General features: G+C 42.7%; 1 protein-coding gene across 1 annotated transcript; it reads left to right on the plus strand.

The window, feature by feature from the left end:
* Positions 1–14,507: 14,507 nt before the first annotated feature.
* LOC124593777 (neuropeptide CCHamide-1 receptor-like) lies at positions 14,508–56,902 on the plus strand. The gene is made up of 3 exons (XM_047132126.1): positions 14,508–15,086; positions 34,247–34,521; positions 56,521–56,902. The coding sequence occupies exons 1-3, from the start codon at positions 14,508–14,510 to the stop codon at positions 56,900–56,902; spliced, it is 1,236 nt and encodes a 411-aa protein (XP_046988082.1).
* Positions 56,903–72,089: the final 15,187 nt, after the last annotated feature.

The following is a 72,089-nucleotide window of genomic DNA, read 5'->3' on the forward strand; positions in this document are numbered from 1 at the left end:
GAGATACGACTTCGACAGGTGACACGTACGTAGGCATCCTGGCTGATCACCTGCATCCATTCATGTCCATTGTGCATTCCGATGAACTTGGGAAATTCCAGCAGGACTATTCGACACCCCACAAGTCCAGAATTGACACAGAGTGGCTCCAGGAACACGCTTTTGAGTTTAAACACTTCCGCTTGTCTCCAAACTCCTGACATGAACATTATTGAGCATATGTGAGATGCCTTGCAACGTGCTGTTCAGAAGAGATCTCCAACCCCTCGCTCTCTTACGGATTTATGTACAGCCCTGCAGGATTCATGATTTCAGTTCCCTCCAGTACTACTTCAGACATTAGTCGAGTCCATGCCACGTCGCGTTGCCGTACTTCTGCGTGCTCGCGGGAGTCCTACACGATATTAGGCAGGTGTACTAGTTTCTTTTACTCTCCAGTGTAATTGACGATGTGTTTTTGAAGCTTAAGTCTCAAATATAATTACAGTAAGACGTCAGCAAATTGTGAGTGATTATAGTTTCATAAAGGCCACGGAATGTGTAGGACTAATATAAGAAGTGCATCCATAAAACATGCGATCTTCTAAAACATTAACACGAAGATAAGTCAGATATAAAATAAACCAGAGTTAAAATGGACGCACATTCGGATGACATAATAAATAAAATGTCGAGAGACTAGGGCCTCCCGTCGGGTAGAGCGTTCGCCGGGTGCAAGTCTTTCGCTTTGCGCGTCGAGGGGATGAAATGATGTTTAGGACAACACAACACCCAGGCCCTGAGCGGAGAAAATCTGACCCAGCCGGGAATCGAACCAGAGATCTTAGGATAGACATTCCGTCGCGCAGACCAATTTTTTTTATTTTCATTATAGTTCGTTGCGTTTGGTCTGGGCGGACGTCACAAGCCATCCTTTCAAGGTGATCGTTGTTTCCTTGAGCCAGTTTTTTTTAATTACAGAGAGCACGCAGCCCTCTGACCGAACACGCTGAGCTACCGAGCCGGCACTACTCAGCTACCGATGGTAGACGGATGACATAATGGACATAATGGAGAAAGGATGCGATTAACAGGTGGGGGATGAATGTAACATGAAATTAAATGTGACGTGTATAGTTTCAAATGGTTACAGGGAAGTGACAATACTGTCAGCTATTTTGTAACAAATGCAGTTAGGGAGGTAGGCAAGTGAGTGGCTCTGAGGGATGACAGGTTTCTTCTTCTGAAGGTTGAGGCGAAGAGAGCGCTAAAAACAGTTTGAGATGTTTACTGGCGAATAGTTCGGATAGGGGAATTACTTGCGAGAGGACGGTTTCGAAACATGTTTTGTGATGCTGTAGCGAGCACACTTTCCTGCAGTAATAATAGAAGGTATACTTGGAAGCAACCCATATGCATTATAAAATATCGCCGGCCGGAGTGGCCGAGCGGTTCTAGGCGCTACAGTCTGGAACAGCACGACCGCTACTGTCGCAGGTTCGAATCATGCCTCGGGCATGGATGTGTGTGATGTCCTTGGGTTAGTTAGGTTTAAGTAGTTCTAAGTTCTAGGGGACTGATGACCTCAGATGTTAAGTCCCATAGTGCTCAGAACCATTTGAACCATTTGAGCCATTACAAAATATCAGTTTAAAACTATCAAGTAATAATCAGCTAACTAACTCCTCGCGAATAATTGTCTGTGATAATGTGATGTCCACCACTATACGACTCCCTGTGCACACTGCACTGGTGTTCTCATATGCTTCAACATCTCTGATGTGTGTCAGAGTATTGCCAGCAGCCACAGACAATTTCAGTCAGTCGTAATGTACCTTCTCACTGTTTATAGGAAGTAAAACGTTTAAAATATTAGGTAGCATTACTAACGGTTTGCTCATTATCACCGTGCGACACAGCTGCTAAACGCCCGCTGTACTAGTGCCCTTGTCTGTTCTGTAGGACGTATTCTCTACTAGCCTCATTTCTGTCTTAGTTTGGTGTCAGCGATGTAAAACACACACACATATACACTTATATGAAAATAACAAGTACAGATATAAAATCAGAATAGCTTGTGTAGATACAATTACTTGAAAGATAAACCAATTATCTAAAAAAGTTGTTGTGTGTGAGACGTCTTCCATAATGTGGAGCTAAGAGTGAGTAAACCAAAGTGAACTACTACTGTACACTGATTAATGTGTACGTTATGTGATGTTCGGAATGAGATTAGCAGTGAGTGCTGGGTTGGATACTAATGAACGCAGTCACTGATGTATAAATTGCTCTTACTTCTGTTAATATTTTCTAGCGTTCCATAATTCCTTGACAGAAGCTACGGACAAACTTGTTTCCTCACTTCTTTAAGAACATTATTCACACAGCGATGTAGGAGTAAAGGAAGGCTATCATTGTAAAATGTTTGGTTATATTTACGAGCCGTTGTGCTTACCTTGCTGTAGAAAAGAGCGAGCGGTGGAAAGGACACCGCTATTTCAGTGGTGACAAGTGTTGCAGCCAAGTAGCATTCTGAGCGGCGAAGATGATATCAGAAGCCATAGCTGGGCGCTATTTGAATTTACGACAGATCACCTCCACAATTTTGAAAGTGCTAATAACACTTTTCGTTTATTCGTCCTTATTGGTTCCTCAATGGTTTTGATGAATTGAATGGGAAATGGCTTGGCTCAAGTCGGTGATAGAACTGACCTGTCATTGGTGACGTTCTTGAATCTTTACTAAATTTATGAAATTTATTCACAGTTGTGGAATCTTCCTTCCTGCAATTAGCTGCGTCGAGTATGAGAATATTACCTGTTGCTGATACAAGATAATTTGCTTTGCTGGAACAGAATAAGATGCTGTGTGCTATCTTGTCAATGAAAAATAAATTTTAGAAAATAGCAAATAATTCTATTGCTACTCCGCTGCAGCTTCCTGCTGTACAGATCTTTCACTGTTGAACATCAGAACTATTTTTGATAGGATAGGAGAATGTAATTTGCCAGGTATTTGAAATGGTATTTCAAGGCTAAACAATGAACCACTATCTAACAATATACTTATCTAGCTTATGGTAACTTGGTTAACATTTCACTTTCAAATAAAACCTTTGACCTCCACAATAGTCTTCACAGTCCATGTACTCCCAATATGAGTGACCGCTGTACACTCTTCATAAGTCAGAAACTCTGACATAGTTAATGGTTTCAGAACAAAGCTGATTCTGTTGACTACACTTTCCTCTAGAATTTATCGTACATTCCTGTTTTGTGATCAAACTGCTCATAGTTCCCTTTTTCCCGGCGTATTGTTGGTCGTGAATCCCTGTTGTTTCCTACACTTATTTCTTGTTAAATCTTCTGTCTTGAAAATCTTGTTTCCTGCTTTCTTCTTTCTTCCAATCTTCCTCTCTTGCGAGTCCTCTTCATTGATGAATTTTAGAAATCAGATCTAGAAGATTTCGATTTTCACTGAAACAGTGTCAATGCGAGAGTTTTCCGGAAACTTCTATGTTCCACCCATCTACACACTAACGCAGCATCCTCTGTCTCAGAACAGTATTTCTCTTTTCCTCTTAAATCTTTTGACTTCCACCACAAGGGAAACTGCTGCTCCTTCTGCGAAATTACCAACTTTTTCCATCATTAACACCTTCTATTTGTAAAATATAAGTGGCTTTCCACTAACGATCGGACATTACCCTTCTGTACATCTGTACATCAATACAGTACCACATACTATTGTCAACTGCCTTTACTTTCTTTGTACTTTTCTTTCTGCAGAATATCACAGAGACAACATTTCGTACCGGACCGAAGTGTATAAAATTTACACGCAAATTTCGTACAGTTAGAGTTACATGCAATATAAAACTTGTTTTAAACCATACATTATATTTGATTTACATTACAACATCAAATAGAAATAGTGGATTAAGAGTGTATTACTAATTACAATCTTTATTATATCATATTAAAATTCCGTTACGTAGCCTTCTGATAAAAGAAAAATATCTATATGTTACAACCTTAATTATATCGTACTTAGGTAACAATGTAGAATGGAATACTGAACTGCAAAGCACACTCAGCTTGTAATGTGGTAAATGATAGTGTACTACATTCAAGAGGACGAAGAGATCAGAAATTAAATTAGATGTAGTTTTCTTCCCAATGAATCTATAGTGAGGATGTAGAACTAGTTAAAAAACAAGGATAAATATTTATAAAGAAAGAGAGCTTCCACAGGTAGCAAGTGAAATGGTCCTCATCTATGTAGAATAAGCGACAAAACTATAACCCTCGAGCGGACGTGCCGTTTTTTTAATACGCGATGGGCCCGATGAATGCTTTGTATACACGGAAAAAAGAGCTGTCTTTGTTACTAAGGTAAATATGTATGAACAAAAGAACATGGTTTTCTTAGTTTCATCAAACAACGGTAAAGTAAACCTATATATTATGAGTTAAATCACCTGTTAGTTAAACATTAATAACACAAACTCCGTTGCCGCTTACCGGTGTTACCCCATAGTAATGCCCACTCAAATCATGCAACAGATGTCAGCCAACCGCTTGTTCGATAGCCATTTATCTCATAGACAGCTGCATCATTCGGATCGTAATTTTTTTTTCTCGCATAGCTCGTTGTTTATTGAATATTACCGCTGCTCACTTCAAAGTACTATAACTGCTGTAACGTAATATTTGCGGCAGTTCCCATAAGATGTTGCTTGAGGATATTTAGTCTAATTTTAAATCACCAAGAACACACGCCACTTTGCCTGCTTAAGACTTCTTTATTGACTCTTTACTTAGCAGTTATCCCAGAATCATCACGTCTTTGCTACCAAAGAATAAACAAAAAATAAATAAAATTTTAAAGATATTACGTCATGTTATCAGTAATGAACTCTAACTTATTAACGGTCTTGGCAACGTAATAAAACATAAAAATTCCATTTAGATTCATCACTGTCGCCTTTACAGTACCATGGCACAACATAGCACTGTGTTAGCAGAAACAGTAATGGAGGATAAGGTAAGGGTTCGCATTTCTAAAACAACAATGAAGCGATACAAAACAATGTCGGTGGCGCACTTTACAAAACAGGTTCTCCCGCTCGAGGATTAACACGCTTTCGTTTAAAAGGTAATAATGTATGTGTCACAAAGCGTGTAAGTGTTCAATACATTAACGTGTATATTCTTAGACTATTGTAGATACGCATCGTCAAATAGAAAAGTCATTTATATTAGTCACATTACAGCACTGAATTTGTGCAGAAGTAAGCTGGTACGTAATATTCGAATTATTTGATACTATTAAGAACACACAAACATTAGCCTGTTCTGCTGAGAAATTCGTCAAAGAGTTGGCCACCAATGAGTACTTCGGGTCCCTCTTAAACTGAAGTTTAGTAGCAGTTAAAGTTTTATGGAGTCGGGTAACGGACACGTTCTTGGACCAAATAAAATTACTATAAATCTTTGTGAAGATTACTCTCATCTCTAGCACTGATTCATGGAACTAAGCTGTTGGTTAGAAAAAAAGATATATGTATTAAATGCAAATTTCATTAAGAAATGAATATATTGGGAATCAGTAGCTAGTAACTTCAATTTCTTAAACAAGGCTCTGCGGAACGTTCTTGAGTTCACACGACCGATAATTCGAATTAGACGCGTTTGGAATTGGAAAACTTTGACTTTATGAGTTACCCCAAAAGTTGTACGTGTTAAAGCGGATAGAGTAGGACGGAATGACGTGATATGGACGTGCTCTTGTGCATTAGTGGTCTAAGTGAAGGAACGTAACTTGCAGAAAATGGTGGGTACTGTGTTCTATTGCGAGTCTTTCCCTTTCCTGTTCCAGTCGAAAATAGAGGTGAATGTCTGTACAAGCCCCAGTCTCCTTTATTAAGTCTTTACACGAGATCAACGTTGGCTGTAGAATCGTTCTGCAGACGGTTCTCTGAGCTAAGTGTTCGTCCACACGTGGAGCACTGACTCCTGTAGCATGCCAATGCCAGCCCATACACGATCTCTTCCGACATCTGCAACAATCCGACACCTTGTGTTCACTTTCATCGATCATCCTTCATACAGACCCGAACTGGCCCCATACGATTTTTACCTGTTTCCAAAACTTCAAGAACACCATCAAGGACTTCACGTCGATAGTGATGAAACGGTGCAAGCAGAGGTGATGTTTGGATCCGTCAATAATAAAGTCAAACATTCTGCAGCACGGCTGGCCAAACAGCGCTCCCCTAGCGCTGTTATGAGTTGGAATAAATATTCATTGGGAGATCATTACAGCACGTCTGTATGATGCATTTATCTTGTGATGAGCAACAGCGAATGCTGGCTGAGTGTGGGCGTTACGTGAAAAAGGTTGTGACAAAATCTTTTATGGCTCACACCACCAAAAAAAAAAAAAAAAAATTCACTTCATTAAGCTCTCGGTTACTCACCGTACTCAATTCATTAAGCGTTTTAATGCAAGGGGAGAATTATTTTGTAGCAAATATTGCGGGCAAGGTTGAGATTGTCTTCGACTGCACAGGGAAGTCGTTAAAGTTATTTCAGTATTTGGTCCGACGTAAGTGTGAGAACAGTATTTCTTCCACTGCGAAACTGAGAAAGTTCAGCTAACGTTTGGGGTTAACAGATTTTAATCTGCGTAACACCATATGTTTGTATCATGAACTCAGGTCAAAATACGATGGTTGGAACTTAAATAGTGGCAACTATTTATTCACAAACGAAACAAAAGAGTTACATGATTTCACCTGTTACTGTGCTTCTAAGTAGTCACCAGCGTTGTGTAGAACCCGTTGCCAGCGATGTGGAAGGCGTAGTATACCGTTAGCAGAGCCTGTTATGTCGATGATGCAAATGGAGCGGTCTAAAATTATGGTGATTCTCGTGTACGACTGTGATGGCGTTATCCTAAAGCATTAGGTCCCTCCATGGCAGAATGTCAGTGCACGGTATTACTGTTCCATTTTGGAACATCACCTGCGACCAGCTTTGCGAAAGAAGCGTCGACACTTTCTAAGCAACCCACCCATCATTTTGCACGACAATGCGAGGGCGTATACAGCGCAAGCTGTGGCTGCTCTGTTCGGTCGATGGGACTGGGAAGTATTGTACCACCCACCATAATCCCCGGACTTACTTCCTTGTGACTTTGATTTGATTCCGATGATGAAGGAACCACTTCGTGAAATTCGCTGCAAAACTGTTCCAGAGATTCGACAGGCAGCAGACCGCTCCATTCGCACCATCAACAGAACATGCTCTGTTAACGGTATACTACGCCTTCCACATCGCTGGCAGCGGGTTCTACACAACGCTGGTGACTACTTTGAAGGACAGTAACTGTTGCAAACATGTAACTCTTTTGTATCGGTTGTGAATAAATAGTTCCCACTATTTAAGTTCCAACCCTCGTACATCGCATATTCTGAAATCTTAATGTGAATAAACTTATGAACATCACAACTTAATGTCAGATGCCTGTTTGTAGAGTTTTTTTAGTTCAGCTCACTGTATTAGCACTATCTAATGTACTTATTGAATTAAGTACTAAAGTTGTTGCTTTTGGGGCAAAATAAAAATTTGAAAGTAAACACTAGTGATAAAATCATCATCCTAAGAGTATGGTGGAATATTCGGCTTTTAGGAGTAGTGGCACTGTGTTGGAAACACGTATTTCTAGTAAGGGAAACTCCCCATCGCAGTGTGGCGGTTATTGTGTATCATCAACATGGACAAATGAAATGAATATTGATTATATGAAACTCTATGGTATTGTGCGGTTTGAATTTACTCTGTTTTTTTTTTTTTTTTTTTTTTTTTTTTTTTTTTTTTTTTTTTTAGCAGTTTCATTGATTTGATTTTGTAAATGACACTGACAATATTATACACATTTATAATGCATTATTCATACTACAATTTCTCCCGGACAATTATTTTGTTCAAATTGCACTAGAATTCCACCTGACGTAGTGTAATAATGTTGACTGTAAGTTGTGTTCATATCACTAAAATTACAGATCGTACATCAGAGCTTTTATAATTTTTGTCTTCGATAGATTTAATTATTCTTAGAAAATTGATGATGAAAAGGAACCACAGGCTACCACCCGCACACAACACTGACGTATGCTACCAGAAATATTTTTCTCCGTGATTCATGTGTAGTTTAATTTTGGCCTCATACATCAGCAATGAACTTACGTTCAACAATAAATACCATCAGCACTGTTCTTAGAAAATGCAGTCTGATTCGATTAATTTTTTCTTTTATAAATAGAGTTCAGTACCACCGGTGCACATTTATTTCTTACGCATCGGAATATTGTTTGCAGTTTCAAGTAATTTAAACTTGCCACTGTGATAAAAGTTAAGATGGCGGCCAACAGAAGATAGAGGGTTTCTTTTTTAATTAAGATTTTCCTTTTCTCAATAAATAATTAATCATTCAAATTGATGCTACCAATAAAAAATTTATTAAATTGTTTTGCAAAGTAGTTTAACACAAACCCATGCTATTTTCAACTAGAAGTACAGACGAAGTTGCTATACAATCGCAACTAACAATGGCTGCGCTTCTTGCAGCTATGATAAAACAATTAATACAAAATTATAATTAAAAGAGGAAGTGAATTTTCAATAATTAATCATAAATAGTTGTAATGCATTTGGCTCTATTTGTTTTTACCAGCAAATGTACATTAAAGTACAATAATTTTACATTAAATGTTTTTCATTCAACACACCTCAAATCGATTCGCGTCTTGCGTCAGCGACGTACATCAGAAGAAGACGACAAAAGGGTACAAATCAAAAGAAAAGGATGACATAGATTAACAAAGAATGTGAAACAAATATTGTCTCTGTTTTACATAATTATCATCTTTTTAAGAAATAATTACATAATTGAATGAATGTTATTGAGTTACGTAATTTTCCACACGTTCATATTCCACTCGTAATAAAAATATATATATATCCTGGATGTTATAGCAGTCCTCTCAGATTTAGTGGTAGAATAGCCCTGTGGGTAGTCCGTCAAAAATTGAATACAGATCAAGCATAAAACGAGCAACATTAGGCGAACTTGAATAGTCATGGCGTCGTGGTGATGTGGTCAAGGTGATGGACTGCGCCAAGGGAGATACATGTTTAAATCTCCATCATACCTCTTTTTTTTTCACAAAATTATGAGCTGTCCGTCCGGTCATTGACGTGTCTGTTCGCTGTACTCAAATTTGTGTCTGTGTCGTCCGATTGCAACAGCGAGGGGTAATGAAGGGACCCTTAGACGTATGTACCTCCTATTTGTTCTACACAAATACGACGTGTTATGACTCTTGAGTTTCGTTTTGGAAGTACTGACTGCTGAATTCCTTTGTTTTACGATAGTCCACATTCATTTATTGTTGTTTTCATGTCTCCTACTCTCCCTACTCATCTTATTTACTTGCGACAGTAATACATTCTTACCTCATGTTTAATATTCTGTAACCAATGTACGGTATGACAATTGCCAACATTATAGACACTTCAATGACCTGACGGACAGTTCATAATTTAGCGAAGACAAAAAAAAAAAAAGAAAACTGGGGCACTGTGCAGATTCAGACACGCATCTTCCACTTCGCAATCCAACGCCGTGACCGCACAACTACGACACTATGACAGTTAAAACTTGGTCAGTGTTGCACATCTTAAACTTGCCCGTTCACTGTTTCTATTTTGCTTCTTTCTTCACGTTTCAGTAAAGCTCCTTCCTGTTTTCATGCATGATTTGCATTCAGTTTCAGCGTACCCACTGGGCCGGGCCATTCTACCATTAAATCTGAGGGGGAGGAGGGGGCAGGAGTTTCCCTTTGCAAGATTCTTACCTGTACAGTCTTCGGTTGCTCGGAAAAGCGCAGTGGTGGGGGAGGCCAGAACGCTGAGCAGACTCACCTGCGCTCGTGGAGCTCGTGCGCTCTCTGGAAGCGGAAATTTTGGCCAGGCCTGTTCTACACTTACGGTATCAACAAACCGGCCTCTGGTTCTACGCAGATTACGCGAAAGAACTTGCCCCCCTTCTAACAGCCGTGTACCGCAAGTCTCTAGAGGAACGGAAGGTTCCAAATGATTGGAAAAGAGCACAGGTAGTCCCAGTCTTCAAGAAGGGTCGTCGAGCAGATGTGCAAAACTATAGACCTACATCTCTGACGTTGATCTGTTGTAGAATTTTAGAACATGTTTTTTGCTCGAGTATCATGTTGTGTTTGGAAACCCAGAATCTACTATGTAGGAATCAACATGGATTCCGGAAACAGCGATCGTGTGAGACCCAACTGGCTTTATTTGTTCATGAGACCCAGAAAATATTAGATACAGGCTCCCAGGTAGATGCTATTTTTCTTGACTTCCGGAAGGCGTTCGATACAGTTCCGCACTGTCGCCTGATAAGCAAAGTAAGAGCCTACGGAATATCAGACCAGCTGTGTGGCTGGATTGAAGAGTTTTTAGCAAACAGAACACAGCATGTTGTTCTCAATGCAGAGACGTCTACAGACGTTAAAGTAACCTCTGGCGTGCCACAGGGGAGTGTTATGGGAACATTGCTTTTTACAATATATATAAATGACCTAGTAGATAGTGTCGGAAGTTCCATTCGGCTTTTCGCGGATGATGCTGTAGTATACAGAGAAGTTGCAGCATTAGAAAATTGTAGTGAAATGCAGGAAGATCTGCAGCGGATACGCACTTGCTGCAGGGAGTAGCAACTCACCCTTAACATAGACAAATCCAATGTATTGCGAATACATAGAAAGAAGGATCCTTTACTGTATGATTATATGATAGCGGAACAAACACTGGTAGCAGTTACTTCTGTAAAATATCTGGGAGTATGCGTGCGGAACGATTTGAAGTGGAACGACCATATAAAATTAATTGTTGGTAAGGCGGGTACCAGGTTGAGATTCATTGGGAGAGTCCTTAGAAAATGTAGTCCATCAACAAAGCAGGTGGCTTAGAAAACACTCGTTCGACCTATACATGAGTATTGCTGATCAGTGTGGGATCCGTACCAGATCGGGTTGACGGAGGAGATAGAGAAGATCCAAAGAAGAGCGGTGCGTTTCGTCACAGTTTTGTTTGGTAACCGTGATAGCGTTACGGAGATGTTTAACAATCTCAAGTGGCAGACTCTGCAAGAGAGGCGCTCGGCATCGCGGTGTAGCTTGCTCGCCAGGTTTCGAGAGGGTGCGTTTCTGGATGAGGTATCGAATATATTGCTTCCCCCTACTTATACCTCCCGAGGAGATCACGAATGTAAAATTAGAGAGATTAGAGCGCACACGGAGGCTTTCAGACAGTCGTTCTTCCCGCGAACCATACGCGACTGGAACAGGAAAGGGAGGTAATGACAGTGGCACTTAAAGTGCCCTCCGCCACACACCGTTGGGTGGCTTGCCGAGTATAAATGTAGACGTAGATGCAGATGTGGTTGAAAGAAATGTAACGTCGTCAGCGTGACTGTTTCGAAAAATAAATTTGTAGACCCGAAGAATAAAGATGTAGAATGTTAATAAATTTTATTTTACCAGACGTTGAAAATACCGCTGCAGTTGTAAGGTTCTTTTACTTAGAACACGACCGGTTTCGGGCTTTCATGCGCCCGAGTATTAGTTCGTACTGTGACTAGTACAGGACGCTGTGTAATACCAGCTCGTAATACACCGCGTCCCGTACTAGTCCACCGCGGCGCTCGGAGTCACAGCACGAAGTAAGAACACCTGGGCCGGCTGCGGTGGCCGAGCGGTTCTAGGCGCTTCAGTCCGGAGCCGCGCGACTGCTACGGTCGCAGGTTCGAATCCTGTCTCGGGCAAGGATGTGTGTGATGTCCTTAGGTTAGTTAGGTTTAAGTAGTTCTAAGTTCTAGGGGACTGATGACCTCAGATGTTAAGTCCCATAGTGCTCAGAGCCATTTGAACCATTTTAACAAGAACACCTGAAGACGGGCATATAAAAGCCCGCAACCGGTCATGTTCTAAATAAAAGAACCTTCCAACTGTAGTGGTATTTTCAGCCTCTGGTATAATGCTCAGTTGAGGATGTTCGTCCGACAGGATTGTTTGAAGTTTATTTTATTCAAAAAGGCTTAAGAGCTGCGAAGATATTAATGTTAAAAATATATCGGCTCAACCACTTGTTTATAGTGTAAAACACTAAGATTGACGCGTTTCGGAAGTCAAGCTTCCATCATCAGAGTAATAAAAAGTAAAAGAATCTGTTAAAACTCGCTAATATGGAACATGCACCAGGCACAATAAAATTGATAATAAAATTAAAACAGCTTGGCTACTTCCCTTGTTGCAGCTGTAACTTCCAAGGTGCGTCTCCACATAGTTAAAAGTGGTGACGACCATGTGGAGATGCACCTTGGAAGTCACGTCTGCAACAAGGGAAGTAGCCAAGATGTTTCAATTTTATTATCAATTTTATTGTGCCTGGTGCATGTTCCATATTAGCGAGTTTTAACAGATTCTTTTACTTTTTATTACTCTGATGATGGAAGCTTGACTTCCGAAACGCGTCAATCTTAGTGTTTTACACTATAAACAAGTGGTTGAGCCGATATATTTTTAACATTGACATTCACAACCACGACCTCTCATCCAGTATGGATAAAACCGCAGATATTACTTTTCAGCTCGCCTTCGTAATCGGTTCTACGAGGGTCACTCCAAAAGCAATGCACACTATTTTTGTAAAAAATACATTTTTCATTCTGCATGTGTGAAAGTTTTACAGCGTGTAGATACATCCTTCCCGCTTGTTTTCAAACTTAATTCAACCTGTTCCCGGAGTGGCGCCGTCACAGCATATCTTCAAGATGGCTGCTACACTTGACGTTCGTCAGAAGCAACGTGCTGTCATAGAATTCCTGTGCTGTGAAAACGAGACAGTGTGAAACACCCACAAGAAGTTGAAAAAGGTGTATGGAGATGCTGCTGTCGATCGCAGTACAGTTAGTCGGTGGGCAAGCAAGTTACGTGATGAAAGCGGGCACGGCAATATTGAGGATTGTCCTCGCAGCGGCAGGCCTCGAACTGCACACACTCCAGACAATGTGCAGAGAGTTAACGAATTGGTGACTGCTGACAGACGGATCACAGTGAACGAATTGTCACGCTACGTTGGGATAGGGGAAGGAAGTATTTGCAGAATACTGAAAGTGTTGGCGTTAAAAAAGGTTTGTGCCAGTTGCGTTCCCAGGATGTTGACAGTGGCTCACAAAGAAACAAGAAAAACTTATGGCTCAAAATGGTTCAAATGGCTGTGAGCACTATGCGACTTAACTTCTGAGGTCATCAGTCGCCTAGAACGTAGAACTAATTAAACCTAACTAACCTAAGGACATCACACACATCCATGCCCGAGGCAGGATTCGAACCTGCGACTGTAGCGGTCACGCGTTACCTTTTGGAACAGTACGAGAATGGTGGAGATGAACTTCTTGGACGAATTGTGATAGGTGATGAAACATGGCTCCATCATTTTTCACAAGAGACGAAGAGGCAATCAATGGAGTGGCATCATGCAAATTCACCCAAGAAAAAAAATTCAAAAACACACCTTCTGCTGGAAAAGTTGTGGTTACGGTGTTTCTCGATTCCAAAGCACTCTTGCTTGTGGACATCGTGCCAATTGGAACCACCATAAATTCTGATGCATATGTGACGGCACTGAATAAACTTCAAGCTCGACTGAGTCGTGTTCGACCACATCGGCAAAAGCAGGATGTTTTGCTGTTGCACGACAATGCACTGCCACATGTCAGTCAAAAAAACCACGGAAGCGATCACGAAACTCAGATGCACAACACTGAAACACCTGCCTTACAGTCCATGTGACTATCATCTCTTTCCGAAACTGAAACAAATGTTCAAATGTGTGTGAAATCTTATGGGACTTTACTGCTGAGGTCATCAGTCCCTCAGGTTACACACTACTTAACCTAAAATGTCCTAATGACAAACACACACACCCATGCCCGAGAGAGGAGTCGAACCTCAGCCGGGACCAGCTGCACAGTCAATGACTGCAGCGCCCTAGACTGCTCGACTAATCCCGTGCGGCCTTTGGGAAACTGAAAGACTCTCTTCGTGGAACGAGGTTTGAAGATGATGACTGCCTTGTGCAGGCTGCCAAACAGTGCCTCCAACAGGTTGGTCCTGAATTTTACCGTGCGGGTGTACAGGCGCTGGTTTCAAGATGGCGTAAGGCAGTTGAGAGGGATGGAAATTATGTGGAGAAATGAAAATATTGTTCCTAAAGGATGTATCTAAACACTGGGAAACTTTCAGACATGTAGAATAAAAGGTGGATTTTTTTTTTAATATAGTGTGCATTTCTTTTGGAGTGACCCTCGTACTACTCAGAAGATCTTCGAGCCCCGTATCGTGTTGATGTCTACTGTAAACGGGCCGTTTCGTGCTGTGCAGGATGGACGGCGTGGTGGAGGAGGAGGGCAACTTCTCGCTGCTGGGCGACGACCTGGAGCAGGTGGAGTACACGCCGTACTCGGAGCGGCCCGAGACGTACGTGGTGCCGGTGCTGTTCGCGCTGATCTTCCTGGCGGGCGTGCTGGGCAACGGCACGCTGGTCGTCATCTTCGCCCGGCACCGCACCATGCGCAACGCGCCCAACACCTACATCATCTCGCTGGCGCTCGGCGACCTGCTCGTCATTGTCACGTGCGTGCCCTTCACGTCGATCGTGTACACGCTCGAGTCGTGGCCGTGGGGCACGCTGGTGTGCAAGCTGAGCGAGTGCGCCAAGGACGTGTCGATCGGCGTGTCGGTGTTCACGCTAACGGCGCTGAGCGCCGAGCGGTACTGCGCCATCGTCAACCCGATGCGGCGGCACGCGGCCGGCCGGCTGGGCGCGCGGCTCGGCTCCCGGCTGCTCGCAGTGCTGTCGGCCGCCGCCATCTGGGCGCTGGCACTGCTGCTGGCGCTGCCCGCCGCCCTCTACTCGCACGTGCCCGAGGTCAACCTCTCCTCCGTCAACAGGACCATACAGGTGAGCCGGCCGGCCGCGGACCATCCTCTGTTAACAGTAGCGGCGGGCTGCACGTCTCCCGAAATAAGATACTAACACCGGGAGAGTTGGACCACCGGGTGACACGGACTAGAGGCCTATACAGGGTGGTCCACTGATCCTGACCGGGCCAAATATCTCACGAACTAAGCGTCAACCGAAAAAACTACAATGAACGAAAGTTGTCTAGCTTGAAGGGGGAAACCAGATGGCGCTATGGTTGGCCCACTAGATGGCGCTGCCATAGGTTCAGAGGGTTCAAATGGCTCTGAGCACTATGGGACTTAACTTCTGAAGTCATCAGTCCCCTAGAAATTAGAACTACTTAAACCTAACTAACCTACGGACATCACACACAGCCATGCCCGAGGCAGGGTTCGAACCTGCGACCGTAGCGCTCCCGCCGTTCCGGACTGTAGCGCCTAGAACCGATCGGCCTCTCCGGCCGGCTACCATACGTCAAACGGATATCAACTGCGTTTTTTAAATAGGACCCCCAATTTTTTATTGCATATTCATGTAGTACGTAAAGAAATATGAATGTTTTAATTGGACCACTTTTTTCGCTGTGTGATAGATGTTGCTTTAATAATCACAAACATATGGCTCACAATTTTAGACGACCAGTTGCTAACAGGTAGGTTTCTTAAATTAAAGTACAGAACATATGCACGTTTGAACATTTTATTTCGGTTGTTCCAATGTGACACATGTACCTTTGTGAACTTATCATTTCTGAGAACGCATGCTGTTACAGCGTCATTACCTGTAAATACCACATTAATGCAATAAATGCTCAAAATAGTGTCCGTCAACCTCAATGCATTTGGCAATACGTGTAACGACATTTCTCTCAACAGCGAGTAGTTCGGCTTCCGTAACGTTCATGCATTGACAATGCGCTGACGCATGTTGTCAGGCGTTGTCGGTGGATCACCATAACAAATATCCTTCAACTTTCCCCACAGAAAGAAATCCGGGGACGTCCGATCCGGTGAAGGTGCAGACCATGGTATGGTGCTTCGACGACCAATCCACCTGTCATGAAATACGCTATTCAATACCGCTTCAACCGCACGCAAGCTATGTGCCGGACATTCATCATGTTGGAAGTACATCGCCATTCTGTCATACAGTGACACATCTTGTAGTGACATTGGTATAACATTATGTAAGAAATCAGTATACATTGCACCATTTAGACTGCCAACGATAAAATGGGGGCCAATTATCGTTCCTCCCATAATGCCGCAGCGAAGGTCACTGATGTTCCACTTGTCGCAGCCATCGTGGATTTTCCGTTGCCCAATAGTGCATATTAAGCCGGATTACGTTATCTCTGTTGGTGAATGACGCTTCGTTGCTAAACAGAACGTGTGCAAAAACTATGTCATCGTCCCGTAATTTCTCTTGTGCCCAGTGGCAGAACTGTACACGACGTTCAAAGCCGTCGTCATGCAATTCCTGGTGCTTAGAAATATGGCATGGGTGCAATCGATCTTGATATAGCATTCTCACCACCGACGTTTTTGAGATTCCCGATTCTCGAGCAATTTGTCAGCTACTGATGTGCGGATTAGCCGCGACAGCAGCTAAAAGACCTACTTGGGCATCATCATTTGTTGCAGGTCGTGGATGACGTTTCACACGTGGCTGAACACTTCCTGTATCCTGAAATTACGTAACTACCCGGCGAACGGTCCGGACACTTGGATGATGTCATCCAGGATACCGAGCGGCATACATAGCACACGCCCGTTGGGCATTTTGATCACAATAGCCATATATCAACACGATATCGACGTTTTCCGCAATTGGTAAACGGTCCATTTTAACTCGGGTAGTGTATCACGAGTCAAATACCGTCCTCACTGGCGGAATGTTACGTGATACCACGTACTTATACGTTTGTGAGTATTACAGCGCCATCTATCACAAAGCGAAAAAAAGTGGTCCAACTAAAACATTCGTATTTCTGTACGTACTACACGAATATGTAATAAAATGGGGGTTCCTATTTTAAAAAAAAAAACGCAGTTTATAGCCGTTTGACCTATGGCAGCGCCATCTAGCGAGCCAACCATAGCGCCATCTGGTTTCCCCCTGCAAACTAGATGAGTTTCGTTCTTTGTAGTTTGCTCGTTTGATGCTTATTTCGTGAGATATCTGGCCGGGTCACTATCAATGGACCACCCTGTATCATAAATGCGCCGCTGGAGAGCAGCCACCGCTAATTGTGAGGAAGCTCTTTAGTGAAAAAACATGGTGCGAAAGTGTTGCTGTTATTTTCGTGTTAGTTCTGGAGAAAAATGAAGTTCCTCTTCCGGTAGGCCTAAAAATTTTATCGTACAGCTACATAATTTTAGTTTTTAGGCATGTTTTGCACTACATTCATGTAGTTTTCTTTTTACTGAGAGCTTGACAAACGTGTAGCCATGAAACTAACCTAAAATGGCCATCGATTTCGCTATGTGCAGATAGAAGTCGTGGTGGTCCATCTCTCCCAGACAATAGGGATAGATACAACAGTGTTATTTTCGGAGAAATTGACCACTTGTTTTACTGTGGGAGAAGTGGAGTGTAATTAAATTTTGTTTCGAAGCATGTGAATAATCCCAGAGCAGATGATCGTAGACTCAGACTATGCTAATTTGTAGGAAGATATGTCCGTGCCAAGAAACGGAAGAGCAGAAACTCACACAGACCAGCAAACCAAAGCTCATCAAAAGGTCCTGTGACGCCGAGCACATCATAAGAGCAGAGTTATCTGTACAAGACAAACTCCTTCACTGACACCACTTCGGACTACACTCTTGCTAAAACTGAAACTTCCACGAGAAAATGTCTACTCCTAAGCCAACACAGACAAGAGTTTTGCAAGACATAGCACCTGTTTCTTCTATTGACAGAACAATGAATCTCAAGAGAAAGGCAACAACTCTATCCAAATGACTAAACTTTGCAGAAAATATTCAAACTGTAAAGAAAAAGAGAGATATGAAAATAAAGGGGGGAAAACGCACAAAAAGATCACCAAAAGAAAATGTTGGTGAAGAAACAGTGTGAAGAAGCTAAAAAGGAAAAATAATCTAACCAGCTCACCATGTTCATCAGATACAGCAATTGTAGAGAATTATGAAAATAACTTTGAATAGGATCAAGATGAATGTGTTGAGTGTTCTCAAACCAATTAGGAAACTAATAAAATTGACGATTGGAATCAGTGTGTTTGTCGTTCACGATTGCCAAATGAATTTTGTTCAACATTTGGTAATAAGTGCAATTCCTGTGATGAGAGAAAGATAGGATACTGCTTCAAGAAAACAACAACTCATCAGAAAAGCCAACGTTCAATCAAGATTTACAATAAACTGATAAAATTGCTTTGGAATAATATATTTAATCCTATAGTTCTGTATTCATTACAATATATTTCAAATAAAAATATGTAATTTTAATTGTCCCTTTTCTCATACATAGCCGTTCTTTGTGGTCAATCTCTCCCAGTACTGTGCTCCATCTCACTCATACCCCTATCGACCACTCATGTACATTTTCATGACATCTCTTGTCTTTTGAGTGACAATGCCTCAGTAATGTATTGTACTTAAGCTTGTATGATACTACACAATAACATGCTGCCAGATGAGGACAAAAGTTGAAAAACACAAATTTTATGTTGAAGAAGAAAAGTGGTACAATTCTCACAGACTTGCCCTACTTAGTACGACACAGCAGTGCCTTCATTATTAACAAGAACGATGCAATGTTCCTTCGGACATCCGTGCATGTCTGAAGGAACATTCCATCTACTTCTCAACAACAGAGGCGCTGCTACTTCGTATTTATTCGCCAAAAGCAGGCCCTCGACTCTCAATAAATTTGTCCTTCCTGAACGGGAATGTACGTATTGTAGAAGCCCAGGTTGTCACACAAGGGCGATGACATGGTCATGATTCGTGCATGGATAGCCGAAGAGGTCAAGGTGCCTGCTCTTGTGAAGGCGAAATTCGGATTCGAGTCCTGATCCAACACAAATCTTCATTGTCATCTTTCCGACATACAGCTGACGATGGTTCACCAAGATACTTGGTTTCAGTTTTGGTTTCAAAATCTGGTAGACTGGACAGATGAAATGACTTAGTAGATAGTGTCGGAAGTTCCATGCGGCTTTTCGCGGATGATGCTGTAGTATACAGAGAAGTTGCAGCATTAGAAAATTGTAGCGAAATACAGGAAGATCTGCAGCGGATAGGCACTTGGTGCAGGGAGTGGCAACTGACCCTTAACATAGACAAATGTAATGTATTGCGAATACATAGAAAGAAGGATCCTTTATTGTATGATTATATGATAGCGGAACAAACACTGGTAGCAGTTACTTCTGTAAAATATCTGGGAGTATGCGTACGGAACGATTTGAAGTGGAATGATCATATAAAACTAATTGTTGGTAAGGCGGGTACCAGGTTGAGATTCATTGGGAGAGTGCTTAGAAAATGTAGTCCATCAACAAAGGAGGTGGCTTACAAAACACTCGTTCGACCTATACTTGAGTATTGCTCATCAGTGTGGGATCCGTACCAGGTCGGGTTGACGGAGGAGATAGAGAAGATCCAAAGAAGAGCGGCGCGTTTCGTCACTGGGTTATTTGGTAACCGTGATAGCGTTACGGAGATGTTTAATAAACTCAAGTGGCAGACTCTGCAAGAGAGGCGCTCTGCATCGCGGTGTAGCTTGCTCGCCAGGTTTCGAGAGGGTGCGTTTCTGGATGAGGTATCGAATATATTGCTTCCCCCTACTTATACTTCCCGAGGAGATCACGAATGTAAAATTAGAGAGATTAGAGCGCGCACGGAGGCTTTCAGACAGTCGTTCTTCCCGCGAACCATACGCGACTGGAACAGGAAAGGGAGGTAATGACAGTGGCACGTAAAGTGCCCTCCGCCACACACCGTTGGGTGGCTTGCGGAGTATCAATGTAGATGTAGATGTAGATGAAACTGCAGTTTCATTTGTTGAATGTATTATACATGTACGAGGGGCAGTCAAATGAAAACCGAACGTATACTATAATAGGACCATGCAATGGATCCACTTAGAGTAATCACCACACGCGTTAAGACATTTATTTCGCTGGCTGATGAGATAGTCAGTTTCCGTTTTGTAGAACGCGGTCGCCACTAACAGATTCGCAGCAGCACCCACTACTGCACTTTTTCATCTGATTGAAAGCAACGTCAATGCATGTCTTTCTTCAGGTCGCCAAATATGTGAAAATCACACAGTGAAAGATCCGCGCTGTACGGAGGATATTGTAGTGTTTCCCAACCAAATCACTGACGTGTAGCCTTTGTACGATTGGCAGTTTTTTTTTAATTTACTCGTCAAATTTCGTAGGATGTAACGCCGGAAATGCATATCCTCCTATTTCCATCTATTGTACTATTATTTTTTTCCTTGTTTTGTTACCTCAAGATATGACATTTTTGTCTCTTTATATATTGTAATTGCTTTACTGTTTGGATATATATATATATATTTATGCACTTATGTCGATGTATAATTGGTTTGTTTCGTAAATATTATTTGTATTTTTACGCTGGGTCTTGCCTAGGGAAAACTGCTATCGAACGATTACGTCGATAGGTCGTGTGAGGAATCAAAGTGTGTAGGATCTTTGGTAGTGTTAACTCTGCCGCGTGGAGCGCGGGCTGAGCAGTGAGAGTCTGGCGGGAGTAGCGAGTGGAGCAGGTGTGTGGTGTGACGCTCCCGCGAGTTGCCGCGCTTTCGGGGTTTGGCAGCATGTAATTGCGCTCGACTTGCGATGATAGTTTCTGACATGGTGTCGCGGACGGGAAGCATTAGCTGGCGCACATCAAGAGCCCGTTTCGCCTGGTGACCGTGTCGAGAAGAAGGCGCGCCAACATCCAGCTTCTGCAACAGCGACGGCCGACAATGAGTGACTGTCGCCACCTCCTCGATCGACGGCTTCAAACCTTCAATCAACCAACAAGGAAGACTAAAAGCACGTAAAGTTTCAGAACTGTATGGCAGACCTCAGCTTTTCAAATTGTTCCATTTGCCTCGCAAAATTACAGCAACTTAGCATGAACCTTTGTTGCTCATTGTCCCAATTGCATTGCCAAGCAGGGTCCCTTCCTTTTCCGAAATGAACCCGAGTGTCGTTGAAATTCAAACGCCAGCATAATTCCATTTCACTGCTTTAATTTCAAAGTTCAATTCAAGCATTAGCTGGCTACAATAGTTAGATTACACAAGCACAAATTAAGAGTGCGAGTTTTGTTACCGTATTTTAGCTTACCTGTGACTGCAGCTCAGCTTGGTACGTACTAAATTTTACTATTGTTAATTGTTCAGAATCATTTAATTCAAGTTCAAAGTAAAATCTCTTGTTTCTAAATTGCGTAGAGTCAAGTTGCTTTTGAAATGATTGTTGAGGTAGTCCAAGACTAACCGTATTTTACTGAATTTCGATGTGTCAGAAAGAAAGCTCACTATTAACTTCAGTCACTAAATTAACTTTCGATTTTCCGGTTTTATTAATTCTTTAGCTAAATTAAGTCAGAGTGTAGCGAAATTTATTACTTCTGACAAACTTTCAGTTTTCACACTACACGTGTCAACCTTCAGTTGCCACGCTTCTAGTGCTAATTATATGTGTATTAACCTTTCTTTTTCAGTTACTATAGTAATTGTCCTTAGGACTGGCGACCGTGATTTCCCCAAATCTCAAATACCTAATTACCGCTAGTTAATTGTTAATGTAACGGCTGCACATTTACTTTCTTTATTAACTTTACCCCTTTTCAAAATTAATTTCCACCAGTTTCATTAGCACATTTCCTTTCATTTAGATGTAACCCTTTCCTCCCTCTTTACTGACAGGTTAACTTCGGTGACGATTGCTTTTCCAAAACTCCCATTAGGTACACGCGGTTTAATTTTTCACTGTCATTAAGGTCGGTAAGTGAGGGGGAGGTTACACGTGGCGACCGTGACAGGACGTTGTTCAGTTTTGAGGTTGTTCTGGACACGAATTTTGCATTGTGCAAATCTCGTAACAAAGTACTGGTTACGTACAGGCCGTTACGTCAGCGAGAATAAGTAGTGGGAGTAATCCTAATTACATTTGAGATTTGTCATTTATATTGAAAATTATTAAAATGAGTGAAGGCAACAATTACCAAAATTTGGTAGACTTGGATACGGAACAATCGGTCGAACAGTGGGAAACGCGCACGGCGGTTCCCATTGTTCAGGGGCAGGCGGCTAGCATGAAAGACGCGACCGCCGAAACGCAACAAAGAGCAGAAATGGAATTCCAAACTTTAGAAAATGTTTCGGAATCGGAAGCGAAAATAAAATCTGTACCCCTTGATGATGAATACGGGGGAACATGTATAGAGGAACCAGCTACGGAAGTAAAACCGGTAGTCTCCGGGAATTTAACTGATTTATTGAATGTTTTGATTAATGAAATCAAGAGTCAATCGGCAGAAATTATAGCTCTGTCTGCCAAGCAAGAAGCTCAGTCTGAAAAGATTGAACGAAAGCTAGACAATCAGAACAAAGCTATTAATGTTGTTAACAACAATGTTGGAGTTGTTAATACAAAAGTTGATAAAATCAAAGAAGATATTGTTGTAATTAATACCGAAATCGGTAATCTTAAACAGGAAATGATAGGCGTTCAGGCGGAAATTGCGAGCATAAATACTCGTTTTGATTCCGAAATTAGCAGAATCGAGAAAAGTGTAGGAGAAGCAGTTGCTCCGATCATCGAGAATAAGGTGACGGAACAAATTCAATTAGTGAAAAAAGAGGATCAACAGAAGGTGGAAACTTTAAAGGCTTTAGTGTCCGAAGTAGACACTAAAGTGAGGGAGCAGGCTAATACCTGCGAAGAGAAAAAGAGGGAAGTGGAAACGCTTGCGACAACCACTTGCCAAGTAATTACGAGAGTGTCGGAATTAGAAAAGAAACTTGACGAAAAACAGAGCTATGTGCCAATCTGTGCACATAGTTCGGAATTGTTGACGAAAGAGGAGCGGTTCGACCCCTTGAAAAAAGGCGGTATACACGCGACGGATTTCATTAAGAATTGTGAAAGAGTTTTACCCAGATCATGGACTAATGAGAGAAAAATTAATGCGGTTATTGATGTGTTGGCTGGTGATGCCAAGCATTGGGGCTTAAACCTCAACATTACGAACCTGACTTTTGACGAATTTAAAAATTTGTTTCTGGCTGAATACTGGTCAGAGCAAAAACAGCAAAGTGTCTGGCGCGAATTTGTCGTATCGAGGCCTTTCGATGCGAATTCGCGCGGTTCGATGAGGGAGTTTTGTGAGGGCTGGATCCGCAAGTTGGAATATTTGCGTGATCGCCGCACGGAATCCGAAATAGTCTGGGAACTCTACAAAAAGCTTCCAGATGATACAAAACGCTACGTAGGAAGCAATTACAGGACAATCAATGATTTCCTGGAAAGAGTTGAGGACGAGGACAATTGGCGCAATAATCGCGACAGTGGTAGAGGCCGTGGTAACAACAACGGGTACCACCCCAACCATAACAACGATAACCATGGGAATAATGCATACCGCAGCAATAACAATAATGGTTCGGACCGTAATAACAATCGGTACAATGCAAATAATAACAGGAATGACAGAAACCAGTATCATACTAACGTGATACGGGCTTCACAGAATAGTAATAACGCCAGAGGGTGTGATCAGCCGCCTCAGCAGCATCCGGGGAGCGTATCTGCTGGGACGAGACAGGGAAACCATTAGCCGCGCCGGTGAGGGGCCGAGCGGGCGTGGAGAAATTTTGGCGGCCCAATAACAAGAGAAAACCCAGGTGTCGTCGTTATGAAAATTCTGTATGGAATAATCAACGGCGGGAGAGTGTGCCAGTGTTAGGAGAAAGGAGTGCGCCCACAAGTAGTAGATCAGCTGTATACACGGCAGTAGAAAATACATTCGCTGTCAGTGAGAACAATTTAAGTAGTGTTCCGGAAATCGATCATAAAGTGGCAGCTGTAATACCCACAGCGGAACTGGAGATTGAGTTTAAGAATGATTCGCAATTGTTGAGAGAAGATCAGATGTCGGATAAAACGTCCGTCATTGAGCGAGGGGATGCAGAGAGGGATGAGGTCTGGTTAAGGCAGTTCGGTCGCTTATACGACGAACTAAGAGATTATAGGGGTCTGTATGGGAGAAGTGTTTATGGGGAGCGCGTGCAGTATTTGCCGCGTCTCGTCCCGCAGGAAGATAGTATTTGTGAGGTGATGGAAAGTTCTGGCCCTAACCGGCAGACTTTACCAGAAATAGTTGATGTTAATGGGGAGCACGAGCAAGATGCGTCGTGTTTCGTCCCGCAGGAATTGAATGTTGAAGTAGTAACGGAAAGTTCTGGCCCTAACCGGCAGACTTTACCTAAAGTTGTAGTGGTAGAAGTAGCCGACCCATCCGACGCAAACCTCCAGTTTAAATATTGCGAGAGTATTAAGGAGAAAGATTACGAAAATTTTAGTGATAGCCGGACACGATTGGTAGAAAAGCACGTAGATTACAGCGTGTATGAGGTTAGAGCTGACGTTATACGGTCAGACGGTAGCAGTGTGGGTTGCGCAGATCCAGAGGAAGTAATTGCAGATACTACTGGGCACATTTCTCCAGGTAGATTGGCGGATGAGATTAATCTGACCAAAGTGGAATCAACGAAAGTGACGATTAGTGAATTGATAGCAAAGCAACACTCACTAGTTGACGAGTTACAGGAAAAGGTTTCGGTATTGGAGGCGAAGCTACAGACTAAGCCTCAGGACAAACGTGTTAAAATTAAAACTGTATGTAAACAGAGGCTGAAAAAGCCGCCAGATAAATCGGATTTAGGATCAAAGCCGGATGGTTTTTTCTGGAATGACCTGGATATAGACGAGGATTTACTGTGGGAAAATAAAGAAACAGTCGAGGACAAGTGTAGACAGATAGTAGTGTCTGTAAATATGCACGACCTACAACTAAACGTGTTGATTGACACCGGTGCAGAATTGAGTGCTGTATCTGGGAAAATATTTGAGTTACTGAAAGACAGACCTGGCATCGTAGTTATGCCAGTAACAGGAGTGAAAATTATCGGTGCTACTGGGAAGGCCAGTAAACCGGTCACAAAACAGATTTTTGTCAACTTCGAGATATGTGGGGCACGATTTGAACAAGAGTTTGTCGTCGTGCCAGACTTAACTACGGAAGTAATTATCGGGTTAGATTGGCTATTAAAGTACCGTGCAGTGATTAACTGCGAAAGCAAAACTTTGACATGTATGTCACTAGATAAAACAATGGTAGTTGGTTTTGACGAGGCAGGAGACGGTGTGCATAGGCAATACCAGCCTATACACATTGTTAACTGGCCGGATGACATTGACGTAGGAATGAGTTTGAACTGCCATAACATGAGGAATTTCGGCATTGACAAAAGTGTAGAAAGTGAATTGGAAGAGATAATCAAATTCCCTCCACGGATTAACATTAGTATTGGTGTGAAAAAAGATCGTTTGCGAGAAGTAATGAAGCTAAAAGCCGATGCTCGCAAACGTCGTCATGACGCTAAAGCGCGTTTTGCTAAGTTTGCAATCGGAGACTTAGTACTTGTAAAAGCTCATGAGAAATCGAGCGAGATAGACAATGAAATCTCTAAATTTAAGTTTGTTTATAATGGACCATATAAAGTCATTGGTATACCTCACACAAATGCTTATTGCTTAGAGTATCCAAGCTCTGGAAAGCTATTAGGTATACGAAACATAGTAGACCTGAAATTGTACCAACCAAGGATTGATTAGTACCACAGATAGGGTAATTTGTACAGTATGTAGGTATAGAGTGTAAGATTTAAGGATGTGCCATGTGGCGATACTTTTGCCTGACCTAGAGGTCATTAAAGAAGTTGTAATTAATAAGTAATTTATGTTGATTAAATGATTTAAGAGTTACTGAATATTAATCAATTTAAAAATCCAAGCTGCTAGTTTAAGTTTTCAGCTGAGTCACAGTAGATTAAGGAATGTCAATATGATTTTGTAAATAGCTGTAAGATTCCATAAATATGTGATTTACTAGTCATTGCCGATGTACTTAGACGCTGTTTTAAGTTTCAGGCTAGTACATGCGTGTGATGATGGACAGTGTTGAGTTATCCACTGTGATAGTGTTTATGGACTCCTTGAGATTACTCGGGAGTGAGTTTTTCCCAAAGAATTCAGTGAAACGGACGTTCTGGAAACGCCGTCATAAGGGCGAGTGAGATCAAGCGTGCCGCACACGCGGACGCAACAATACTGGCGAGGCGAGCCGCTGTCGGCTCTTGTGCCGCTGTTGGCTCTTGTGCCGCTGTCGGCATCCTTTGTACTCGCGAGTACGGAATGTGGAGTTGCTTTTCTTCCCGGACAGCTGATGTGAAAGGATTCTGCTGTCAATATTTATGTTTTATTTTATCTGCTGTATATTATTTTCTTGTTTAGCGTTAATTGGACATGACGAGAATATTAATTCTGAAAAGGTTACATAAATATGTGTATTCTATGTAATTAATTATTAGTTTGCGTATTTTGATATACCTGTTTTTTATGACCATGTACTCTGATCAATTTTGTAAATAGTATTCCATTTCTTGATACTGTTGGGAATTTTGACAATTTTAGAATAGCTAAACCATTTTCTATGTTTTCAATGAATTTTAATATGTTGTCAACCTGTTTTATTTTGTGCAAGATGACAGAGTGGAATAAGATTAGGAGTGTCTCCACTCAATTATTATGGTCTAAAAATTGATTTATGGTTAATTAGACGAATGCTAAATTTTGTTGATGTTTTGAGCAAATGCATTTCCGCTGTTTCTTTTTTGGGACATTTTCTGAGTCTGTTTACGTTACACGAACATCCTCAGACAATGTGGGGCACGTGTAACGCCGGAAATGCATATCCTCCTATTTCGATCTACTGTACTATTATTTTTTTCCTTGTTTTGTTACCTCAAGATATGACATTTTTGTCTCTTTATATATTGTAATTGCTTTACTGTTTGGATATATATATATATTTATGCACTTATGTCGATGTATAATTGGTTTGTTTCGTAAATATTATTTGTATTTTTACGCTGGGTCTTGCCTAGGGAAAACTGCTATCGAACGATTACGTCGATAGGTCGTGTGAAGAATCAAAGTGTGTAGGATCTTTGGTAGTGTTAACTCTGCCGCGTGGAGCGCGGGCTGAGCAGTGAGAGTCTGGCGGGAGTAGCGAGTGGAGCAGGTGTGTGGTGTGACGCTCCCGCGAGTTGCCGCGCTTTCGGGGTTTGGCAGCATGTAATTGCGCTCGACTTGCGATGATAGTTTCTGACATGGTGTCGCGGACGGGAAGCATTAGCTGGCGCACATCAAGAGCCCGTTTCGCCTGGTGACCGTGTCGAGAAGAAGGCGCGCCAACATCCAGCTTCTGCAACAGCGACGGCCGACAATGAGTGACTGTCGCCACCTCCTCGATCGACGGCTTCAAACCTTCAATCAACCAACAAGGAAGACTAAAAGCACGTAAAGTTTCAGAACTGTATGGCAGACCTCAGCTTTTCAAATTGTTCCATTTGCCTCGCAAAATTACAGCAACTTAGCATGAACCTTTGTTGCTCATTGTCCCAATTGCATTGCCAAGCAGGGTCCCTTCCTTTTCCGAAATGAACCCGAGTGTCGTTGAAATTCAAACGCCAGCATAATTCCATTTCACTGCTTTAATTTCAAAGTTCAATTCAAGCATTAGCTGGCTACAATAGTTAGATTACACAAGCACAAATTAAGAGTGCGAGTTTTGTTACCGTATTTTAGCTTACCTGTGACTGCAGCTCAGCTTGGTACGTACTAAATTTTACTATTGTTAATTGTTCAGAATCATTTAATTCAAGTTCAAAGTAAAATCTCTTGTTTCTAAATTGCGTAGAGTCAAGTTGCTTTTGAAATGATTGTTGAGGTAGTCCAAGACTAACCGTATTTTACTGAATTTCGATGTGTCAGAAAGAAAGCTCACTATTAACTTCAGTCACTAAATTAACTTTCGATTTTCCGGTTTTATTAATTCTTTAGCTAAATTAAGTCAGAGTGTAGCGAAATTTATTACTTCTGACAAACTTTCAGTTTTCACACTACACGTGTCAACCTTCAGTTGCCACGCTTCTAGTGCTAATTATATGCGTATTAACCTTTCTTTTTCAGTTACTATAGTAATTGTCCTTAGGACTGGCGACCGTGATTTCCCCAAATCTCAAATACCTAATTACCGCTAGTTAATTGTTAATGTAACGGCTGCACATTTACTTTCTTTATTAACTTTACCCCTTTTCAAAATTAATTTCCACCAGTTTCATTAGCACATTTCCTTTCATTTAGATGTAACCCTTTCCTCCCTCTTTACTGACAGGTTAACTTCGGTGACGATTGCTTTTCCAAAACTCCCATTAGGTACACGCGGTTTAATTTTTCACTGTCATTAAGGTCGGTAAGTGAGGGGGAGGTTACAAGGAACAAATTGAACAGCAAATCTCCAAGGTCACTGAACGTGTCAGTACATGCAATACAACATAACCGTAATAACAGATAAAAATAAATGTTCATGAACCTTAAAAAAGTCAGTCCATAAGTCTAAGTAAACGCTATCAGCAATACAATAAAACTCAGCTTAATTTTTCTAGGAACTTCTCGACAGAATAGGAGTGACCGATGAGGAAACTCTTCAGTTTCCATTTGAAAGCGCATGAATTACTGCTAAGATTTTTGAATTCGAATGGCAGCTTATTGAAAATGGATGCAGCAGTATACTGCACACCTTTTTGCACGAGAGTTAAGGAAGTCCAGTACAAAAGCAGGTTTGATATCTCCCGAGTATTAACCGAGTGAAAGTTGCTTATTCTTTGGAATAAACTAATATTGGTAACAAGAAACGACAATAAGGAATAAACGTATTGGGAGGCCAATGTCAAAATACCCAGACTCGTGAACAGAGGTCGACAAGAGGTTCATGAACTTATACCACTTATTGCCCGAACCACCCGTTTCTGGGCCAAAAACATCCTTTTAGAATGGGAAGAGTTACCCCAAAATATAATACCATATGACAATAGCGTATGAAAATAAGCAAAGTAGACTAATTTTCGTGTCGAACAATAACACTTCTGATACCGTTCGAATAGTAAAAATTGCAGTATTAAGTCTTTGAACAAGATCCTGAACGTGGGCTTTCCACGGCAGCTTAATATCTATCTGAACACCTACAAATTTGAACTGTTCAGTTTCACTAATCATATACCCGTTCTGTGAAATTAAAATGTCAGGTTTTGTTGAATTGTGTTTTAGAAACTGTAAAAACTGTGACTTACTGTGATTTAGAGTTAGTTTATTTTCTACAAGCCGTGAACCGAGGTCATGTACTGCACTATTTGAAACCGAAGTGTGGAAGCAGGCATCATAGTGCAATAGGGTGATTCCGTTTGACAACATTCTCACAGTCCAAGAGCAAATAGCAAAGCCAACAGTGAAGGCACCCTACATCTCCACCGCTAAATGAATCCAGTGCTTTTTCAATAAGTTCCAGTAAGGTCTTGATAGCTTTCTTCGACTGCTGGGGCCATCTGCTCGTCCATCTCATCGAATGTGGAACGCCCAGGAAATCTGTCGAGCGGATTCATTTTGGTGCACGATAATGCCCGCCTCCGTACTGCCTACTGGGCGAAGGCTACGCTTCAGAGATTTGATTGGGATACACTGCAACATACTCCTTACAGCTCACATCTTTCACCGTGTGATTTTTACATCTCGGGCGACCTGGAGAAAGACATGTGTGGGCGTCAAATCCACTCAGACGAGGAAGTGCAAGAGTGGATACAGTTGTGGATTCGTCAGCAGCCGACCGCTCCCGACGAAACAGGAATTGATAGACTTCTCTCGCAGTGGGATAAATGTGTTACTGTGAGCCGTGATTGCTTTCGAATAGCACCATTCCATGCTCCCGTTGTGGTAGGTGTTTCGTTTCCATTCCATATCTGTTGTATGATAATGTGTTATATGCACGTTACCGAAGTATGGAAATGAACGGTTACACTCGAACCCAGTCACCAGTGTAAATTGCATGAGTTGCGAGAGAAATTTAAGTAAAGAACTATCATTCCATTCTTTTGTCGCTCCACACTGTACCAAAATCAGACACCCTGGACATTACACAGTACCCCACCCTCGCATCATCCCGTTTCACATCATTCCAAACTCCTTGCAGGTGGCTGAAGATAACATTTGGTTGTGGTCATGAAAGGGTTAAATTACGCCTAGTGAACTTCAATAATTCGTGGTTCCAAAAGTGCGTATGCACGCATTTTTTGTCTCTGAAGAGATTTTATTTCACAGGTTGCATTAAAAAGCACATTCAGATACCAATAAAATACACTACTGACAATTAAAATTGCTACTCCACGAAGATGACGTGCTAGAGACGCGAAATTTAACCGACAGGAAGAAGATGCTGTGATATGCAAATGATTAGCTTTTCGGAGCATTAACACCAGGTTGGCGGCGGTCGCGACACCTACAAAGTGCTGACATGTGGAAAGTTTCCAACCGATTACTCATACAAAAACAGCCAAACGCGATTGGGTTTACCGTATCGCGACATTGCTGCTCGCGTTGGTCGAGATCCAATGACTGTTACCAGTATATGGAATCGGTGGGTTCAGGAGGGTATTACGGAACGCCGTGCTGGATCCCAACGGCCTCGTATCACTAGCAGTCGAGATGACAGGCATCTTATCCGCATGGCTGTAACGGATCGTGTAGCCACGTCTCGATCCCTGAATCAACAGATGGGGACGTTTGCAAGACAACAACCATCTACACGAACAGTTCGACGACGTTTGCAGCAGCATGGACTATCAGCTCGGAGACCATGGCTGCAGTCACCCTTGATGCTGCATCACAGACAGGAGTGCCTGCGATGGTGTACTCGACGACGAACCTGGGCAAAACGTCATTTTTTCCGATGAATCCAGGTTCTGTTTACAGCATCATGATGGTCTCATCAGTGTTTGGCGACATCGCGGTGAACGCATATTGGACGCGTGTATTCGTCATCGCCATACTGGCGTATCACCCGGCGTGATGGTATGGGGTGCCATTGGTTACTCGTCTCGGTCACCTCTTGTTCGTATTGACGGCACTTTGAACAGTGTACGTTACATTTCAGATCTTCTTTCGATCCCCGCTAAACCTCACATTTCAACAGGATAATGCACGACAGCATGTTGCAGGTCCTGTACGGGCTTTTCCGGATACAGAAAATGTTCGACTGCTTCCCTGGCCAGCACATTCTCCAGATCTCTCACCAATTGAAAACGTCTGGTCAATGGTGGCCGAGCTACTGGCTCGTCACAATACGCCAATCACTACTCTTGATGAACTGTGGTATGGTGTTGAAGCTGCATGGACAGCTGTAGCTGTACACGCCATCCAAGCTCTGTCTGACTCAATGCCCAGGCGTATCAAGGCCAATATTACGGCCAGAGGTAATTTCTCACTATCTGTGCACCCAAATTGCGTGAAAATTTAATCACGTGTCAATTCTAGTATAATATATTTGTCCAATGAATACCGGTTTATCATCTGCATTTCGTCGTGGTGTAGCAATTTTAATGGCCAGTAGTGTATGAACTGATTAATTATTTTACATATTACTTCGAGTAGTTGTCAGAGTAAAGGACAAGGACAGCGTTCTGCTCATGGGTGATTTTAATGCAAAGATTGAAAAGGTTATGAAAAGGTATGAAAAGGTTATGGGTAAATTTGGAGAGGATATGGAGGCCAACAGGAACGGAGAACAACTCTTGGATTTCTGTGCCAGTATGGGCTTAGTAATCACAAATTCCTTTTTTAAACATAAGAACATTCACCAGTATACTTGGGACGGCAGGGGAACCTGATCTGTTATTGACTATATAATAACAAATCAGGAATTCCGGAAGGCTGTGAGGGACACACGTGTGTTCAGGGGATTATTTGATGACACTGATCACTATTTAATCTGCAGTGAAATTGGTATTGTGAGGAGGATAAGAGTGGAGAAACTTCAGGATAAGTAAATCAGGCACAAGTACATAACAACGATCTCAGAAAGGTACCATTTAGTTAAATGTAGTCAATTACAGTCACTGGAAAAGGAATGGACAAGGTACAGGGACACAGTACTAGAAGTGGCTAAAGAATGTCTTGGAACAGTAGTGTGTAAAGGTAGGATGAAGCAAACAGCTTGGTGGAATGACACAGTCAAGGGAGCCTGTAAAAGAAAAAAGAAGGCGTATCGAAAATGGCTACATACTACAACTCAGGTAGACAGAGAAAGTTATGTTGAAGAAAGAAACAAAGCCAAACATAATAGCAGCATCCAAGAAGAAATTTTGGGAAGACTTTGGAAACAGGTTGGAGACTTTGGGTCAAGCTGCTGGAAAACCATTCTGGAGTGTAATTAGCAGTCTTCGAAAGGGAGGTAAGAAAGAAATGACAAGTATTTTGGACAGGTCAGGAAAACTGCTGGTGAATCCTGATGATGCCTTGGGCAGATGGAGGGAATATTTTGAAGAGTTGCTCAATGTAGGTGAAAATACGATCAGTAATGTTTCAGATTTCGATGTACAATGGGATAGGAATGATGATGAAAATAGGATCACGTTTGAGGAAGTGGAGAAAATGGTCAAAAGATTGCAGTGCAATAAAGGAGCTGGGGTGGATGAAATTAAGTCGGGACTCATCAAATACAGTGGAATGTCAGGTCTTAAATGGTTACACAGGATAACTGAAATGGCGTGGGAGTCGGGACAGCTTCCATCAGACTGGACGAAAGCAGTAATTACACCAATCTTTAAACATGGAAACAGAAAATACTGTAACAACTACAGAGGTATCTCTTTAATCAGCGTTGTGGGTAAAATCTTCTCAGGTCTTTTTCAAAGGAAAGTGCGACTATTAGTTGAGGACAAATCGGATGAAAATCAGTATGGGTTTAGGCCTCTTAGAGGTTGTCAGGACCAGATCTTTAGCTTACGGCAAATAATGCAGAAGTGTTGCGAGTGGAACAGGGAATTGTATCTATGCTTTATAGATCTAGAAAGGGCATATGACCGGGTTCCTAGGAGGAAGTTATTGTCTTTTCTACGAGATTATGGAATAGGAGGCAAACTTTTGCAAGCAATTAAAGGTCTTTAGATAGATAGTTAGGCAGCTGTTAGAGTTGACAGTAAACTGAGTTCATGGTTCAGAGTAGTTTCAGGGGTAAGACAAGGCTGCAGCCTGTCTCCACTGTTGTTCATATTGCTTATGGATCATATGTTGAAAACAATAGACTGGCTGGGTGAGATTAAGGTATATGAACACAAAATAAGGAGTCTCGCATAAGCGGATGACTTAGTTGTGGTGGCAGATTCGATTGAAAGTTTGCAAAGTAGTATTTTAGAGCTAGATCAGAAATGTAAGGACTATGGTATGAAGATTAGCATCTCCAAAACAAAAGTAATGTCAGTGGAAAAGAGATATAAACGGATTGAGTGGCAAATAGGAGGAACAAAGAAGAGGTGGGAACAATGGCAGTAGGGTGTCCACAGTGAGGAAATCAAAGAAAAACTTGGAATGAACTCTATAGATGTAGCAGTCAGGGTGAACAGGCTTTGATGGTGGGGTCATGTTACACACATGGGAGAAGCAAGGTTACCCAAGAGACCCATGGGTTCAGCAGTAGAGGGTAGGAGGAGTCGGGGTAGACCAAGGAGAAGGTACCTGGATTTGGTTAAGAATGATTTTGAAGTAATAGGCTTAACATCAGAAGAGGCACCAATGTTAGCACTGAATAGGGGATCATGGAGGAATTTTATAAGGGGGGTCTATGCTCCAGACTGAACACTGAAAGGCATAATCAGTCTTAAATGATGATGATGATGATTACTTCGTGTGGCTCGTTCATTAGATGACAGACTGAATGATTTCAACATTGAGTATTTAACAGGCAACATTTGTTTCATGTTTCCAGGTGTGCAACCCATTTCCTGAGTACCTGGGCGAGGGCTACGCGGCTTTCATGGTGCTGTTCAAGTTCCTGACGTACTACGCCGTGCCCCTGGTGATCATCACCGTGTTCTACACCATGATGGCGGCCCAGCTGCAGTCGGCGGCGCGGTGCATGCCGGGAGAACCGCAGGGCCAGAGCGCGCAGGTGCGCGCGCGCAAGAAGGTCGCCAAGATGGTGCTCGCCTTCGTCGCCATCTTCTTCCTCTGCTTCCTGCCCTACCACGTCTTCATGCTCTGGTCTCTAGCCTTCTTCTCCGTCGTATTCGTTCCATTATCTCTCCTGATCTACCGTCTGAAGTTGCTTCTTTTGCACGAGTTTGGTTCCATTTCCTTACTTCTGTGAGAACTTCAGCTGTACCTTAAATAACACAGCATCATTCTCACAGAAGATTATGGTACTAAGGCAATATTTGTATAAATCTACATCATTAAGTGGCAGAATATCGCTACGAAATTATTCATGAAGATATTTAAACACGGGATTGAATGTCTGTAAGTACCTTTTCTTAATTTGAGCATCGAGATAGTTCGACAGTTTTGTAATGTATATAACACATGTCTTATTAGAATATGGCCTCAAATACACGTCTGTTTACTTAATGTGCAAAAATATAGCTGTAACAATGAAACATCAAGCGACTTCAGTAGGTAGGTCATGTTCTCAGATTTTAAAGTGGTTATTAAGTGTAAAAATATTTCTTACCATATATTACATTTCTTAACTGACGTACATAGGATTGCAGTTCTGCTTTGGAGATCCACACAAGTGATTCATCTAACTTAAAAGCTTCTAATGAAATGAAATTTGTAAGAATGTACATAAATGAGTAACGTGAAACTGTGACAAGTTCAGTTATATGGAGTTCACAAATTTACAAATTTTTCTTGCAGACAGGCTAGCGTTTGAAAAAACTGGTCATGCTATAAACCAGAACACATGCTTACTTGTCACCATGATAAACTAGGAGTACTCACACAGCCTTTATTTCAGTGCTGCATAGAATGAAGTATACTATAACTGAAATCTAACTATATCCAGCTGACCACATATCTAGAGTAAAAGTATGGTAATCATGGAAATACAGTTCTTGGCATTGGTTATGAGCATGCTAGCTGCACATATTCAACCATTCACTCCTTTTGAGCATTCTGATGATGTCTCGATATGTGCTCTGACTTGGACTGGTAGCACAAAATTTTCATGAAGTTACAGACAAAAGCCAATTCTGTTACTTTTCTTTCGTAACGTAATATACATTTGGTCATAAGTCTTCCTCTGCACAAGTAATACATCCTACCGCCTCTAAAACCTGTTCTACATTTTATGATTTTTATTCACCCTACACAAGCAAATGAACTACAAAATCGTGGCTTCTTCTAGTAAGGATTTTGTGTAGGCATGTATCCTCGCCAATTACTTTAAATATATTCTCACCAGTTATTTCAAGCAAATTGTTCTTACACACTTCGACAAACTTTGTCCTTAACATTTTACTTATCTCAGGTTTGAAATGCTAACAGCTTTTCTTTCTTCACGTTTCCCATGATCCATGTTTCAAATTGCTTACAGTTTTATGCTTCAGACGTAAACAAACCTCACGTGGGACTGTGTATCGTCGTCATATACACTTCCGCTTACTCCCCTCCACCCTCCCTGCCTGCACCAGCCTCGCGAATTGAAATCTTTTCACTCGTTGAGCGTGGGGTCTTGCACACCTTGAGTGGATTCTTGAACATTAGTGTAGTATCAAGGATGAGTCACAACTTAGCCATCTGGAGGAGTCTTCCCATCAGCTGGTGTGCCCTGAGTCATATTATGAACCCTCCCTTATTGTGTAAAGATGTAGATTAGGCGACGCTGTGTTCTCGTCTGGAGCGGCATAGCGTTCCGAGTAGTTATGTCGCTGCCTATGTTCCCTAACTGTGTAGGCTGCTGTCTACAACGGGGCTTAACAACTGGCCGGTTTTGAGCGCGAGTACTCGCGTCTGCTCAGGCACGTGCTCGCGAGCAGGTGGAAGGTCGCGGAGTAGGGAGGGAGGGGAAATGCGCGCGCACGTTTGAATGTGATCTCGCGTTCTTAGCAGATTTAACTAGACATCTGAATGCTTTGAACATTTTACTACAAGGTAAAGATCTGCTAATTACTCATTTCATAGATCGAATACGAACTTTTACAATGAAATTGACACGTTGGGTGAGTCAGCTGAAAACAGGAAAGCTAGCTCATTTTCCTAAATTATCATCCATGCAAGATGTTCACAAAGACTGTGAACGTTATTCACATAGTTTAGTTGATCAGCGCTTTCAAGATCTGACAGCACTAGACAGTGATTTTGATCTGTTCTCTCCATATTCAGCGAATATTTAAGAGATTCGTCCTGAGCTGCAACTAGAAATTATTGACCTGCAGTGTGACAGAGTACAGAGACAAATTTCAGAACAAGAAAAACATTCTGGAATTCTACAGACACTTCCCTCAGGATAGATTTCATCGTTTGCACAAACTGGCGGCTACAATAATATCAATGTTCGGTTCCACGTATGTTTGTGAACAACTGTGCTCTGCAATGAAATGTAACAAGACGCGCCTAAGAAACGCATTGTCTGATCGAAATTTAAACTGCACGCTGCGCCTAAAATGCACAAGAACAATTACTCCGAACGTAGACGCAATTGTAAAGGGCAAAATGTACAAGATAACCAAGAATCCCACACTTCAGTGACACCTTTTATTGTGTAACAGTTCACAAATTATTGCGAATGTAGAGGCATACACTAAGATAATAAAATTATGTGGAATGTGTACATTCTCCTTTATTTGTTTCATTTGTCGCAGTAATAATTCGTGAGTGATATCCCTGCAGGTGGCCGCGGATTTACATTGACTGGCGGCAGCTGTTGTGTGCCCCATGTGACTTTCCCCACTCTCCGCTCTCGTCGGGTAGTGGGGGTAGCGTGCTCGCGCTGCGTCGTGCTCGCGCCTTGCTGCTCACAGCTTGCTCCGCGAGCACGTATGTTGTGAAGCCCTGGTCTACAAGGAATATTGTGACAGTGTTTGCGCTTGTTTCATCTGATGGACGATAATGTCCGACCATACAGGCGTGGCGTAGTGGATGAGTACGAGGAACTTCGTGACGTCACGTGACTACTATATTCCTGGGCTTTACTTCAGACTGAAGTTACTTGCGACGCAAGTAACGATTAGAGAGCGCGTGATGTTATGAACTACCTGGAACTCATATACTGCGGCAGGCCTATGTGGTAGCATATTGTCATCCACAACATAATACCCAAATCTACACGTCCAAGGATCGTTGCTGACTTTCAGGAGGCACTTGTTAAGTTACGTGTACTACTTGATCCACACCAAGGGGATCCTGAACAAAATCTTATCGGCTTTATAGCCACGTTATTGCAACATAAATACTTTTTGTGGTTTATGCTCTTTCATAAAATTATCAGAAATTCATTCCTTTCTCCTGGAGACACAGCGTTGCCTTTATGGCAGAACGATGGCAACGGTTGCATATCAGCACACCACTCAGAACAGCTCTAGTGTAAGCAATGCCATATACTCGCAAAAACTGTGCTGCTAAAATTATTGGAAAAATATGCCTTATTGGATTATGATTATTGTCAGCCTATCAGTTAACTGTCACTTATAATTACTAGTTTATACCTGGACCAGAGTCCCATAAAAAAATGGTTCAAATGGCTCTGAGCACTATGGGACTTAACATCTATGGTCATCAGTCCCCTAGAACTTAGAACTACTTAAACCTAACTAACCTAAGGACAGCACACAACACCCAGCCATCACGAGGCAGAGAAAACCCCTGACCCCGCCGGGAAACGAACCCGGGAACCCGGGCGTGGGAAGCGAGAACGCTACCGCACGACCACGAGATGCGGGCTCAGAGTCCCATATCTCAAACTGATACATGTGTCCACCTCCAACATTCACCATCCCATTTACATCAACTCCGTAGATACAGCTTCGTTAAGAAACTGTCGTCCTTTCCGAGAAGTTTAATTCCTGCAAGTAATGCATTTATCTTCAGTTTCCTATCCGACTGCACATCATGAGCGATCTCCGCTGCTTCGATTGCAAACACTCTCAAAGTAACTGGCGCAGAGAGGAAGGTGTTAGAAACCGAAAACGTACCTCCTGTTCAGAGAACTTCTGGAGCAGTACTGAAACTGGGATATTTTCCTCACCATCCATTGAATATGAAAGATTTTTTCTGTGTGCGACTTGGCTTTACCATCTACCTGATATTCACTCTGCCCATTAAACTTGTATGGAATTTCATCTCTCGGCCATTTCCTCGAGCAAACTGATACATTTGCTCGTCTCCAACATCCAGTGTCTCATTTACATCTGCGTCTTGGTAACAGTCTATTTAACAAACTGTCTTCGTTTCCTGGACGGCTGTGTTCATCAAGGAGCGCGTTTATCCGAATGTCCCATCCCACTGAATGTCATTAGTGATCTTCGTGCTTCGATTGCAGATACTCTCACCAATGACTGGTGCAGAAGGGAAGATGTAGAGGCAGAAGACGTACCCTTCACCCAGAGAATATGTGGAGCAATACTGAAATGAGGAAATACTCCTAAACATCCAGCGAATATTAAATATTTCTTATGTGTGTGAAACTTTGCTATCCACCTGACATATCACTCCACTCCTTAAACTTGTCTGGAATTTCATCGCTCGGCCATTTTCATCAAGTAAATGCTGAGGTGCAGATAATGGAGCTGAACTTTGTCCTGGTACAAAAAGTGTAAGGATTTCTTTAAAGCCGGCCGGAGTGGCCGGGCGGTTCTAGGCGCTACAGTCTGGAACCGCGCGACCGCTACGGTCGCAGGTTCGAATCCTGCCTCGGGCATGGATGTGTGTGATGTCCTTAAGTTAGTTAGGTTTAAGTAGTTCTAAGTTCTAGGGAACTGATGACACAGCAGTTAAGTCTCATAGTGCTCAGAGCCATTTGATTTCTTTAAAAGTATGAAGGCCTTTATCAAACGTTGTGATGTCTCCACTTATTTCTGATTATTGACTTCTTCTGAAACATTTTCTAGCTACAAATTGAATTTTAACTTTTTCATGTGCCATGACACTAGGAGCGTCCACGTCTACGTTTCATATTTATTTATTATATTGTAGCCTACACTGAGCTGACAAATAGTCGTGAGATTGCGAAGCGCACATACACAGGATAGTCCACTGATCGTGACTGGGCCTAATATCTCACAGAATAAGTGTCAAACGAAAAAGCTACAAAGAACGAAACTTGTCTACCTTGAACGGGGAAACCAGATGGCGCTGCTGTTTGCCCTCTAGATGGCGCTGCCACAGGTTAAACGGATATCAACTGCGTTTTTTAAAATAGGAACCCCCATTTTTTTTATTAGTTATTCGTGTAGTACGTAAAGAAGTACGGATGGTTTAGTTGGACCACTTTTTTCACTTTGTAATAGATGGCGCTTTTATAGTCACAAACGTATAAGTACGTCGTATCACGTAACATTCCGCCAGTGCGGACGGCATTTGCTTCATGATACATTATCCGTGTTAAAATGGACCGTTTACCAATTGCGGAAAAGGTCGATATCTTGTTGATGTATGGCTATTGTGCTCAAAATGCCCAACGGGCGTGTGCTATGTATGCTGCTCGGTATCCTGGACGACATCATCCAAGTGTCCGCACCGTTCGCCGGATGGTTACGTTATTCGAGGAAACAGGAAGTGTTCAGCCACATGTGAAACGTTATCCACAATCTTAAACAAATGATGATGCCCAAATAGGTGTTTTACCTGCTGTCGCGGCTAACCCGCACATAAGTAGCAGACAAATTGCGCGAGAGTAGGGAATCTCAAAAATGTCGGTGTTGAGAATGCTACATCAACATCGATTACACCCGTACCATGTTTCTATGCACCAGGAATTGCATGGCGACGTTGTGTACAGCTCTTCCACTGGGCACAAGAGAAATTACGGGAGGATGACAGATTTTTTTCACGCTTTCTATTTTCCGACGAAGCGTCATTTACCAACAGCGGTAACGTAAACCGGCATACTATGCACTACTGGGCAACGTAAAATTCACGATGGTTGCGACAAGTGGAACATCAGCGGTCTTGGCGGGTTAATGTACGGTGCGGCATTATGGGAGGAAGGATAACTGGCACCCAATTTATAGATGGCAATCTAAATCGTGCAATGTATGCTGATTTCCTACGTAATATTATACCGATGATACTACAAGATGTTTCACTGCATTGCAGAATGGCGATGTAATTCCAACATGATGGATGTCCGGCACATAGCTCGCGTGCGGTTGAAGCGGTATTCAATAGCACATTTCATGACAGGCGGATTGGTCGTCGAAGCACCATACAATGGCCCGCACGTTCACCGGATCTGACGTCCCCGGATTTCTTTCTGTGGGGGAAGTCGAAGGATATTTGCTATCGTGATCCACCGACAACGCCTGAAAAAAAGCGTCAGCGCATTGTCAGTGCATGTGCGAACATTACGGAAGGCGAACTACTCGCTGTTGAGATGAATGTCGTTACACGTATTGGCAAATGCATTGAGTTCGACGGACATCATTTTGAGGATTTATTGCATTAATGTGGTATTTACAGGTAATCACGCTGTAACAGCATGCGTTCTTAGAAATGATAAGTTCACAAAGGTACGTGTATCACATTGGAACAACCGAAATAAAATGTTCAAACGTACCTACGTTCTGTATTTTAATTTAAAAAACCTACCTGTTACCAATTGTTCGTCTAAAATTGTGAGCCACATGTTTGTAACTATTACAGCGCCATCTGTCACAAAGCGAAAAAAGTGGCCCATCTGAAACATCGATATTTCTTTACGTACTAGACGAACATGTAATAAAAATGGGGGTTCCTACTTAAAAAAACGCAGTTGATATCCGTTTGAGTGTGGGAGCGCCATCTAGCGGGCCAGCCATAGCGCCATCTGGTTTCCCCCTTCAAGGTAGACAAGTTTCGTTCTTTGTAGTTTTTTCGTTTGACGCTTATTTCGTGAGATGTTTGGCCCGGACACGATCATTGGACCACCCTGTAGAGATGGCGGTAGTATCGCGTACACTAGGTATAAAAGAGCGGTGTGTTGGCGGAGATATCATTTACACTCAGGTCTCACGTGAAAACGTTTCCGACGTGATTATTGTTGCTCGACAGGAATTAACTGACTTTGAACGTGGAATGGTAGTTGAAGCTAGACCCATAAGACATTGCATTTCGGAAATTAGGGAATACAGTATCCGGAGACCCATAGTGTCTAGAGTGTGCCGAATATACCAGTTTTCAGGTATTACCTCTCACCTCAGAAAACACAGTGGCCAACGACCAAGAGCAGCGACGTTTGTGTAGTTTTCCGTGCCAACAGACAAACAACACAGGGGAGGGGCACTGAGGCGAAAACGCTTGCTATTGGGTGGAGCGCCGTGACGTCACGACGAGGACCCTAGCGCAGTGCAGCCGTGTGCTTACATGGCAAATGCGCCGCACCACAGACTCAGTGCTATGTTACTCGTTCACTTTACTTTCGGTTTCGTTCGATACGCATCTGTACAAGTCAAAACAAGGGGAATGACATGTTTTGTACACATTAAGAGTAAATAAATGATAATTAAGATGAAAAATAGCTCACTCGTTCGATGAAGAAGCAAATGTTAATGTAGTCTGTTTCTGCTGCCCTTTACCAGATGACGATGCAATCCATAACTGCTTCCTCTTTGCTTCCAGCTTTGCTTCCAGCTTTGCTTCTTGATCGAGATGCCTAATCCTTATAAATGTTCTCGTTTTTACATAAAGAGTAATAACTGCTTCATGAACCTCAGGAAGCTTTTGTTTTAAAATAGAGCATAGAGACTTAACACTTTTTATGTTTACACACTCTATTTCCGTGAAAAGCAGCAAGTTATTCTTCAAACTGCAACACTCTGTTTTCCAATGCTGGCGTTGGAGTGTAAAGACCACCACGAGGTATAATTGATATCCAGTCTGCAGTATGATCTCCTTCACTTTTTGCTGCTGGAAAGCCTAGTGATTTATCAATGTTGTGGCACTTAAATGCAATATAGCCTGCAATGTATTTTACCGCATCTGGAAGAACATCTGAGATTACAGAGTCATCCCCCTTTGTTACCACATCTGTCAGTAAATTTTCTTCCACATTCTCAGTTTCTGGGATTTCTCGTAGTGGCGCTTCGTCAACAACATTTACACAGAGCTCACTGGTAATGAAACTTAGGGAAGCAGAATCCGGTTCGACGTCACACTGGGAAGACTCTGTGTTTAATTCTTTAGTAACTGACGTGTTCCCAGAGAAAGAAATATCACTTGCATTACCCATCATTATAAGGAGACGTATCCTGTTCCTTACTTCAAAAGTTGTAGGATATACATAATCCTCGTACCTTAGAAAAAAAGTTATCCAGGCAATCTTGATTCAGTCTACAAGTTCATATATACACTCCTGGAAATTGAAATAAGAACACCGTGAATTCATTGTCCCAGGAAGGGGAAACTTTATTGACACATTCCTGGGGTCAGATACATCACATGATCACACTGACAGAACCACAGGCACATAGACACAGGCAACAGAGCATGCACAATGTCAGCATTAGTACAGTGTATATCCACCTTTCGCAGCAATGCAGGCTGCTATTCTCCCATGGAGACGATCGTAGAGATGCTGGATGTAGTCCTGTGGAACGGCTTGCCATGCCATTTCCACCTGGCGCCTCAGTTGGACCAGCGTTCGTGCTGGACGTGCAGACCGCGTGAGACGACGCTTCATCCAGTCCCGAACATGCTCAATGGGGGACAGATCCGGAGATCTTGCTGGCCATGGTAGTTGACTTACACCTTCTAGAGCACGTTGGGTGGCACGGGATACATGCGGACGTGCATTGTCCTGTTGGAACAGCAAGTTCCCTTGCCAGTCTCGGAATGGTAGAACGATGGGTTCGATGACGGTTTGGACGTACCGTGCACTATTCAGTGTCCCCTCGACGATCACCAGTGGTGTACGGCCAGTGTAGGAGATCGCTCCCCACACCATGATGCCGGGTGTTGGCCCTGTGTGCCTCGGTCGTATGCAGTCCTGATTGTGGCGCTCACCTGCACGGCGCCAAACACGCATACGACCATCATTGGCACCAAGGCAGAAGCGACTCTCATCGCTGAAGACGACACGTCTCCATTCGTCCCTCCATTCACGCCTGTCGCGACACCACTGGAGGCGGGCTGCACGATGTTGGGGCGTGAGCGGAAGACGGCGTAACGGTGTGCGGGACCGCAGCCCAGCTTCATGGAGACGGTTGCGAATGGTCCTCGCCGATATCCCAGCAGCAATGGTGTCCCTAATTTGCTGGGAAGTGGCGGTGCGGTCCCCTACGGCACTGCGTAGGATCCTACGGTCTTGGCGTGCATCCGTGCGTCGCTGCGGTCCGGTCCCAGGTCGACGGGCACGTGCACCTTCCGCCGACCACTGGCGACAACATCGATGTACTGTGGAGACCTCACGCCCCACGTGTTGAGCAATTCGGCGGTACGTCCACCCGGCCTCCCGCATGCCCACTATACGCCCTCGCTCAAAGTCCGTCAACTGCACATACGGTTCACGTCCACGCCGTCGCGGCATGCTACCAGTGGTAAAGACTGCGATGGAGCTCCGTATGCCACGGCAAACTGGCTGACACTGACGGCGGCGGTGCACAAATGCTGCGCAGCTAGCGCCATTCGACGGCCAACACCGCGGTTCCTGGTGTGTCCGCTGTGCCGTGCGTGTGATCATTGCTTGTACAGCCCTCTCGCAGTGTCCGGAGCAAGTATGGTGGGTCTCACACACCGGTGTCAATGTGTTCTTTTTTCCATTTCCAGGAGTGTAGCTAACTTTCACACTTTTCAGATTTTCGAAAAGACCAAAGAGACATTTTATTGAAGTTATGAAACGTTTTTGGAAAGGCAATATTATTTCTTTGTCACCAACTCGCATTGCTGAACAGATGTCTAAGAATCTCTTCAAAGTATTTTCTTGAATTATGATATTCATTCCAAACCCACTACGCATGGGTGAGCATTCATCTTTTGGAACTCTTACAGTTCAGGACATCAAAGACGTCATTAACTTGCATCGCTTAGGGCCGGAATGGCCTACCTGCCTTTTCTATATACCTGCTTGAAATAGCCGCAGAAATCAATGTGGGACGTACGACGAAAGTATGAGAATAGTGCAGCGAAATTTGGCTATAATGGTCTATGCCAACAGACGACCGATGCAAGTGCCTTTGCTAACAACACGACATCGTCTGCAGCGCGTCTCCTGGGCCCGTGACCATGTTGGTTGGACCCTAGACGACTGTCAAATGGGGCCTTGATCCGATGGGTGCCGATTCCAGCTGGTAAGAGCTAGCTGACGGTAGGTCCGAGTGTGGCTACTGGGAGGCCATTTGCAGCCATTCATGGACTTCACGTTCCCAAACAACGATGGAATTTGTATGGATGACAGTGAGTCGTGTCACCGGGCCACAGTTGTTCGCAATTGGCTTGAAGAATGTTCTGAACAGTTCCAGGGAATGGATTGACAACCCAGATCGCCCGACACGAGTCCCATCAAGCATTTACGTGATGTAATCGAGAGGTGAGTTGGTGCACAAAATCCTGCGCGGGCAACACCTTCACGAGGCGGCATGGCTCAGCATTTCTCCAGGGGACTTCCAGCGACATGCTCAGTCCATGCCACGTCGAGTTCCTGCGCTATGGTGGGAAGAAAGTAACCCATGACTTTTGTCACCTCAGTGTCTTATCTGTAGTATAGTTTAAACACAGGGTGTATTCGTTCTTACACAAACTGTTACTATCTCAAACAATTTTCCATACACACCGGTAACTAATTATGTAATATAGATTATTACATCCAAGACATACTGCTTTCCAACACCATTGTTATTTATACTATTATTACTATTTTTACTAAGATTACACCTTCTATCGAAGCGATGTCTAGCACTATTACTAACATATGATTGTTTTCTTCCTGTTTGTCGCTAGTATACACCGTAACAAGTGAAACAGTTATAAGCAGTAAAGCCATCAGTTCCACAGTGCACTACATCGCTCCCGATTTGGAAGTACGCTTTACCTGTTGTAACGTCCACTTTGGAAAATTATATATTACTGTGCTGGTGAACTTCTACGTTATTTGATTTTCAAACAGATGAGCAAAACTGAACGTACTCAGACATTTCTCTCTTTACTTATTCTGATCATCACTAAACTGACACACAATATTTTTAGCGCAGCGCAGTCTGACTTTCAGTAATCTCCACAAAAGAATGTCCGTGACTAACAATAACCTTTACCTTTCATGAGTCACTTACCTCACACAAATCTTCGTTACTCGAACTACTGCAACGCAGCGAGCGCCAATACTGCCAGCTAAATAAAAGATTCAAACTACTGAAGGCACTAACTACTGATAGGCATAGTTAGCAAATGAAAGATTTTGATAGAGAACAAACAATGTATTTACCTTAATAGTGTTCAAAAGTCATAACATATGTATCAGTTCATGACATTCAGTCTTACAAATTCCTTTTTTCTGACGGACAAACGTCCAGATCGTCTGCTCTCAAAATTGTGCCATCTCTCTCTCCACATCCACCATTGCTGGTAGCTCACCTCCAACTGCGCAACGCTACGCGCTGTTCACATCCAACTGCCCAACACTACAATAGCAAATATTCCAACAATGCAAACCAGCCACAGACTGCACACAGCACAGTCAGTGATTTTCATACAGCGCTACGTGGCGTTACCAACATAGAAACCTAAACAGCCTACTTACACTGTTGCTTGGGCGCTGTAGAGGACATTGTTGTTGCATTTGCCTCTCCCTTTGTCTGTCGGCTTCCTAACTGCAGGAAAAGACTCGTCAGTTCCCAGGAAGACCCGTTGCTGAAGGCGAGAAGTGTAGACGCATGGGGGTCGTCCTCATCGCGCTGGTTCTAGTTCCTTGGATGGCGATAGACACGGCAACCGGCCGCACGTCACACTACTGGAATCGCTACGACTGCCATTCATGCGGTGTTGGTTGTTCATCTGCCGCAACTGGTTGACCTTACATGTCATCTCTGCGTTGGTTCTGGATCTTCTGTCGCAACCTCCAAGTGGTGAAGTAGACGGTGGTAGATTGATAACGTAAGGCACTACCTAAGCCTTTCTGGAAACAGGGCAGACAGTATTGTTCAGGATCCTCTGCCCCGTAACACACCATCTGCTTGAAATTGAGTATTCCGTGTCGAGCCAGTTGTTGTCGATCGTCATCAGCAACTTAGGCATACAGTGGATATCCCTAGGCTTGCTATCTTGCCTAGGCTTGCTATCTTGACCACAGACACATTTGGAGATTTCTCTTCTACCAGTTTTTGGTGCCGATGGGTGGCACAACGTCCATGACCAGTCAAGCAGCCTGACAGGCTTTTGAGGAATTCAGGTGCCTCTTTCGAGTCTGTTTTACATCTGGGAGAAAACTATAGGTGCCGGTCGCTGTTTGGGTATCATCGAGTAGTTTCTGTCATCCAGTCGTTTCTCCCGTAGGTGGAGGATCTGATTGTGAATTTGCTGCTTTTTTTTGTCCATTATTCCTGTTATTTTGTCCGTATCTGAGGTCGAGTGGACATATTCTGAGTTTTACCTGCAAATCTGCCGCAGCCAAAGAAGTATTTCGCGTTGCACCCTGTGAAATACCCGTACTGTACGCAGCAGGCACGATCACTGTGAATATTGCGAAGACTGTACAAAAAAACTGTGGGAAACAAACTTTTTTATCTGAAGCAGCGCTCGCTACGCAGACGCGTCCCAATACACTGACATTCCAGGGCGCGTGCATTCCTGCCATACCGCACACATGCCAGACGTGCGGTTTCCCAAAATACGGGCGGCCACGCGAGATAACGGGCCACTATCATAGCTGTGACCTGCTGTGTACAAAAACAGGATTAGCGCCGCATTTATCGTGCTCTTCTTCCTGTCAACAGGAACATTCATTATTACGACAAAAGACAGGAAGGCCTTCGGTCTGAGAGTTCCACAACCTCATGTAAGCCAAGTTTATGTAGATACCAAGCATTTCTGAATAAATTTCAAATCATAATGCTATGAGGAGACCGACTTACGCTTAAGAATTTTCGGTAATTGATTCATTTCATTTTAGTGAAACAATCTTTTCACCTCAAGTTAGTGAGTGGTTAACGGACAATAAAAAAAGGATTATGCTTATCCATTACGGATATTTTAGAACCGTGACTGTATATTGAATGTAAATAAGTTATACACAACTGCAACCAGTCACTTTTTTGGATAATAATGCTTTATTGCATGAACCGGTTTTCGAACCTTTTCAGGTTCATCTTTAGATGGTTTCTGGAGGATCCGGGAAGTTACATCATTACTGGTAGTAGCATAATGCTGGGTGCTGGTTTGCGACAGTATAGGCGGCTTTTTTCGGATCTGTCTGCCTCCATTTTGATGTCCAGAACACTTTCACACAAACTATATTAGTTCACACTTTGTCAGTGACACTTTACCAGCATCCAGCATGCGCTTTACAACCTGGATGCTAGATGCTGGTAAAGTGTCACTGACAAAGTGTGAACTAATATAGTTTGTGTGAAAGTGTTCTGGACATCAAAATGGAGGCAGACAGATCCGAGAAAAGCCGCCTATACTGTCGCAAACCAGCAGCCAGCATTATGCTACTACCAGTAATGATGCAACTTCCCGGATCCTCCAGAAACCATCTAAAGATGAACCTGAAAAGGTTCGAAACCGATTCATGTAATAAAGCATTATTATCCAAAAAAGTGACTGGTTCCAGTTGTCTACATAAAAAAGGGGGAAAAGATTAATTTAATGAATCTGTTTTATTAAGCTGCGACCTGAATTTCCACCAAAATATCGTGAAATACTTCAAACTTGCGCCGTCTTCATTTCGTGAACCTTTCAGAACATTGAAATTAGGTTTTCGGCATACGACAGTATCAACATTATCTCTTGAAAAGAGGAATTCTATGATGTATTTCTTGTTAATATTGGTGTTGAAACTTCCCAAAAAATATCCGTGAGCTGAGCTAATATTGGAAGCCAATCTGGTCAGAACTGACTGTTGTGATATATCACGACTTTCGGCTGTCTACTCGTTTTCGCAAAAGTTGTTCGCTTAGAGATGAGTACGTACACATATCTAAAATTATTTTCCCTCCCCGTCTGGTATGCTACAGGGTGTCTAGCAAAGGAGACCACCATTTCAAAATGAAATAGTTCTAAAACTAAGATCACGAGTGCAACAAAAATTATGTTTATCGTGAAATCTGTGAGAACAAAAGTCATACAGAAGTTTCGAAATAATTCGAAAAACTGCTAATAGATGTTCCCGTACGCTGTGTAGCTCGTACAGTATCAGCGCTGCATAACTAAACTCGTCTTTTGCAAGCAGTCTTGGCAATCACATCCCAATCTTTTAGAAATACCTGCCGCTATGAGTACGGAGGTCACGAGAATGAACCGTGAATTTTCCCACCACATACTGTAGCGTCTCAAAGGAAAAGGATTCAGATGCCACACATACCACCGATTCACAAAATTTAGAGTTTTAAGTGACTCGTTCTGTACAATCGCACAGTCTTACGGCAACTGACAAACTTGCTTTTTATTCCTGGTTCATTTCTCGGACACTTCTTCGAAATGTTTCAACGCCAGCGTTAACTGTTCTCCCCTCTTAAGAAACTTTAGGAAGTTAGAAAAGGATTCCATTTATGAAATTTACTTTCTTGAATACTTCTCTTGATTAAACACGCAACTAAGTTACCTGTCCCTCTGCGTACTATCATTCGTTCCAAACCTAGTGTCGACGTCTTGAACGTTTCACAAAATTTAGAGCTTTAAGTGATTCCCTCTGTACAATCGCGCAGCACAACTATAACTGAGAAAAGAAATTTATTCCATCAAGGATAGTTACTTACCTTCCAACACCGGCTAGTTACGCCATTCATACTCTTCACACAACGAAGAACTTTAAGATACAAGATTAATAGACATAGCCCATGCGTTAATTGGACTTAACGGAAGCCTAGAACGTTTTATTAGTGCCAAAGTGCTTAATACAATTCATGGAAAATTTAGGTCAGAAAATGAACAAATTATTATTTGCAGTTGATTGTAACAGGAAAGTATATGCCGAAGAAAAGTGGAAAGACTTGGGCAAAATTTCCATTCTGTGTAATGAATGGCAAACGCTCTTTAAATGTGAATATATGCAAGACAATGCCCATAATAAAGAGAAAGAACCGACAATATCTGATTACAAAATACTGAGCCCGTCCCATTGCATAAGTATATGTGGAAATATTAAGAAGCAGTATGGTATGAGACGATCACATCGAAATAGTATTAAGAATGGCCAATAAAAGACTTACATTTTATGGAAATGTTCTGGGATATTCCAATAAATCTGTAAACAATACCGCTTACAAGACGCTAGCCTGACCAATTTTACAGTTTTGTTCCATAATTTGGAGTTCTCAGCAGGTAGGCAGGACAACAGACAGCGAAAGAAATGAAAGAAACTCTGCTAGGATCTAACATGTCTTTATAGCCGGTACGAAAGTGTAACAGAAATGCTTGGGAAAGAGATACAACGCAGTTCCTACGAAAACTTGTTGAATATATTTAGCGAGGGTGTACTCGAAGAAGATTAGTGGGAGCATTATGCTGCCACCATCAATTGTCTTGCGTAGGGATCATGAGGATAACAGAGATTAGGACGCGTACGGAGATTTATAGGCAGTGCGAGAATGGAACACAACAGAGAGTGGATAATGTTGGCACGAAGTACCCTCCATCATCTAACATAGTGTGGGTTGCAGAATTTGTATACATATTAAGATTTACCCTATGAGTGCGGTGAGCAGAGACACAACTGTAGGGCGCTGTTTCTGGATGGTATGGGTTACGATTGTTTGTTGTTGTCCAGAATGGAAACGACTAAAGATAAGCTGCACTAAGGTCCGTGCATCAACTGTTTCAACTGATGATAGTCGGCGACGATCCCTGTGACAAACATATTTCATAAGACTGAATCCAGCTGCTAACAGTAACACCAGTTTCTTCTAGTAAAGTAGGTTTCAATGCTTGGCAATCCTAGTACAATTTTGCTGTGCCACCAAATTTCTATGTCATGTTTAGCACATTCCCCGAATATTATTGCGGAGCACTTAATTACAGACATTAAGAAGCGTTTACATAATTTTCCTTCTAGTTTCCATTGTAAGAAAATCTTTTTGCATCAATACATCGACAAATAAAATATTAAGAAATATTAACAATATTTGCGGTCCATCATAAATCAAAATCTTGCTTCAGATACGTCAGAGACATATGCGAGCCGTTGATCTCACTATTAGAGGTAATGCTTCTCCACAGCCAGGTGTATTGCGATAGCTAATTTGTCTTTGATGGGGATCGGTGCGTGCTGGCAATCGTAGTAGATAACGATATTGGACAGCCTAGGCTGTAATCTCTATCTCCGATGGGCGGGTAGCAATGCTTTCACCGAGATTGGACAACTCGCGCCATCAAGTGCAAAAGGATATTTCTTTTCATTCGCCACGCAAAAGTTAAAGCTCCTACTATTCCACAAGACTGGAGCAGAAGTGTTTCAGGGGCTTCTTCAGTATGACTTATGTGTCCAACCTTTCGGTTCGCTCCTCTGTTTTGTTGAAATGGTGATTTATGTAATACACATGGTTTTCTTATAATCAGATGCGGATGACCGGGGAAGTAGGTCTCGCAATCTCGTACTGCCACTGAGCTGGCGTTCGTGTCTTGACGCCGAGCCTCTTCCTGAAATAAACTTGCAGTCTCCCGGAAAAAGTCCCCTTAGAAGAGAGAGGGGCAAGTGGTGGGGCGAGCTTGTCATTTTAAGGATCTGTGGTGTTTGAACTCCGTCAGCAGTCGGTGTACCAACCGCAGTGCACCATTCTGAGCTGTATACGTAAATCCTCCGGGTTTCGTCGCCTTTTGGTTGCTTAGTTTAGTACCTACCATTGCAATGACTTGTACAAGGCGACCCTGTGGTGTGGGTTTGAGGCTGGTGTTGCGGCTTTAAGCCTATCCTGCGCCATACCCCACAGATACTGGACTTGATGGCGCTTCTTTTCTGAGTGTCCATCTGGAATCAGCACTCCATTAGCCGACAGCCTGCAGCTACCTGAGACACTTTGACAACGATGCACACTGCTCCCGTTAGAACTGTAGCATTCTGTGGAATCAAAATGGCGTAAAGCGTTCTACAAACGTTAAGATATGGTAACGTTAGCGATTGAGCATAACCTCAAAAAGTAGGTAGTAGACAGTACATCTACACTCCCTAAATACAGAACGATTACAGGTAGGACCTCCCTTTCAGAAATTGTATGTCTTTAATCATCTTAAGGTTGAAGCTGACAAATAAATTTGTTTTTGGAAGGGGTTCGCCTTGAGCAAAAGACATTCTTTTCTTTTCTTCTCTTACTCAGTCGCGGTTTTTCTGGGTTTTTTATCTTTTGTATTGCACTTGTTTTCCTGTTTCCTTTGACAGTTTGTCATGTGCAGCCTTGTAGAACTTAATGTAGAAATGTTCAAAATGGTTCAAATGGCTCTGAGTGCTGTGGGACTTAATATGTGAGGTCATCAGTGCCCTAGACTTAGAACTACTTGAACCTAACTAACCTAAGGACATCACACACATCCATGCCCGAGGCAGGATTCGAACCTGCGACCGTAGTGGTCGCGCGGTTCCAGACTGAACCGCCTAGAACCGCTCGGCCACACTGGCCGGCTACTGCATACAGGCATGGCGTGTAGTCAGAGATGAAATATTACTCAAAAAAATGGTTCAAATGGCTCTGAGCACTATGGGACTCAACATCTTAGGTCATCAGTCCCCTAGAACTTAGAACTACTTAAACCGAACTAACCTAAGGACATCACACACACCCATGCCCGAGGCAGGATTCGAACCTGCGACCGTAGCAGTCCCGCGGTTCCGGACTGCAACGCCAGAACCGCTAGACCTCCCGGCCGGCAATATTACTCAATACGAGAGTTGTCAGACATGCATTTAATATATGGGGTGGCAGGATATAGTTTGCATAAAGCAGCTCGAACGTGCACAGAACAAGTTCTCAATAGGCATCAGCCTAATTGGAAGAAATTTATCTATGGAGTTACCAACTTACGAGAGATGGGGTCGTTGACGTCACAGAGAGCCAGCCAAGTTCCCCACCACTTCCGATCACCAGACGTTGTGGAGATGGATCATGTGACTGACCACCCAGCGACAAGGACCCATCAACTCGCCCTAGAAACGCAAACTTCAAATGTTACAGTGTGGAGAATACTGGTGGAGCAGGTATTAAACCCCTATCATAAAGTGCATGTTGAAACATTGTGCCTATTGTGTACTGAACCGCGGACCTAGAAACGATGGCGAGGCTTCGTCCCAGCGTAGTCCTTAGTTGTTCACAACCCCACAAGAGGCCACTGCAGTCCACCCACCCCACCGCCGCCCCACACCAAACCCAGGGTTATTGTGCGGTTCAGCCCCCAGTGGACTCCCCGAAGAACGTCTCATACCAGACGAGTGTAACCCGAAATGTTTCCGTGGTAGAGTAATGGTGGTGTACGCATACGTGGAGAAAGTGTTTGGTTATCAATCGCCGACGTAGTGTAACTGAGGCCGAATAAGGGGAACCTGCCCGCCTTAAAAACCATCCACAGGCTGGCCGGCACACCAGATCTCGACACTAATCTGCCGGGTGGATTCGTTCCGGGGACTGGCACGCCTTCTGCTCGGGAAGCAGCGAGTTAGACTGCGCGGCTAGCCGGGCGGGCTGAAACATTGGGACCAACGGATTTTCAACCCCACATTCACTCTGTCAATTGTGCCGAACTTTGTAAAGCTTGTATTGTTCACAGATGTCGCCTCATTCACCTGTGATGATGTTTCCGACAGCCACAGCAGCCATGTCTGGAGTGAGAACAATCCCCATACCACCGACAGCGGTAGCCACCAGCAACGATCCTCTATCAACGTATGGCCGGGCACTGTCGAAGATCACCTAATATGAGCTTATATGCTGCCTCCCTGTATGACTGGTCCATGTTAGCTACTGTTCCTGAGAGATGTGCTGCCACAATTCTTGGAGACTATATCAGTTGTTGTCCACTGAAGTATATGGTTTCGGCACAACGGTGTACCAAGCCACTTTGGTGGTAATACTCGCGAGCGCCTGAGCAATTAGAAGGGGAGGTCCTACCCCATGGCCAGTGCGACTGCTGGATCTGACGACTCTGGATTTTTCCCTCTGTGGTTACGTCAAGATGTTGGTGTACGAAACCCCTGTAGACGAGCATACGGCAGAGCTTCAAGCGCCATTGCTATATAAGCACTGAGACAAGCAATCGTGACTTTAAACAATTACTGTGAGATATGTTTTTGTTACGTGGTGTACCCGCCACGTTAGCCGAGAGCGCTAATGCGCTGCTTCGTGGACTCGGGGAGACGCGCTGGCCCCGGATCGAATACGCCCGGCGGATTAACGACGACCGTCGGTGTGCCAGACAGCCTGGATGTGGTTTTTAGGCGGTTTTCCACATCCCCCTAGGTGAATGCCGGTCTGGTCCCCACGTCCCGCTTCAGTTATATGGCTCGCAGACATCTGAACACTTTCGCATTATTCCACGGATTACACTAGTCGCAAACAGTTGGGGTACACTAATTCCGTCCTGGGGGAGTACGAGGTGGCGGCAGGAAGGGCATCCGGGCACCCTTTAATCTAACATTGCCAAATCCGATTAACCACGGTGACCCTGGTTACCTGTGGGACAAGGGCACAAGAGAAAGAAAAAAAAACGTTTTGTTATGTGGTGTATGCTGTGCATTTCCATAACACAATAAATATGTATTTCTGAGCGATGGTTCCATATTTTAGTATAATCGCTTGTGGACACTGTCATCTGTTTCAACTTGATGCAAATGTTTGAGACACCCTGTTTGTTTTACTTTTTTCGACGATTTGAAGTCATCATTTGTAAAGAATAAGTTATTTCTAGGGGATTTTTACTATTGCTGTCTTCTAATGTACCAAGTGATCAAAAAGTCAGTATAAATTTGAAAACTGAATAAATCACGGAATAATGTAGATAGAGATGTACAAATTGACACACATGCTTGGAATGACATGGGGTTTAAACAAAAAAATACAAAAGTTCAAAAAATGTCGTACAAATGGCGCTTCATCTGATCAGAACAGCAATAATTAGCATAACAAAGTAAGACAAAGCAAAGTTGATGTTCTTTATGGTAAATGCCCAATATGTCCACCATTATTCCTCAACAATAGCTGTAGTCGAGGAATAATGTTGTGAACAGCACTGTAAAGCATGTCCTGAGGTATGGTGAGGCATCCCTAGAGATGTCGGTCGATCACGATACACTTGCGACTTGAGGTAACCCCCGAAGCCAATAGTCGCACGGACTGAGGTCTGGGGACCTGGGAGGCCAAGCATGACGAAAGTGGCGGCTGAGGAGGCGACCATCACCAAACGACGCGCGCAAGAGATCGTTCACGCGTCTAGCAATATGGGGTGGAGCGCCATGCTGCATACACATCGTACGTTCCAGCTGGTGTTTATCAGCCAGGCTGGGTATGATGCGATTCTGTAACATATCGGCGTACCTCTCACCCGTCACGGTAGCAGTCACTGACGTTTTGCTGTCCAGCGCTATCTGTCGGCCTTTTTGTGAACTGTTGTGTACATAGTTCCGCGTAGTCAGCGCGTACACAACTTTCCCAACAGAGCGCGCCCCGCTAAGCACAACAGCGCAGGCGCAGCACTCGTCCGTCTCCGCACTACGAGATGGCGCTGTCTTAGAGATGTACCAAATTCTGCTTCCGCCGACCCGCGTATTAATATGGAACGCAGCCAATGAGATGGCTGCTAACGTAGAACCTTTTTTCCTCGCGGATCACACTCGCGCAGTGATACCTGAACGCTCGAGGTACTATAATGAGTGTACAGACCTCCGATTAGTCAGTCTCCATTAGTCTATACGAGTCTGCATTAGTCTGCATCAGTCTGTATTAGTCTGCATTCGTCTGCACCAGTCTGTACCAGTCTGCATTAGTCTGTATTTGTCTGCCCCAGTCTATAGTCAAGTTTCAGTCTGCGCCTAATAAGATTATCATATTCCTGTACTTAGCCATGAAGAGAAATGAATAGACACATTGTCAAGTATCAGAGATATGTGAGAATAAGATTAACGTACCAAGATCAAAGGAACTTCAGATTGTCAATTGTAAACAGCGTCCAGAATCAAGTTACGTAATATCTATGTTGTTATTATTTTAATAAATGTGTGTGAAAATTAATGAAGTTCTGTTTAAAGTTGGTCACCGTCAATCTGCTACTCTAAGCGTGCAAGTGGCATTTCTATTGTCTGACCTAACGGCAGACCGAGCGAGGTGGCGCAGTGGCCAGCACACTGGACTCGCATTCGGGAGGACGACGGTTCAATCCCGCGTCCGGCCATCCTGATTTAGGTTTTCCGTGATTTCCCTAAATCGCTCCAGGCAAATGCCGGGATGGTTCCTTTGAAAGGGCATGGCCGACTTCCTTCCCCATCCTTCCCTAATCCGATGAGACTGATGACCTCGCTGTCTGGTCTCCTCCCCCAGACAACCCAACCCCAACGGCAGAAGATAAACACGCCACGATAAGACCACGAGACATATTGCTGACACTCGCCTACTTCGTTAGAGCGACAAGTCAAATAATCTGATAGTGTGTGTACCGAAGGTCTTACAGTACGCACACCACATGAACTTCGTTCTTTTTTTTTTTTTTTTTTTTGTTCTAATAAAACCCCATGTCATTCCAAGCATGTGTGTCAATTTTTACCTCTCTATCTACATTATTAAGGTTTCAAATTTATACTGGCTTTTTGATCACGCGGTACATTCTCAGAATGATTTTCTTTATGACTGTACAATGATTTTTCAGTCTGTAGAGTCACTCATAAGGTCATGACATAACTGGTGTTAGTGAGAAGGCAAGATAAAAACAAACTGTCAATGTCTGCAGGTTCCACCTGTATCCAAACTCCCGACTGGACTACAACCTGGCGTGGCACGGGCTGCGCATCGTGGGCTTCTGCCTGAGCTACATCAACTCGTGCGTGAACCCCATCACGCTGTACTGCGTGAGCGGCGCCTTCCGCAAGCATTTCAACAAGTACCTGTTCTGCTGCTGCGCGCGCCCGGGGCAGGGGCGCGCGCGCAGCGGCAGCTCGTGCACGGCGGCGCGCGCAGACGGCGCCGACCACACGTCGCTGGCGCACCTGCGCAGCACGGTGCGCGGCCGCTGCCACGGCGGCTCCCGCCACAACTCCACCGTGCAGACGGCGCTCTTCCACACCGACAAGACGTGCGACGGCTCGCCACCACTCGACAAGTCGCGCCTCTAGCGGCGGCCTGCCCAAGTGCGGCGCGACACGCGCGGACAGAGCAAGCAGAACACCTTCTGAGGGCCGCGCCCCTAGCGGTCGTCCTCCCGAACTAAGCACAGTGACTCGGCGCTTGTGAAATTAGAAGCGATACCAATGGTGGTGCTCTTTTCTGCGACTGTGTTAGCATGTACCTCTAAATCGTTGGAGTTCGCTCCTATTTCACGGCCTGTCGTTCAAAAGGACAGCTCGCATGTCACTGTAACATATGCAGGTGTTCCACAGCAGCATACGGGTATGCGATAACAGGTGTTGCTACAGCATATTCTGAAGACAAAACACAGTATACTTTAGTCGCAATGGTTTCCTAGATTTAAGAGTATGAAACTACCAGGAACAGGATCGAGTTAGTTACATGTTCCATTGATCATTTTGTACGATAGATCGTAATGATGTGAAACCAGTCATTGCACATTCACATGTCAAGTTAAGTTCCTCATATGGATAACATTCTGAACATTTCTAAGTTTGTTCAGCTTTTTTCCCTTATTTTTTTTCTTTTTTACAAAAAGTAAACATTGAGTTAGTAATTCCTACCCATCTCCGTCTACGGAACAGAAGGCGTTGTCAAGGAGAAACTTTCTCAATCTGTCAGACACTTTATATCTCTGAGCAAGTGACCAAAATATTTTTACAGGATTCTGCATCCCTCTTTGTACTAAAGACAACTTTAAAATGGATGTCATTCTACATCTACATCCATACTCCGCAAGCCACCTGACAGTGTGGCGGAGGGTACCTTGAGTAGCTCTAACGGTTCTCCCATCTATTCCAGTCTCGTATTGCTCGTGGAAAGAAGGATTATCGGTATGCCTCTGTGTGGGATCTAATGTCTCTGATTTTATCCTCACGGTCTCTTCTCGAGATATACGTAGGAGGGAGCAATATACTCCTTGATTCCTCGGTGAAGGTATGTTCACGAAACTTCAACAAAAGCCCGTACCGAGCTGCTGAGCGTCTCTTCTGCAGAGTCTTCCACTGGAGTTTATCTATCATCTCCGTAACGCTTTCGCGATTACTAAATGATCCTGTAACGAAGCGCGCTGCTCTCCGTTGGATCTTCTCTATCTCTTCTATCAACCCTATCTGGTATGGATCCCACACTGCTGAGCAGTATTCAAGCAGTGGGCGAACAAGCGTACTGTAATCTACTTCCTTTGTTTTCGGATTGAATTTCCTTAGGATTCTTCCAATGAATTTCAGTCTGGCATCATTTTTCCTTCCGCTATTGTAATTATGCACGTCGTTGTTCCTTATAATCTGTAGTGGATTATTTACAACAAACTTCATGAGGGGATAAATATACTGTGAAGCCACAGTCACATTGCCGAATTTCTGAAAGAGATATCCACAAGGTGATTGTGGGTGAGCACCACATATTACTCTTAAAACACGTTTTTGCGCAATGAAGACTTTCTTCTTAAATCTTCGTACATCCTTAGTTGAAATGCAGGACAGTGGGACGTCAGCTGGTACAAATTTAGATTAAAAATGAAGAAATTCTTCCAGCTGTATTTAAGGTGTAGATTTTATTTTGGAAACAGATGAGTTTCTTCAGAACATTATTCCATTTGACATTATTGAATAAAAATATGCAAAATATGAGATCTGTAAGATCGTCTCTTACCAAATTCGATGTATTTTGCAGATATAATTTTGTTGTTAAAAACAAATCTCTAATCATGCTTTTTTATGACCACCCGAACCTTACACGTTACTTGTGAGAATCTGCTTACATTTCCAGCCAGTGCGTTCACAGTCTTACCAACTGACTCGACGTATTAGACGAGTCTTGCATTCAAAATACCAACGAACAGATGAAGATGAGTAAGAAATTCAATAGCTCTTCTTAAGCCAAGTGTTGGCTGCAGCCAGGACTGTTCAATAAACTCTCCCAACTTTTCTTGCAGCATTTGTATCAAGATACATGTGTTGATATTGGTTCCTCGTATCTAAATCTTATATCAACTCGTACACAAGTATTAAAAATCCTAGCGATTAACGCCACCTTTTTTTTTTCATATAGTTTTCTCTCTTCACGTAATCTTATAGACACTAATGACATAGAGAAATGGCATGTAATCTTGGTGGGCACACGACCATACCATTTCAACCCCTAAGATTGGCTTCATGTGTGTACTGTACCACTTACAGTGGAGAATGTCCAGTGGCATTTGTTAATAAGAGTTTAAAAGGCAACGCTACAATAAAGCAGCAATTTACCTTGACCTACGACATTCCCGTTAATGGCAGTTTCAGACCTAGGAAACCAATGTACAAGTGTTTCCCTTCAGAAGAGTACATTCGTAGTACACTTTATGTATGTCCATTTCAGCTTGAAACAGCCTGCAGACTGTAATATATCTTAGAGTCGGACGTTTCATTCTTTGAACTGTCTCTTATACACACGTCGTATTTCGACAACAACATTTTTTTACAAAATTAAGAAACACCTACAAATACGTAAAAAATATCGGAACATAGGAACCTTTTGACAGGTGCACACAATCTTAGGAACCTTTGGACAGGTGCACGCAACCTTCTTCGCAGATCTTCGTCAAATTATTTGACTATTGAAAACTGTAATTCTTGGCATATGCTCCAAATTTTTCGACATTTGAAGTGACAATGTGAAGAGAGACTGGGAAACTACTGACTGAATTAGTTAATGTTTCGAATATAACACAGTCACTTCATTGAGTTGTATTCAGCGAGCTATTAAGGAAATGTAAGTCTCAATTCAGGTTATTTGACACACCTTCACATGATATGTAGATTTTCTGCTAGTGAGAACCTGCAGTTCCAAACGCACCTAGCTCTTTTAAACGCGAAACCGAATCAGAAACGCGAATCAATCTTACACACATTTATCTCTCGTAATAAACGGTAGTGCCCACACGGAAGGTCGAAAGCGAACCTAAATGTGCAAGGCAGCTCTCTGTTTCGTGACCGGCACGATCTACTTCTGTTTATGCAGATTTCATTGCCGATGGACAAGCGTGTATTCCATATTTCCAGATACAACGACGTGTGGACACTAGTGTAGCAAGCGCTGAAAATATCCCACGAACTAAAACTTAGACACTGAAACAAATAAACTTCATGAAACGTTTCTTCCAACTGAGGTAATGTCGGAAATACTACCGGGAAACCAAATATTTATTTGTTAATCAAAATTTTCTTCACCGAACCTAGTCATCTTATGATTATCTTAATTTCTATCACGCACTGTTTTGTTTTTCTTGAAATACAATCACTTGCAGACTGAGGGTCGTTTCGAATGATTTTAAGGGCTGTGAAATTTGTTCTCTTTTTTTTGTTGACCAACACAGACTACAACTACCAAATTTACTACCAGTCCCTTATAAACAAATATATCGACAGTTCATCATCTTCATTTTTTCATTCGATCATGTACATTATAAAACAGTTAATGTAAAAAGCTGAAAAGCGATACATATTATACTATGTAGCCTCGTGAGAATAACACTCCTTTAGTTAAAAGTGGAACTGGTGGTGGGAAGGGGTGCTTTTGCTTTCATGAAATAATATTATCCTTCTCGATACAATGTAATACAACATTTTTGTCTCACACTCCTTGCTGCTCATATATTTTGTAAAGTTGTTCATTGTAAAATACATTCTGTAACACGACAAGGACAAAATTCGGAAACGAGGACCATTTCGTATAACATGCCAAGTGTTTGTTCGTTGCTGAGTATCCTACTGCACGGATCTCGGTTCTATAGCCTCCGGACATCCTGTAGCGATGTGGGAAAGCGACTGTACGCCGAAAAGTGCTACATTATTCTCTGAAAGCTCTTCCCAGATATACTGCAGGCGTGGCTGAAGCAGTTTTCATTTGAGCCGTCCATATTCTTTGAGCACTGATAAAGATATTGAACTGTTTCCTGAGACGTAGCAGATTTCATTACTGCAGCAACACACTGATGAAGTCAAATTTGAGAGACATATCAGAGCGGTTTTAGGCCACAGTGTTAATTCCATTTCTGCGGTAAGCTAAATGTGACAACATTATTCATAAGTGAAAACTATCTCCTTACTGAGCAAAACAAAGCTTGCTGTCAACATCTAGTGGTCTCTATGCTCCGACCGGCTGTTGGAGCAGATAGTTCTGGCAGCTGTACCCAAAAAGACTTTGCTTGTAAAATGCGGTGCTCATTAAGTGATTTTGTATTAAATACAGTATTATAGATTATCACCTGACATTAGTTCAGACAACTGTTATTGCATGGCATAATATGTCCAGTAACGTACCTCAAACTCTTGAATCGAACCTTATGCGTTTGTAAATAGTAAGAAATACATGTAAATTGCTATTTGCTTTCGGAATGCTAAGTAATTTGTGCTACGTGTGTCTGAATTTGCCTTCTTGTGACTGTGGTTTGGAGGGATATCTCGTACTGTAGATAGATACCGTTCTGATTAGACGTTTAAATGATACAATATCTGTTTTACTTGATTTTACACATTTGTCAACAGAATACGTATCAAATTTGCGATTCGTACCCATATTTTAGCTTTTCTGTTTGCAAGTTGCTCTTTTGCGTACATTGCACTGGTATGTAGTCTGGCCTGATGTTCTAGTGATAAAGGTGCCTGGACACCCTAAAACCATGGTATCGAATCCCAGAATATTTCAGTCTACCTTAACCTAACCATCACCTCTCAATAATGTGAAGATTCGTGAAGATTCGCTACTAACAACTCACGGCTCGGCTTCCGCGTTAAACTTTAAGTTCCTTTTCCCCGGTAGGACTACTACGTATATTTGTGATATGTATGTTGCCGAAGTGATGTCCAATTTAATGACCTGCAACAACTCTTGAGCCACATGGTATTAATGTTTGGAGAACTTGTTAAAAAATGACTTTAAAAAGATTTTTGACTCGCTTCTGCACGTAGGAATTACAAGAAGAATAGAAGAACGAACGAATCAGTGGAAATTCATTTTTTCTTTGTAATATTTTGTGCATAATTTTATGACAACGCGTTTTGGCTCTGCTCTGTGTGCTACTGACGGACGGTTTCTACATCGTCGCTTACATGTGCTTCTTTTCTTCTACTTATTATGGTCTTCAGTCTGGTTTTATGCAGCTCTCGACGCTGATCTATCTTCCTTATATCGCTCACCTCTGCGTAACTACTGCAGCCTATCTCCATTTGAACGTGCTTGCTATAGATGCGTCGTGGTCTCCCTCTACGATTTTTAACCTCCCAGTTCCACTTTCTGCAGATTTTCTTGACCTTCAAATAACCTATTCTTCTGTACCTCAGAATGAGTCTTACCAAGCTACCCCTTCCCCAGATCGGCTTCTCCCAATAGTTCCCTCCGTCTATGGATGATTTAGTGTAGTATGAGTTTCTAAGCTGATACTTCTGTAATACCTACCCAAAAGTCTGAGGGCACTTCTCAAGTCTCGTCTATCCTATATAGTAGGTGGAACAGTTTCGTTGTTGTTGCTTCTTCGTGGGATATCAATAATTCTGAGGGAATGTTGTCTACTCCAGGTGGTTACTTTCTACATAGATCTTCCAGTGTTGCCGAATTCTTTTCGTAGTATCGTATCCATCATCTCCTCTGCGTAAACTTCCTTTATATTATATAGTCCCCAACATTCATTCCTTTATATAGTCATTCTGCATGTTCCTTCCACATTTCAGCCTTCCGTTCTTTTCTTCGTACTGGCATACCATATTATCTGATGTCTTGATGATCATACAGCAGCTTCTCTTTTCTCGAAGTTCTCCTCTTCGTGGCATCTACCCGCCATGTATGCTTTTACTGAATTGAATTTCTCCTGTAGCCATTCCTTCTGTGCCACATGCATCGTCTGGCAACCTAGCTTCTTAGAAGTATGCTTTCGCTTTTGCCAGATTCGTTCGTTGCATTTTTACAATCTCTCATTTCATCAATGAAATTTAATATGTCATTCGTTATCCAACGATTCCTGCTAACCCTTATCTTTGTGCTTACTAGTTCCTTTCCTGCCTTCACTATTTCATCTCAAAAACACAGCCATTAATGTTCTGTTGCATTTCTTCTCCCTATTTCTGTCCTTTTTTTTCAATGCTTCCTTCGCAACTCTCAACGATCTCTAGTTTTATTACTTATCCAAATCCCGTAGCCTTAGTTTCCTCCCTTTCTCCTATTTCTTTAACTTTAATTTGCACCCCATAACTAATAAATTATGTTCAGAGTACTTTCTGATCTAGAAATGTTTTTCAGTTTAAATTATGGTTTCTAAATTTGTATCTTACTCCAGCGCTTCCTCTTTTTTATCCTACTTTCCTTTCATTTCGTCGTACATTTTTTTCAGTCTCGTCTTCTGCAAGGCTAGTATGTAAATATACTCTTAGTACTGCGGTATATCTTCCTTGGCTACGATGACGCGTTCTCAATGCTGTTCAAAGTAGTTCCTCTGAATTCTTATTTTCTTTTTCATTATAATCCTTATTAGGTATGGTTTTGGTAGCCCTGTACTCACCATATGGTAAATCCTATTCTACCAACCCCCATACTTTGCTCTTTCCCATTGCATCTACCTCCAACCTACCACTTTCTCTTTTCAAGTTCTCAATTCTACCAGCATAAATAAAGGATCTCGCATTCCACGTTTCTATCCGTAGAACGTCACATTTGTTGTTTCTGATGACGTCCTTCCCAATACTCCTCGCCGAAAGATCCGTATGGGGGACTACTTTACCTAGAAGCGTGCCATCGTCATTATATCACACAGTAGCACAGCATCTCCTCCTGAAATATAACAGCTGTACCTTCCCCTTGCTTTCAGCCGTCCGCAGTACCAACAGTGCAAGGCCATGTTGGCTAGTGTTACAAAGCCTAATCGGTCGATTATCTACACTGTTGCTCCTTTAAATAATAAAAACTTTGCTTTCTCTCTTCAGGAAACATATGTTATTCTGCTCTCTCCACAGTACGACTCATGTGTGGTTTGGCTATCTGTGTCGGTGAAGCGCACAAGGTAATAATTTGCGTAAGTAGACGTAAAAACGATCTAACGTTCGTACTTCTTCAAGCTGAAATCTTACGCAAGTATTACGGGCTGTATACCTTTTCCAGCTTACGTACGGTTTCTTTTTTTTTTATGTTCTCAGCCTTTCGGCTGTTTTGACGCTGCCTTCCATCCATCCCTATCTTGTGTTACTTTTGATTTCTTTCCGGAACTAGTAATCCCCACATCTTGTATATTTTTTTTGTATAATATGCTTTTGTTCTGCCCCTTATTTTCACTTGTGCTGTTCTTTACAGCGCCATATTAACCGCTCCTTGATACCTTAATAGATTTACCGTTAACCTTGCCTCTCCCAGAGACTTTTTCGGAATTTCTTCCTTAACTGCATGTCAGTAACTGACACCAGAACTCTTTCACTGATTAAGGATTTCTGTACCAGTGGCAACCTCCTCCCGTTATCTTCCACGCTGCTCCCATTCTCTGTAATGTTGCTACGTAGATAGGAGAATTCTTTCACTTCTACCGTTACTATATTAAGTAAGTTGTTATCCTGATTTCATTTTCTATTCATTACCTTCGTCTTTGCTCTGTTAATCTTCAAGCCATATCGTGTGCAGTTAAAAATATCTACCTCCGTGTGTGCATCATTTCTGTCTTCTCCGTTAGATTACATCTCTGTAGACAATAAATATTAGCTGCATGCCTATATGCTGAAAAGTACGTAGTAAGCTTATGAATAACACTTGTTTTAGTCTTCAGCGATACAAATGTTGTTCCACACTTCACGCTTCATAACACACCTCAGCGCGGTTCCGTAACCTTACACCTGATGACGTCACTACCAGACCTTTTAGTGCATACACGTAAACAGTTCTTATAATGAGCTTTTTTCAAGTACGAAACTACTTTCTGATGAAGACGGTACTCTCATTCGTCAACGTTATTGTGACACTGTATTCTTCCCTAAGTGCGTCTTTCACTGGTGCATTCGGCTCTGACTTCATTTTTAAGCTTCCACACCTCAGTCTATAAAAACAGTAGCTTTGCAGGGTCTCTTCCTTGTCCATCTTCTACCCCGTGTGTTTGTCTGTATGACAATCGTGGGTAGAGGTATGAAGCTGAAATTTGTCTTATGTACAGTCCATGGTCCCTTGGCACTGCAAATAACTGAAGTTTGTAAGTCAATACAATGAAAAAGATATGACCATACATTTCACACACACAATTCGGGCTGGTGGTCTAACAGTAAATGGCGCGCGCGCCTGGAAACCGAGGTCGCGGGATCAAATCTCAGTCGTTTACTATCAAAAACAGTCTTGATCACAATTTATTTATCACGGTGACCGGTTTCGACCACTACTGTGGTCATCTTCAGACCTACAAGTCGTATACAAAGTTTTAATTAGAGGGCTACGTTAGTAATGACATCATTCCGTCAGAAGTGGACGGAGCCTCCATTGTATGTAGTAAGACGTGCACTGGTTTCTCCAGTAGTGATTCTCCAGCAGAAGGCGGTTTTTACTCATTGGTAATTCATCGTTCTATAGCTTTATAACTTTAATGTACGTAGCCCTCTAATTAAAGCTTTGTATACGACTTGTAAGTCTGAAGATGACCACAGTAGTGGTCGAAACTGGTCACCGTGATAAATAAATTGTGACCAAGACTGTTTTTGATAGTAAATAGTTGTAACACATTGATCACTGTCACTCCCATAATGTATTCAAAAGTAAATCTGAGTCAGACCACCGATTTTTCAGTCTTAGTTTTGACCTAGCCTTCACCTTTCAACGATGTGAGGAGTCGCCACAAACAACATGTGGTTTGGATTCCATGTTAAACTGTAGGTCCTATTTCACCGGCTGGATACCTTGCTTAGGTTAGGGAACGCAGTTTACCAAAGTGGCGTCCATTAGGAAGACTTTAACTAGGCTATTGAGCCACACGAAGTTATTATTATATTCATATGTAATTAATTTTGTAGAGCATACTCAGAGAGTGCGTCCACTGACTCTTAACCGGTTTTTATTGATGATAATTTTGACCGCAACGAATTTCACAGCTGGATCTGCCCTATGAACGAGAGAATATTTGGCGAATGGACTGCCACCCCCACCCCACCCCCCCCCGTCCCCCGTCCCCCATCTCATGTCTCCGTCCCCCATATCCCATCCCCCGTCCCCTGTCCCCCATCCCCCATCCCCCATCCCACGTCTCCATCCCCCATCTCCCGTCCTCCATCTCCCATCCCCCATCCCCCATCCCACGTCTCCATCCCCCATCTCCCATCCCCCATCCCCCATCCCATAATTAAAATCCCATCGAGCACGGTTAGCATGCACTGGGGAGACGTTTGCAGCACGTCCACATGTACCAAAGGACATCAAGCAGTTGGAGGAATGGAACGCCGTACGACAAAAACAACTCGTGGCCACCGTAGGCGCACGTTGCAGAGCACACACGGTCTTCTGTGGTGATCACAGACTACGTCCTCTCTTTATAGAGGTCCATCATGAAATGCAGTGACTTCCACATAATTATTGTCTTTGAATAAGAAAGTCTTTTCTGTTCGTCTCATTGCGTATTTCTTTCAGTTACCGACTGTACGACATTGTAGCAGTTCTTTCTATGAATGGTTCAAGTTTCATCGAGCCATGTTACTTTGCGGTGACACATCGTGTGAAAGTTACTTTCGCCCTTAAGTTTTGTACTCCACTGTATAAATAAAACGAACAGATTCGTTTTTACATGGTGACATGGGTGATAACACTTGTGACTCTCGTGTAAATTGGGTAGTCGCTTTTCAACGAACTTGTTTAAATTTTGGTTTACGAATACCCGAGGGGTACACTTCAATTTTGATCGGCTTTGAATACGTTGTATCGTAGATGATAATAAGAGGCACTTATTTTCTTATACAGGCCTATACGGCCGTTAAGGGAATGAAACACCCCTTGAAAAAAAACTGCGTTTAATTTTTCTGACTAATAGTCGTTGAAACAGTAACAGATATGAAAATAAACTTCAAATAAAAGTATAGCAGTTTTTAAGTACGTTACAACGGTGCACCCATATTTGTCGAGAAAGTCTTTTTTTTTTCGAAATCCGTCCACCCCCCGCCCTGGTCAACCGGCTTGCCACAGTGGTAAAACCGGTTCCCATCAGATAACCGAAGTTAAGCGCTGTCAGGCTGGGCTAGCACTTTGATGGGTGACCATCTGGTCTTCCGAGCGCTGTTGGAATGTGAGGCGCACTCAGCCCTTTTGAGGCAAACTGAGGAGCTACTTGATTGAGAAGTAGCGGCTCCGGTCTCGGAAACTGACATACGGCCGGGAGAGCGGCGTGCTGACCACAGGCCCCTCCATATCTGCATCCAGTGACGCCTGTGGGCTGAGGATGACACGGCGGCCGGTCGGTACCGTTGGGCCTTCCAAGGCCTGTTCGGATGGACAGAGAGTAATCCCGTCCCCCAACACTATTTTGGTTTCATTTAGGCATTTAACTAATAGCATTAGCAGGAGATTCAGTCGTATATGATGAAGTGATATTCTAAAGACGCATTTGTCAGACATAAGCTATAAACACCTTTATATCATTGTATGTGAGCAGGATATGTCTGCTTCAACGCCATTTGTTATGTTGGGTTCAATAAGTCTTTCCCAGATAAACATGTTCTAAATGTATATTCTACCTATATTGTTCGATATTTATTTTTACTTTTATCTGAATAAAATATCTTTTGTTGTATTTGTGTTTTCTTTTTACAATTTATGCCTTTTTTCAAGTTGCAACCTTTATCGATTTAATTACGTTATATTTGAAATATGATTACGTAGGCTTTCCCGGCGTAATAAGTCTTGAAAGTCTCTTCGGGTTTGCTGCCGGATCCTATAATCAACTTGATATTTCGGCGATCTAACTGGTCCCCATCTTCAGGAAAATGCTGCTTCTGCTGATGAGTCCAACTGACAACTGACACCAGGTTGCAAATCGACGTCCTATACAGGCCACTGTTCAGTACATGGCGCATGCGCCGCCCATCACGGTTTCTGCCTTCCAAGACAGGGAGGTGGCGCCGCCCGTAGTGAAAAACTGCTGGCAACGATATATCGCAATCAAGGCCGCACCGAAGAACGTTCAGTTTTGATGCGAGATAATACAGGATTCCACGTCTTGCTAAGAAATTATTGTGACGTTATTGCAAATCTGTATTATAATGAAGTGTAGAACTGTTTGGGTCACAAAATTTGCTGAATATGAGGGGATTTCGAAAAAATTACTTTTCCTACAAATATGGGTGCACAGTTGTGACGTACATTAAAAATCATAGAATTTCATTCAGGACAATTAAACACAATTTTTTCAAGGTGATATTGCACCCACTTAACAGCCGTATGGGTATGAATAAGAAAGTATGTGTCTCTTATTTTGCTCTACACTATAACATATTCAAAACTGATCAACATCGAAGTTTATCCGTTGGGTAGGTTTATTTGTAACGGGATAATGTCCGACTGCTATAAAAATAAATAAATATATAGGAAAAAATAAAACATTGAGGCCACCATAGTAGTGCTTGCAGTCCGTCTGCGGATAGAGTATTACCGTATTTGACTTCACTCTCGAATGTTACCCGGTTTTTGCCACCTTTCATTTACGCAGAGGTTCTGCCATGCTCCCTAAAGAATTAATGTGATGAGCAAGTAGCAAGTGTCGAGCTCTGAATTTTACAGCCGTTGAACATCATACCCGACGACGCCTTCACCCTGCAGCCTGCCGTGCAGAAACAACACCCCTATTGTGAACTGGGCGGAAGTGGCTCGAGGAAAAGCACCGTGACGTGGCCAGCGCGTGGGCGCCTTTGTTCCACAGAAAGCCGGCCGGCGCTCGGCTCTCGCCCGGAAACGCCCACGCCCGCCCGCAGACGATTGAATAAACGCAGCGGCTGCGCCCGCGTGGCGGTTGCGACAACAGCCGCGGGCCCCTGCACTCGTGTAGCCGGCGCGGCGCTGTCATGCCGTCTGAAAGCCGGCCGCGCTGTGTGTGCGTGACGGCTTAAAAGGAGGCCCGCCACTCGAGCGCTGCGGGCCAGACTAACCACAAGGGGCGCGCCGCTTTTCTGCCGTCAAAGTCTTTCATTGCGTCTTCGCTTCTACCTCGCGACGCCTGCCGAGCCCAAATAGCAAACCACAAGTCACTGTTATTATATGGTAGACAGCGATACACTTGTCAAACGTACATGTATCGGCAATTACGGAGTGTCGCCCACGATCCTCAGCACAATTTTTTTGAAAATATTCCAGCGTTACATTTCTAGTAGCCAGAGCGATAAAAACGTGAATATTTGTTTCGGAAATTTGTTCCACAGATTTCGAACATCTATTACCAAAAGAGATAATCAGTTACGGCCTACCACTGAAATTTTTGTGCAGAGCGGATATATCATTTTCATTTTTCCACAAACACACACAAACGTGGTCGCATTTCTAATTTAACATTTTAAGAGAGTATTTCCGCTCAACCAAATTCATAAAGTTAATCCCTTCAAAACCTAATCAAAATAAACTGACATTTTTCGGAAGAGCAACTTTCTGTGCGTGCGCACCATCACAACAATCAGAATACCTCATCCAATGAAACACACAGATCAGTTCATACTCGAAACAACTTTCAGATTAACTTATCATATTACTACGAAGTTTTTGTCAGTCCTCACAAAACTGTTTAGTGGACATACCTGTTTAACTGTCTATACATTATCAGTAGCCCATGAATATTACCTGGTCGATGGTTGCACCAAACGTGCTTGCAATCAGCTTCCATTATGTTAAGTAATGTTAGTAAAAACCACAACCGCTAGATCTCCGGTTCTTTCCAAATGGACTTCTTCAGATGACCTGCAGACACATATTAGACGAAAAGCTATTAAAACACGCTCATATGATATGGAACTGATGTCGAGACTTCACCAATAGTCTTCTTAACTAATTCTCTTAAAGTGATAGAAATACGCAGATGTCATGATAAAATTGTTAATTGGTTGTGGTGTAATAAACGAACCTGATACAAAGGAGTGATGGTCTCTTATTAACATATATTATTCAGCTTCGGAGGTACAATATGATGAAAATTATTTGTTCGTAGAAGCGTCCTTTAGCAGGAGTCTCAAGGAAGTGTTGCTTCCTAGCAAGTTTTGACGTAGCAATCGGCCGAGAAATATTTATGGGCTTTAGTTAATGACTAGATAATTGAAATTTGTCTAGTGATTCAACAATTTGTGGGCAGAGACTCAAAAAAATTGAAGGCGTAGGCAGAAGGAAGTATTGAACCATACTAGAGTATTTGGACGTATTGTATGTTAAACTCGAAGACAATTACATAAATATAATTAAAAAAAACAGTTTCTATAGAGGAGAGTTCTTTCTAGCGGTGCATGTAGAATTACTTGTTACCAGTTTTTGGTACATTCAAATATACAACAAGTAGCGTGATCAGACTAATCCTTACCGTATTGAGGGTTAGAACTTTATCTGTCGATCCCCTCATATATTATATAGAGAAAAATAATGTGTTCACATGCTGTCAGCCAATAAAGCGGCAAATATGAATATCTCTCTTGGTTTACTTACTTTGGCAATCCTCTTATCGGGCACTATCTCCGACGTGACCACACAGTGTGTTGAACTCTTCAAGGAACTTTGTTGATTACATAGAAAATGTCATGTCTTCAGCCAGCTTTGATTCTTCTGTATGTAATTTACGGGTACCAACTTTCACACCAGACCACTCATTTCCTGTCCAATAGAGCCACAGTGTGTTTACAAGTTTCGTGTGTCTTTGGCGATAACTGACTCACAGTTTAAAGTAAAAGTGCTTTGATTCTTCTGCAAATAATTTACGGTTACCAACCTTCACACTAGACCACTCAGTTTCTGTTCAATAGAGCCACAGTATGTTTACACGTTTCGTGTGTCTTTGGTGATAACTAACTCACAGTTTAAAGTAAAAATGCTGTGGCTCAATTGAAATGGAAATGTGTACAGATTTTGTGCAGCATGGTCTTGGTTTATTGGATGGAAAGTGGAACAAATTTCTGGATACTGCGACGATGGGATGAATATTGGCCAGTGACATTGCGTAGTTCAACGTACTGTGGGGTCACATCATTTCCGTTGTGACGGAAATGATGGCCCCTGCAGGACTGCCAGTGGAACTTCAAGAAGAAAAGTTTCTTTGAAAGCTATGATGATGATTTATGATGAAGTTCCTTGATTTTCGTAATGGTGTGTATCCGAAAAGCGCCAATTTTAATGTTATCAGTAGTGCAAGTTGGAGTCGAAGTATTCCCATGATGAGAAAGAATATCAATCGAGTTTCAAGGAAGCAAATTCTTAACTTGCGCTCTGGTCCACTGTTTTTCTACGTGTCCACAGGCCGGCTCGAGAGAACCACAGCAGTAGCTAGCTACGACACTGAATGAGAATTCGGAAGAGGACGATTTTTGGCATACTTTTCATGTTTTACCCCACATCGTTGTCGGTTTCTGAACTTGTGCTTCGTCTCTAATGAGCACTACCATAAATGCAGAACATCCTTTTTCCCTTTTCCACAAGACAAACATAGTTCATTGAGTGATCCACAATATGTTATTTTTCATTATGTCGTTCTCATTCACGAGCAAGTACCTCAGTAGTGATCTAGCTCTTGTGTTTTCCATTGTTTTCTATCCAGAAACGAGAAACCATGTACTATTGTCCCACTCAATATCGTTGATCTTTCAGAATTTCCCAGATGATCTCGCTGATCAATGCGCATCGAATGTTGCATTGCTTTCTACGGATAGTGGCTGTGACTTTCGAATGAACGAGGCAGAAGGGCGAAGAGGATCAGAAATTTTTTACAGTCTCTCCTCGACTTTTTCTGTTTATTCTTGCGATTGTAGAAATTTTCCTTCATTTCAACCAGTCTTCCATTAACTTTTACAATTCTGTACAAGTGCTTCGCCCAAAGCACTCGATGGTTAATTCTGGAAGTGTTGGCACGTCTTCTTCCGATCTGCCCTTCTTGTAGTAAGAAGAGTCCCTCTTCTGTTTGTTTGAATACATCCTCAAATTGTATTTACGTGTCCACTTAATAATGGCATTATTCTG

The sequence above is a fragment of the Schistocerca americana genome, chromosome 2 (genome assembly GCF_021461395.2).
Source record: "Schistocerca americana isolate TAMUIC-IGC-003095 chromosome 2, iqSchAmer2.1, whole genome shotgun sequence".
In the NCBI taxonomy this organism is placed as follows: domain Eukaryota; kingdom Metazoa; phylum Arthropoda; class Insecta; order Orthoptera; family Acrididae; genus Schistocerca; species Schistocerca americana.

Bases quoted from the DNA above. Each gene is read 5' to 3' on its own strand.
- LOC124593777 (XM_047132126.1), top strand. From the start codon at position 14,508: ATGGACGGCGTGGTGGAGGAGGAGGGCAACTTCTCGCTGCTGGGCGAC. The intron at 15,087-34,246 runs GTGAGCCGGCCG...TCATGTTTCCAG, and splicing joins CCGTCAACAGGACCATACAG to GTGTGCAACCCATTTCCTGA. The intron at 34,522-56,520 runs GTCTCTAGCCTT...CAATGTCTGCAG, and splicing joins TACCACGTCTTCATGCTCTG to GTTCCACCTGTATCCAAACT.